The sequence below is a fragment of the Lampetra fluviatilis genome, chromosome 77, assembly GCF_964198595.1.
Source record: "Lampetra fluviatilis chromosome 77, kcLamFluv1.1, whole genome shotgun sequence".
Lineage (NCBI taxonomy): Eukaryota > Metazoa > Chordata > Hyperoartia > Petromyzontiformes > Petromyzontidae > Lampetra > Lampetra fluviatilis.
In genome coordinates, this window is record NC_136351.1 from 2,975,259 (window position 1) to 3,044,989 (window position 69,731).

The window sequence follows — 69,731 nt, forward strand, 5'->3', positions numbered from 1 at the left end:
GCAGGGCTGGACGTGCTGGAGCCATCATACAGACCTCCTGCAAACTCGTAAGTATTGGGCCGTGGAGCGGGCTAGAAAGGGGGTGAGCTGGGGCTGATCACTCCCTACTCACGGAGCTCCGGAAACAAGTTTGCTTGTTTTCTGAAACAGGGTTTGTCGATCCTGCTTTTCCGGTGCTGCACGCAGCTCATTATGTGATTGCTTCGTGATACGTTATTTGGGGGCGCCACGGTAGCTAGGAGCTGTTAATTACCTTGCCTCGTATACAAGAATCGTGGGTTCGGTCCTGACCCTGGCGCCTGATTTATATTTGGAGTCTGCATATCTCTCTCTTATCGCGTGGATTTTTCTCCGGATCCTTCGGGTTTTCCCTCCACATTTAGGATCAACATCTCGCGTTTTACATTATTTGGCTACTGTTATTCATTTCCACGTGATGAAGATATTAGCGACTTCATTGAGTTATCATTTGTGATTGACAGGTCGCTCCTGATAAAGAGCTACGCAGCTCAGTGGTGGGCTTTACCTTGTAAAACAAGAAATAGTTATTAGTTCTGTTTATTTATTAACTACTTACCCTATCGTATTTACTATATTGCGGGGCTTTTACGTCTGAGTGGACCTGAAGGTGGGATGGAGCTCGCTCGTCGAGTCTGAGGTGCTGACAAAATTCACAAGATAATGTAATTATTTTTTATTTAAAGCTTTCGTGACTGCAGGGAATCATATTCTTGGTTCTTTCGGTAAAGTCACGTAGAAGGGAAACAATAAAATAATAAAAATATTAAACAATACAATTCTCACGACGTTTCGACTGCAACACAAGCAATCATCATCTTGCTGTGGTGTGAAAACCACAGCAAGAACATTTTCTTGCTGTGGTTTTCACACCTGATGACGATTGCTTGTGTTGCAGTCGAAACGTCGTGATAATTGTATCGTTTTATATTTTTTATTAATTTATTGTTTCCCTTCTACGTGACTTATCGAAAGAACCAAGAATATATTGTAATTATTATTATACCTGCTGCGTTGGCTGGTGTTGTAACTTTGCAGTCCTCTTGCCCCGTACCGGACATTTGTGATGTCTAAATATCTGCACAGCTCATCGGATGCCTCCTGCTGCAGTCTAAATAAACATTCTGATTCTCATCCTCTCTCTACAGTAATTTAGTGTTTTGCTGTGGTTGTCCCACCTGATAACGGAAGCTTGTGTTGCTTTCGAAACGTCGTGATTGAATTTAGTTATTTCTATTTTATTCTTTATTTTTTTTATTTTATTTTCACCTACGTGACTTTACCGAAAGAACCAAAGAGTATGTTCTCATCCTGTTGTTTATGATCGGAATTACATTGAGGGAGAGAAACGTGTGGATTTTAAAACATGCAGTCTCATGGCAAACACAACTTAGGGGCCGTCCATAAATTACTTTACACGATTTTTGACCCCACTCCCATCGTCACTCGGCGTCACGAAAAGTCAACCCCCCCCCCCCCTCAAATAAGACGTCACAAAGCTCTGCCCCCCCCCCCCAAAAAAAAACATGCTTCAAATCGCTTTAAACTTGTTGTCATTGTAGTGCGTATTTAATGTGGTGCTACACTCTGATGTTGTAGGAGAAAACATGTATTTAAAAGCATATTTAATTAAGTAGAATGTGTGTCTATATTTATTTATAGTTGCGCATTTTGATGTGACGTCACATTTCTCAACCCCCCCCCCCCCCCCCAGGTGCGTGACGTCATTTATGGACGACCGCTTAGACCAGAGGACGCCACAAGGCGCCAAAAGGCGTCCTCTGGTCTCACACCGTTTTGAGACTAGACTAGACTCAAAAGAAAGCTGTCTCTGGTGTGGACCAATCAGTTTCAAAGACAATGCATATATTATCAAACGAGTGCTTGTGTTGCGATCGAAACGTCGTGATCTATTATTTTTTCTATCTTTGTGACTTTACGGAAAGAACGAAAGAGTATGAATTCCTGCAGTCAGCTTCAAATAAAGATTATCAGAGTGTTTTTATTTGCATTCTGACTACAAGTATTGTGGTTAATGCAGACATGATTCCTTGTAAAAGGTTTCAGTTTGGTGTTTTCACATCTTAACACCTGTTTTGTTGCCAGAAGAAAATGGGAAACCTATTATCATATTTTGGTACTGGCAAAGGAGGTCCCATGAAAGTATTAACTGTTATTATAATTATGAAACAAGAATAATAATAATAATAATAGGTTTCATCCTTTGTGGAATTAGAAGGATGCAGGGCTTTTAAATCTGAGTGGACCTGGAGGTGAGATGGAGCTCGCTCTCTTTTATCGGAGGTGATGATGAATTCACGAGGCAAGGCAATGATTGCGTTGGCTGTTATTGTAACTTTGCTGAGCCCGTGCCCCGGTACTGAGCATCTGTGAAAGAGCTTTATAGCTCATCTGATTCCTCCTGCTGCAGCCAAAATAAACATTCCGATTCTGATTCTGTTTTGACAGGAATTGCATTCAGAGACAGAAACGCGTGGATTCAAGAATGCACAGTGCAATGTCATAGCAAAAAAAATGTGGAGTGTAATAGAGCTGGCTGGCGGACAGCTGTGGTGGAGAGACAGTAAACACGCTGGTGAGGGTGTGCACGAACTAGGACAAGGGTCACGGAGGACCCTATCTGAAGGCCCCTGGAACCTGCTAGCGGGTTCGAGAAGGGATGCGCGGTCAGGCTGCGCTGGTAGCATAAAAGGAACCGAGAGTGGGAGCTCGAGGCTGCCAGTTCTGGGAGTGGATTCGTCTCGTCGTTGCTGTCGTCTCGTCGCCGTCGTCGCTAAACGTCTCCACTAGATATTGCGCTACGAAGGATAGCAGTTGGCTATCTCAGTCAGCGCTGTCAGTGTTATACGGCTGGTGTTGTGTACAGGCTAGGCTGAGCTACTGTGGAGTGTGTGCAGACGAGACCGTGAAAGTTGTTCATAACGAAAGTGGCACTACATATGAATTAATGATTATTAACAATAATTATAGGCTTCTTTACCTTTCTGGCAATAAAGAGGAGTTGTGTTAAGATTATCAAACACCAATTAGATGCCCATCATTGCAAGGAATCAAGTACTGCATTAACCACACACGTACTTGTGGCAAAACATGCAAACGAACACGCTCTGATAATGATGATAATAATAATCTACTTGCATTGTCTTTGAAAATAATTGGCCTACACCAAAGAAAACAGCCTTCTTTATGGCCTAGTATCATTAACAGTGTTAAACCAGAGAAAGACAGAAAGTGAGCAATGCAAATGACAATGCACGTGCAGTTAGTACAGATGGAGACCAAGTCTTCTCTGGAGGCAACACGTTTATTTATGGCAATAATAATGGCAACACAAGGTCCCTGACACAAAGGGGTAACGGCCCCCTTCACCCAATACCCAGATGAGGTATAGCCTCCGGGCTAGCGTGCCCTAATCACTGGGACCACTCTGTATCACAGCCCTCCGGCTAGGGGGGGACCTAGGGGAGGCTAGCCTGACCCGACCCAGCCGAGGTCCTCGGGTCCCGATCACTGGCCCACTCGGTCCCAGCCCTGACAAGTACTTCAGGTCCGGGGGTTCCCAGGGTCCTATTCTGGGCTGGCTCTTCAGTCTTCTGCTTGACGACGACTGTCAAAACCGTTTAGAGGTTCGACAAATATACGGTTCCCAGGGTCACTCTGCCCCTGGCCACGCCTACTCTTTAGAACCTTCTGTAAGGGACCTGGACTATTGTGTAATCCCCCAGCCCCCATTGGGGGCCTGGGGTGTGTACCTCCGGTTCCCAACCACCCTCTGGGTTCCCTGGCCTAACGGCGTTACTTAGTACAGGCTGGACTCGCTGTTGTCCCCTATTGAACTTTGACTGGCGCTACACTAGGTCAGTAGTGGTGACGGCGTATTACGCTAACAATACCCACTACACACGTAATAGAACACTTACAGCTCTGGTCGAGCAGTTAAATCTAATGGACCTTTTGCCAGAGTCTAAAATTATTAAAAATAAGAATATGTTTTAATCCTTTATGACAAAGAAAGTTTTTATGATGTTCAAACACCAAACATATACATTTTGCAAGGCATTAAGTACTGCATTAACCACACAAACTTGATAGCCGAATCCGAACAATTTCCAGTCCACGCAGGTGTTCAATAGTTTAGGTGGTGGGGGTTTAAAAAACACACCTCTGCCTCACCTGGACATTGGACGGGAAACAGTCAGAGGTTCCCCCAGCTCGCCCCCCACAACCCCATTTAACAGCACTCTGGTGACGGAGAACAGGACAGAGATTAGACCAACAAATTGCGAGTCGCAGGAAAACCCACAGGGTCTCCCAGTGCACTGAGTAGAAGGCCTTCTTCAAGCCAATTATGGCCACGAGGAGCACCTGCCCATAGTCCGGATAGTCCCGAAGGGGCCAGGATCTGGTCTGTCCATTGATCTCTTCGATGTGAATCCGGCCCTGTTCTGTATCCTGTGCTCTATCAGATAGTGTCTGTGGACTCTTGACAGGAGAGTGTTGGCTGATTACCTTGCCACACCTCCCAAGACAACATTGCCACAGCGACCACGGTGATCGCTGCAGTCAGCTCCGTCTCCCTTTCCCTTCTAGATGGGGACAATCATCCCCAATCTTCAGTCGGAGGGGACAGAGCCCGATCTTCGCACTGCAAAACAATCACAAAGTGGAGCCCCTTTTAGAAAATGTTTCCCATCGGGTGAGGCTGGGGCATTTGGCCACATGCCCAGCCTCCGCATGCCCAAGCAGCTTTTGTTTGGATGGATAAAGGGGGCTAAATGGGCTTGGGACGGGCTGGAAAAGATATAGAGTGATGCGGTATGGGAGGATATGGAGCTGAGTGGACTTGCCGATGACTGGTACCAGCAGTGCAAAGCTTTGTCTTTTTGGAGGAGGCACGCAAAGGATGCTACCGGGCAGTTGGAAGCAGATAACACGCATCAAGTTTGTACAGTAGCAGGCACAGTTGGTGCATCAGCCATTCATCTCAGTTAGTCAACCGATGGCACTTGGGTCTGTCCCGTGGCCACCTTCAGCAGCGATCCTTCGAAAGTTCACGTAGCCTCAAAGCGCACCTAGCCTAGCACAAGCACAGCATTGACGTCACCACCACTGAGTGCCGAATGGCGGTTGTTAGGTTTATATATCATACTAGCGGGAAGTACCCGGCGTTGCCCAGGCGAAAAAGACAGACACACACATCGACCTACACACACTTAGAGACATTTACCTACACACAAAAAGACATCGACTTACACACGCACATATGGACTCACACACACAGACATCGACTTTAGATACACACATGGAGTTACACACACACATGGAATCACACACACAGACATGCACCTACACGCACACAAAGAAATGGACTTACACACTCACATGGAGCCACACACACACATCGACTCTTACACACACACATGGACACTCAAACACACACATCGACTCACACACAACAACCGCCATTCGCCACTAAGTGGTGGTGACGTCACCACGACGCTTGTGCCAGGCCAAGTGCACCTTGAGGCCACGTAAAGTGTCGAAAGCCCGCTGGCAGGAGGTCACGGGGCAGACCCAGCAGGTGCCACGGATCGACTGACCGAGATGACCGTGATGACTGGCTGATGCACCACCTGTGCCCCCTACTGTACCAACTTGCTGTGCTTTAGCCACCCGGCGCTCCGCTCATTGTTGTGAGCGTCGCTCCTCCGCCCTCCGTTGTTGTTGGAGGGCGACTGCCTCCAACTGCCCAGTAGCGTCCTTCACGAGCCTCCTCCACTGAGGCCGATCTTGACACCGCTGGTACCAGTCATCGGCAAGTCCACTCAGCTCCACTTCCTCCTGTACCACATCACTCCATCTCTTCTCTAGCCCATGCCGCGCCCGTTTAGCCCCCTAGATCCGGCCGAACAAAAGCTGTTTAGGCATGCGGTGGCTGGGCATGCGGGCTACATGACCCAGCCAACGCAGCCTTGCCTGCCGGAGGAGCTCACCGATGGGACTTTGCCCAGATCTTTCAAGGATTTGTGAGCTCCTCACACAATCCAGCCTGGTTAAACCCAGGATGGATCGTTGGCAGGCCAGCCTAAATGTTTCTAACCGGTGAAGATGTTCCATTCGGGGGGTCCAAGTTTCGCAAGCGTAGAGAAGGGAGGGAATGACCGTGGCCGAGAAGACCTGAAGCTTCGTGCGGAGTGATAGACCAGGTAGCTTCCACACAGCGTTACGCAACCGATGAAAAGATATTGCCGCTCGACAGATTCGGAGTGAGACCTCTGCTGTTAAACTGGAGCCGGTCATAAGCACACTGCCCAGGTATGGGAAACTCTCCACTCTCTCCACAACTGCCCCATCACCGATTGGGAGTTGTGGGGGTGGAGTATCCGATGGTACAAAATACCCAGGCAGGTGCTTAGTTTTGGTGGGGCTGATGGTAAGGCCCCACCTCTTGGTGGCACGTTCCAGTCTCAGCAGCAGCGTCTCCAACTCCTCTTCTGAATGAGCAGCTATTACCAAATCATCGGCATACATAACGTGGTTGACCAATAGGGAGCCATCCTTTGATTGCACCCGGGCGTCGATCAGCCTCCCATTACATCTGTACTAAATGGAAATTCCTCCGTTACAGCTATTGAAGGCTTCACGAACTACGCAGTCAAAATAGATGTTAAATAATGTGGGAGCCAGAGGACATCCCTGTCGCACCCCAAAGTGTACAGGGAAAGGCTCTGACTGCCGGCCACGTAGTTTTACCCGGGCCCGCTCACCATCATGAAGGTCCTTAATGATCGTGAGCAGAGGGTCAGGGACTCCGAAAGCACGAAGAATAGCCCAGAGCTCAGGCCTACTGATGGTATCATAGGCTTTGACCAAGTCAATAAAGCAGAGATGTAGGTCTTGTTGGAATTCCCTACACCTCTGCTGTAGCAGACGGACAGAAAATATGGCATCTGTGCAGGACCGCCCTTTCCTCACACACACACATCGACTGACACACACTGACACATCGACTCACACACATATGCACGTATACACACACAAAGAAATGGACTAACACACTCACATGTGTAATGGTGGTATTGAGACGTACGCACACCAGCGCCGGTTAACTCCCATTACTTACATGTACGGAGCGATTGTGATATCCCTAGCCGGGGCCCCTCCCGGGGGGTTGGGGCTGTGTGGTGGTTGGATCCCCCGCGCCCCTCCCAACAGGTGGGGGCTGCGGGGTGTGCTGTGATCCCACATAGCCCCGCCCCTCGATGGGGAGTTGGTATAAAAGGCGGGAGCCCGAGAGAGTTTGGTAGGACGGACAAGCCGAAGCCTGAAGAACCAGCTGAAGACTGAAGGCCAGCTAGCTAGACCCTGGGACTCCTCTGACCCGCTGTCCTTGTAAGGGCAGGGCAAAGAAAGCCAGTGTGCAACCCCAGAGCCTTGGAGCTGACGTCCTTGTAAGGGCCGGGTCTGTGTGGCTGGTGGTCGAGACCTGCGCCTTGGCTGGGCCAGGTCAGGTAGCCTCCTTAAGAGGAGAGTCGATGTATAGGTGGGCAGTACGCTAGTTAGTTGGGAATACCTCCCTTGAGAGCAGAGGGTGAAAAGGCCGTTACCTCTTCCAGTGTGGAGCTGTAACGGTGGCTAAGTGTTCATAAATAAGTGTTGCCTCTACCTCAACGGCTCTGTCTTCACGGTGTCTACTACACATGGAGCCACACACACACATCGACTCATGCACAAATCGACTCACACACACATGAACCTACACACACAAAGAAATGTACTTACACACTCAAATGGAGCCACACACACACATCGACTCACACAAACACAGACACATAGACTTACACACACATTGATGCAGACACGCACATTGACTCGCACGCACACATGTACTTAGACACACACATAAATATAAACAAATGTACTAATTTAATTGTAAAATATTAGTCTACACACACAAACCACACACACACATTGACTGACACACACACATATCGACTCACGCACAAACACGTCGACTCACACACACATATCGACGCAGACACACACATTATTATTTAAAATTGAAGTAACCTAATTGTTAAATATTAGTTGTGTACACACACAAACACCACGCACACACATTGACAAAAACACACACAGCGACTGACACACAGAGATATCAACTCATGCACACACACATCGAGTCGCACACACATCGACTGATACACACACACACGTAGACACACACACATGGTGGCAGACACGCACATGGACTGACACGCACACAAGGACTTAGACACAATTACAAATATATTAATATTGACCAAGTAAATTTCGAAATTTTAGTTGTCAGCACACAAACATTATGAATGTAATATTTGCAAGGTGATTCTTTAAAAAGCAGGTTTCTGTGAAAGGTAGTTGACACAATAATAAGATTATTATTAATGACCAAATATTAGTTGTGAGCACACAAAAAGCATTTTTTTCACATTTTCAAGGTGATTATTAAAATAACAGGTTTCTAAGTACGTGAGTTTAGTGAAAGAAGCAAGAACGAGAAATATTAGTTTGCTGCACACAAACAGGATTAATGTTATATTATCAAGGTGGTCATAGGAAAAATTGGTTTCTATGAAGGTGAGTTGACAAATAATTAATATAATAATAATTAGCAAGTGATTGTTTAAAGATTAGTTGTGAGCAGGCAAACAAAAATAGTAGTCTGCACACATAGTGAATGTAATATTAGCAAGGTGATTATTAAAACACTGGGTTTCTATCAAGGTGAGGTTAGGGAAAGAAGCAAGGAAATGATACTTAACATTGCCGTAGTGAGGCCAAGTCCCGTGCAGAGCCCCTGGCCTCGCCTAGATTGCCGAGTCGGCCGAGGTGTCACCTTAGCAGACTGTTGGCTGGGCCGCTCCCCCCGGTCATGCTACAATAATACTATCTAAGCGCTATAATATTAATATCTAGGGCCACTATAGTAGTAACAGGACGCATTAGGGTGGGGTGGGGAGAAGAGGACATCACAATGTGAAGAATAACCTCAGCGTTTTGTGTGTTTTTTTCTGGCATGTTTAACGCAAATGAAAATTTGTGCCGATCATGTGGGCGTTGCTAGGGTCAACCCCTGTCAGCAGTGCAAAGTGTAATTTTATAAATGCTGATAATACTATACTCTTTGGTTCTTTCTTATAATACTAATGTGTGCGACTTACCTTGTAGAGTGTGCGGCGAATAAAAAAACCCCCACACACCTGCGATGGAGCGTGTGGTTTGCTAGGGGCTAACCGTGATGAGTGTTGTGCGCAGCTTGCTGCATTGTCCCGCCCCGAGCGGTGAAGGGAAATAAATAAATTATAGCTCAACTAAATCATTAATTTAAACGACATCGCTAAAAACCGTATTTAAACTAATTAAAAGGTGACGGACGGGAAAACGAATTAGAGCTTGCCCACCGCGGGGCATATGGCATGTTACCGGGCTATTTTTTTTTGCGTAAACCCCACCATTTGAGAGCCAAATCTCTCACAAGTGTGCGAACGCAGACAGACAGACAAAAAAATACTTTTATAGGTAAGAAGATTGCGTGTGTGTGTTTACCATTGTGTGTGCCGTGTGCCCATGTACATGCGGGTTTATATAGTGTGCGGCGTGCGAGCGTTTGTGAGCGGTGACGTAGCGGTTAGCGATACGCTGCGCTACGAATCTGGCGACCGGAGTTTGATTCCCGCTCACGGCCAACACAACAGTGACGAATATATGAACCGGTCCTGGGCCTTCCCTAGGTTAACTCAGCCTCAAATGAGTACCTGGTGTGGTGTGTAAACATCGCCACTGGGGAGACAAAGGCGGCCAGGCGTGGTATTGGCCACCCACCCCCCACCCCCCGTGTGCCTTTCCGGCCTTTATAGGTGCTTATTGCTAACAGCACTTGCTTCTACAGTCAGCAATGCTATATGGGGGATCTTTGTTTTTGCGCATAAGTAGGGAGCGGTGTCGCAGGGTGGGCATCACACTCGCCCTCTGTACCCGGGAAACCCGAGTTAAATTTTGTAACTATGGCTAACGTTGAGGATGACTTATGAGTGAACCGACAATTGCATCCCTTGTCCCTGCACACTCCAATCTCACCAACCCGTACAGACCAGCGTGGAGAAGTATGGTCAAGTTACCCTCACATGCCTGCGCACACAGCGTAGCACACATACAAGGCCCTCGTTTTTCGCGAATTTTGGCATGCGGTTCTTTTTTTTTCTCTCTCTCTCTCTCACACACTTATCGCCGTGCAGCACCGTGACCACAAAGCCCACATCACGGCCTCCTCACTCCACCGATTCGTGCCAGTGACAGAGTCGAGTTCTTTTTATAAGTCTCTGCGGCCAACCTCTTAATGTTATGTTTTTTTTCCGACGCTTTCAGCAAAAAGTCAATCAATCAGATTGCGACCGCAACTTGCAGAGAGATTAACGTCTAGCCGAAAGCATGGCCCAATGCCACGGAGTGATTGCTTTGAGTGAGAGCCTAAATGAGTGGTGCTTTTTAACCTGGGATGCAAAAAGCAACCCCCTGTGCTGCCCTTTCTGTGGGTGCCAGACGTTGCCAGAATTTTTTAAAAGAAGGCAAATAATTGAAATACAAATTATGCATAGGAATTTAAGTACAACTACTTTGTGTCTTCAAACCCTATGTATGTGTAGTGTAATAGTGCCGACTGGTGGACCGCAGTGGCAACTGTGGTGGACAGACAGTACTCACGCTGGTGAGGGTGGCAGAGAGGAGGAACTAGGGTTAGGGTCACAGAGGACCCCATCTGGAGGCTCCTGGAACATGCGAGCAGGTTCAAGAAAGGAGACGAGGGCAGAGCCAGGCCGCGCTGGTAGCATAAAAAATTCACCCGTAAAAACAACGTTTTTCACTATAAATCCTTTATATGCGTAGCATCGGTTTTATTTCAGCCCACATTGGTCTTTGAAACGGGCGGCTAGAGTCCTCTCGTCCTCTGGCTTGAGATGGCTGCCACATATGGGTCAGATTGTCTGCCAGCATTAAGCAATTGGTAATTAAATATTTACATTTTTTTCCCTAAACAGTGTAAAATTTTGGAAAAAAATTTCACGAAAATGCATTGTCACGCACAACGAGTCTTGTGTGCAAAATGTCAGCTCGATTGGATCACGGGAAGTGGGTTAAAAAACGACCGAAAGATTTGCACGGTCCTAAGCAAGCAAGCAAGTGAACTTAATATAAAGGATTTAAAAAGAGCCTAGAGTGGGAACTCGAGGCTGCCGGTTCTGGGAGTGGACGTGTCTCGTCGTTGTCGTCTCGTCGTTGCTGTCATCTCGTCACCATCGTCACTAAACGTCTCTGCTAGATATTGCGCTACAAAGGATAGTAGTTGGCTATTTCAGTCAACGCCGTCAGTGTTAGATGTCTAATGGTATGTACAAGCTATGCTGGACCCGAGTTCAGTTCCCACTCACGGTCACCAACATCAGTGACGATTATCTGAACCGGTCCTGGGCCTCCCCTGCGTCGACTCAGCCTCAAATTAGTTACCTGGTGAGTGATGTGTAAACGTCGCCACAAGGTAGACAAAGGCTGTCGGGTCTGTTGCTGGCGACCCACCCCCTTCATTTGCTATGCTGATCTTCATAGGTCCTGCTCGCTAACAGCACTGGCCCCAACAGTCTGTTTAGGAAATACGGGGGATCTTTGTTCTTTTTGTGTGTTACCTATCCTGCTCTACAGAGCAGACACATGGAGACTAAAACTAAACTAATTTAACTTTACCAGATAAGGTCCCACTGTGCTACATAGCTCTTATTCAGAAGCAACCTGGCTATGACAAATGATAGCTCACCGAAGTTCCTGATTTAATCATGAGAGAAAATGATAGAAGCAGTCAAATAATGTTGAACACGTGATGTTGATTCAAAAATGTTGAGGGGAAAAACTGAAGGACTCTGACAAAAATCTTACCAACTGCGAAGGGAGAGAGTGATAGACGCAAACACCAAATATACATCAGAAGGCATCATCAGTGTCGGGATCGAACCCACAACCTCCTTCATATATTATCAGAGCATGTTTGCACATATTATCAAAGCATGTTTTATTGCACTCTTCGAAGAACGTAATCAACCAGGCTTTGCGTTAATTGTGTGTTGACCGACCCTCTGTGTTGCATTGCATTACATTTCGAAATTTTGCTAGGTTTATTTGATTTAGTGTACTTTCTCTGTCTCCACTCGTTTTGTCGTTCTTATGTTCTTATGTTCTCCCTCTCTGCGTTTGTCTGTTCTTCGTGTTTGTGTCTTGTCTCTCTTTAAAATTTCACGCTTAACTTCTAACTTAACAATCTTTGAAAAACGTAATCAATCAGGCTATGCGTTAATTGTGTGTTGACCGACTTTCTGTGTTGCATTATATTACGATATTTTGCCAGGTTATCTCCCTGTCTCCTAATTTTTTCAAGCTTTCGCACCGTACCACTCACCTTGCTACTCATTGACATGCTAATTTCTCTAACCCCTCCCTCTCTCTCCGCCCCCGCCCCCTCTCTCAAGCTTTTGCACCTTCTTCTTGGTTTTTTCGGTAAAGTCACGTAGAAGGAAAATAATAAAATAATACAAAAAAACATAATAAAATAATTCTCACGACGTTTCGGCTACAACGCAAGCAGCCGTCCTTAGGTGAAGAATGAAACGCCACCAAGCTTGGAGCGTATATTTAAGCTGGGTTGGAGGGGGAAGAAGAGCGCCTTGACAAAAGAATTTGTATATCAAGAGAGATTTAGCATATTTATGGGAAATGCGTAGGAGGTGGGCGGGGGGTTTTCAAAGTCATATTATGCCCATGCATTATGCAGGATTAGCAGCATCAAAGGGAGGGGGTAGCATTAACAAAGGGAGGGAATCTTAATAGTATGTAGAAGCAATGAAACATATCAATGGAAGAGCGGTGGAAGGAGACCCGCAGCAGAGCAAATAATCCATTCCCTATGGAGAACACAAGATACACAGTCAATGCCGGTGAGTGGACTGCGGTCTGAAAGTTACCGTAAACGTGAACACAATCAGTTAAGATATGAAATGATTTATTACGTCCTTCCAATGATTGCTGAGCCAGAATCCATCTTCTCGGTTGGAATTGTCTCTGTGTTTGTATATGTGGATCGCCTCATGAACGAATCTCTCATGGTAGCCAGATGGCTTGCAGAGAATCTCTGTCTTGGAGAAGTCAATGTCATGTGAGCCCACTGAATTGTAACAGTGATCTGCCACGGCTGAGGTGTTTGTCCTACCGTGTTTCAAGTCTGCTTTATGTTCACGGATGCGGTCCGAGACATGTCGTTTGGTTTCTCCAATGTAACTGCTACCACAGAGACAACTTAGTTTCTAGACGCCAGGGTACTGTATGTCTGGAACCACATCTTTTACAGACGGGACCAGATCACGGATTTTATGTACTGTGTTGAATCGGACCTGGATCTTGTGTTTAATCAGGATTTTGGAGATCTTTTTTGTGACCCCAGCAATGTAGGGTAAGGTGATGGTTTTGAAAGGCACCTCAACAGGATCCTTCTTGATGGTTCGAGTGATGGCTTTGCGGATTGTGTAGTCGGAGTAACCATTAGCCTTAAGAGCTTGGCGTACGTGTTTGAGTTCATTGGCAATGTGTTCCTGGTCGGAGATGCCTTGGGCTCTATGGTATAGAGTCTTGATGAGGGAGTTCTTCTGGGATGGATGGTGGTGGGAATCGGTTTTAGGTAAGCATCCGTATGGGTGGCTTTCCTGTAGACAGAATGACTCATTGAACCATCAGGTCTTCTTTTAATTAGGACATCCAAAAAGGGTAGCTTGCCATCTTTTTCGACTTCCATGGTGTATCTGATGGCTGGGTGTATGTAATTGATGTGGTCGAGGAATTGGTCTAGAGCAGGCCGGCCATGTGGTCAGATGACAAAAGTGTCATTTACGTACTTCTTCCAAAAGGTCGGGCGTAGAGCAGCAGTCTGGATTGCGTCAGTCTCAAATTTCTCCATGAAAACTTTGGCTACAACCAGAGATAGGGGGGAGCCGATTGGGGTGCCCTCAGTTTGTTTGTAGAAAATTCCATTCCAGGTGAAGTATGTATTGGTTAAGCAGTGTCTCACCAGGGGGGGTACCCCAGTATTCAATCCTTGATGAACCAAGTCTTCAATGATTGCGATGGTGTCAGGTACAGGAACTTTGGTGAAAAAGGAAACCACATCAAAACTGACAAGCAGGTCGTCTGGGGACAGGGAAATTCCCTTGATTGTCGATGCCAGGTCAATAGAGTTTAGTACCGCAAAGGTGGTTTTTCCAGTGAAAGACCGCAGGATTTTAGACAAAAAACGAGCCAGTTTGTAGGTTGGGGAGTTGATGGTAGAGACAATGGGACGAAGAGGTGTATTTTCTTTATGTATCTTTGGCAAGCCATATAATCTTGGTGGCCTGGCTGCAGAGGGTTTCAACGAGAACTGTTTGGTTTGATCAATTAATGCGGTTGAATAAGAAATGATTTTGTTGGTTTTAATGACGAGGCTGTTGGTGGGGTCTCTTTTTAAATCCTTTATATTAAGTTCGCTTGCTTGCTTAGGACCGTGCAAATCTTTCGGTCGTTTTTTAACCCACTTCCCGTGATCCAATCGAGCTGACATTTTGCACACAGACTCGTTGTGCGAGACAATTAATGTTCGTGAAATTTTTTTTCTCCAAAATTTTACACTTTTTAGGCAAAAATTTTTTATTTTACATTTATTCAAATAGAACTCATTCATGGCTTTGGCTGAACGTCACAGTGTAGGAGCCCAGAGCGTGACACCTCCACAGGCCGTGGCGGAGTAGCGTAGTTGGTAGCGCCCTCGCTTCCCATGCCAAAGGTCGCGGGATCGATGCCTGCGTCCTCCACAGGCGAATATATATTTTTTACATTTATTCAAATAGAACTCATTCATGGCTTTGGCTGAACGTCACAGTGTAGGAGCCCAGAGCGTGATATCTCCACAGGCCCTGGCGGAGTAGCGCAGTTGGTAGCGCCCTCGCTTCCCATGCCAAAGGTCGCGGGATCGATCCCCGCGTCCTCCACAGGCGAATATATTTTTAAATCCTTTATATTAAGTTCGCTTGCTTGCTTACGACCGTGCAAATCTTTCGGTCGTTTTTTAACCCACTTCCCGTGATCCAATCAAGCTGACATTTTCCACACAGACTCGTTGTGCGTGACAATTAATGTTCGTGAAAAATCTTTTAAATCCTTTATATTAAGTTCGCTTACTTGCTTAGGGCCGTGCAAATCTTTCGGTCGTTTTTAACCCACTTCCCGTGATCCAATCGAGCTGACATTTTGCACAGACTCGTTGTGCGACACAATTAATGTTCCTGAAAAAAAAATTCCAAAATTTTACACTTTTTAGGCAAAAAATTTTTATTTTACATTTATTCAAATAGAACTCATTCATGGCTTTGGCTGAACGTCACAGTGTAGGAGCCCAGAGCGTGACACCTCCACAGGCCCTGGCGGAGTAGCGCAGTTGGTAGCGCCCTCGCTTCCCATGCCAAAGGTCGCGGGATCGATCCCCGAGTCCTCCACAGGCGAATATATTTTTAAATCCTTTATATTAAGTTTGCTTGCTTGCTTACGACCGTGCAAATTTTTCGGTCGTTTTTTAACCCACTTCCCGTGATCCAATCGAGCTGATATTTTCTACACAGACTCGTTGTGCGTGACAATTAATGTTCGTGAAAATTTTTTTCAAAAATTGTACACTTTTTAGGCAAAAAAAAATTATTTTACATTTATTCAAATATAACTCATTCATGGCTTTGGCTGAACTTCACAGTGTAGGAGCCCAGAGCGTGACACCTCCACAGGCCCTGGCGGAGTAGCGCAGTTGGTAGCGCCCTCGCTTCCCATGCCAAAGGTCGCGGGATTGATCCCCGAGTCCTCTACAGGCGACTATATTTTTAAATCCTTTATTAAATCCTTTATATTAAGTTCACTTGCTTGCTTGTGCGCTTACGACCGTGCAAATCTTTCGGTCGTTTTTTAACCCACTTCCCGTGATCCAATCAAGCTGACATTTTCCACACAGACTCGTTGTGCGTGACAATTAATGTTCGTGAAAAATCTTTTAAATCCTTTATATTAAGTTCGCTTACTTGCTTAGGGCCGTGCAAATCTTTCGGTCGTTTTTAACCCACTTCCCGTGATCCAATCGAGCTGACATTTTGCACAGACTCGTTGTGCGACACAATTAATGTTCCTGAAAAAAAAATTCCAAAATTTTACACTTTTTAGGCAAAAAAATTTTATTTTACATTTATTCAAATAGAACTCATTCATGGCTTTGGCTGAACGTCACAGTGTAGGAGCCCAGAGCGTGACACCTCCACAGGCCCTGGCGGAGTAGCGCAGTTGGTAGCGCCCTCGCTTCCCATGCCAAAGGTCGCGGGATCGATCCCCGAGTCCTCCACAGGCGAATATATTTTTAAATCCTTTATATTAAGTTTGCTTGCTTGCTTACGACCGTGCAAATTTTTCGGTCGTTTTTTAACCCACTTCCCGTGATCCAATCGAGCTGATATTTTCTACACAGACTCGTTGTGCGTGACAATTAATGTTCGTGAAAATTTTTTTCAAAAATTGTACACTTTTTAGGCAAAAAAAATTTATTTTACATTTATTCAAATATAACTCATTCATGGCTTTGGCTGAACTTCACAGTGTAGGAGCCCAGAGCGTGACACCTCCACAGGCCCTGGCGGAGTAGCGCAGTTGGTAGCGCCCTCGCTTCCCATGCCAAAGGTCGCGGGATTGATCCCCGAGTCCTCTACAGGCGACTATATTTTTAAATCCTTTATTAAATCCTTTATATTAAGTTCACTTGCTTGCTTGTGCGCTTACGACCGTGCAAATCTTTCGGTCGTTTTTTAACCCACTTCCCGTGATCCAATCGAGCTGACATTTTGCACACAGACTCGTTGTGTGTGACAATTAATGTTCGTGAAAATTTTTTTCCAAAATTTTACACTTTTTATGACAAAATATTATATTTAGTTACCAATTGCTTAATGGTGGCATGCAATCATCTGACCCATAGGTGGCAGCCATCTCAAGCCAGAGGACGAGAGGACTCTAGCCGCCACGCATATAAAGGATTTATAGTGAAAAACTTTGTTTTTACGGGTTATACTTGTTATCTTTGTATAGCTGCCATCGTTGAGTAGTTCTTGAATTTTGTTGTTGTATTATATTTGTCCTTGATGACAGTGGCATTGCCTTTGTCGGCTGAGAGGATGACAATGTCATCCCTCTTTATAATTGAGTTAATTCAAAACGCTCATCTTTGCTGATGTTACGTGACGAATGTCTGCCACCCAGCAACAGGTGGCTGATTGGTTGTTAGGGAGGGAGAGAGAGACTCTGGGAGAAGACCACCAAAGACTGCCGGACGGGCAGCTCCGGGACTAAGCCTGCAGCCACGTGTGGTTGGCGACACTGGCCAAGTCCCTCGACTGCGACCACGTGGCGTCTCTCAACAGCGCTATTGACAGCATAAACTTCGTGACCACAACTGCACCCACTCACTTACCAGACTTCTCACCCAACCATCCACCCACCCACGCACTCACTCACTCGCTCACCCATACACTCACTCACCTACTCACTCACTCAACTACTTCCCCCCCCCCCCACCTCTTTTCCAACCCATGTAAATCTTCATCTCCCCCCCACCGTCCCCCACTAGGCGAGCTCCCTCACTTGGCTGTGGCAACGTAGGGGAGGGGAGTGTTCGTGGTGAATGAACTACCGACAGTTTTCTGTAACCTCCAGCCCCTGGAATCTTCCGTCATGTTTTATAGAGGAGAGCTCGTGTTTTGTTGTGAATAAATTTTAATACAGTGAGGGAAAAATGTATTTGATCCCCTGCTGATTTTGTACGTTTGCCCACTGACAAAGAAATGATCAGTCTATAATTTTAATGGTAGGTTTATTTGAACAGTGAGACAGAATAGCAACAAAAAAAATCCAGAACAACGCATGTCAAAAATGTTATAAATTGATTTGCATTTTAATGAGGGATATAAGTATTTGACCCCCTCTCAATCAGAAAGATTTCTGGCTCCCAGGTATCTTTTATACAGGTAACCAGCCGAGATTAGGAGCACACTCTTAAAGGGAGTGCTCCTTATCTCAGCTTGTTACCTGTGTAGTGGTGATACGCGCTGGGTGTATACGTTGTGTGCCAGCGCGTATGTACGGGTGTGTGTGTGGTGACGCGCGCTGACGGGGAGGAGCAGGCGTCAGTGCGCGGGTGGGGGTAGTGCTGCTGATTGGCTGTGTGCCGGTGACGCGCTGAGAAGGGAGTGATCGGGTGGCAGCGCGGTGTGATTGGTCGGGGAGTGGAAACACGCGCTGGGCGGAAACGGATCGTAGAGATAGCGCGTGGTGATTGGGTAACTGAGGAGCGGTGCCGACGTTGAGGTCCGCATCCGCTCCGTCTCCCGGGAGGAAAAGATATATAAGGGGATGCACAGAGGAGTAGAGGGCAGAAGTGGAACCATCTAGAAATGAAGACGAATGTGCAGAGATAGAGCCCGGAGAGGAGAGGAATGGAGAGTAATGTATAAGTGTGTAGCCAGAGAGAGAGAACGGTCTACACGAGCTGAGTAATGTATAAGTGTGTAGCCAGAGAGAGAGAACGGTCTACACGAGCGGAGTAATGTGTAGTGTGTAGCCAGAGAGAGAGAAGGGTCTACACGAGCTGAGTAATGTATAGTGTGTAGCCAGAGAGAGAGAAAGGTCTACACGAGCCGAGTATGCATACGGTGTAGCCAGAGAGAGAGAAAGGTCTACACGAGCCGAGTATGCATACGGTGTAGCCAGAGAGAGATGTAAAGTCTACACGAGACGAGTGAAGAGTGTAGCAGAGGCGTAAGGTCTACACGAGACGAGTGAAGAGTGTAGCAGAGGCGCGGAGTCTACACGAGACGAGAGAAGAGTGTAGCCGAGGCGCGGAGTCTACACGAGGCACAGAGAGCCAGCAGCACAGAATCTACAAGAGTTGAGAGAAGCGTAGGGCGGAGAGAAGAGGTCACGAGTTGTACCGTTGTATGGTGACCGCATTGTGAAGAAGAGAGGCCACGCGTTGTACCGTTACAAGTCAAGATTTAATAAAAAAAGTGTGTTCCCGTCAAGGAGTTTCCTGCCGTCATTTTCCAATACTTCATCTGGCGTCAGTAGTGAAACGGGCTTCCAAGCATGGAGACAAGGAAGACCCGTAGGACCCACGGGATTGACCGCGAGGAAAACCTGGACGACTCGGGGCCGCTGGTGGCGGGGGGCGAGGAGGAGGACTTGCCCACGCTACAGGATCTGTCGACGGCGCCGGGCGAGCGACCGGACACCGAGGCCGTGCTTCGTGAGGCGCACTCCCGACTGGCGGAGCTGCTGCTCGCCGCCGCGTCGGGAGGAGCGGGGGCGGTGGGGGACGTTTTACAAGGTCGCCCCGCAGATTCCCGCCGAAACGAATGGGGGATTCCCGCCATTGCGCCTGGGCCTACTTTTGGCGGGAACGGCGAGCGCCACGTGGTGGTGGGTTCCCAAGCGCGCGCATCGACGTCATCAGCGCGCGAGGGGGTCCGCCATTTTACGTCTGCCGCTGGAGCCGCCATCTTACACACCGACGGAGAGGCGGAGAGGAACCACGAGGCGGATGACTTCATTTTTCAGCAGCGTCTGCCCACGTTGTCAGCCTTCAAGGCGGAAGGCGGAGACTGGAGCCAATTTCAGCGAAGGTTTTTGGCGCATCAAGAGATGTCAGCGTGGTCCGATGCTACGGCGCTGCGGGCGTTGCCCGCCATGCTGGACGACGACGCGCTCGCGGCCTTCAGGTCTGCACGGAAGTCGGACCGCTCCACGCTGAAGGATGCGCTGGGTTTGTTGGCCAGGGTCTACGGACCTCCCTCGGCGTGCCGCCATCATTTCTACGCAAGACGGAAAGCGGCCACGGAGACCGCGCTGGCCTATCGCACGGCGTTGCTGGCTCTTGCTGATGCTGCGTTCCCTCGGATGGACGAGGAGGGTCAAGACGCGATGGTTTTGGAGCAGCTGCTTAAGTTGGCGCAGGACCTGGGGGTCCCTATCAACACAGCTGACGAGATTGATATTTCTTCTTTGAGAGTCGCCACGAGTATTCAAGCGCACGAGGCCCTACAACGGAAACAAGGCGTTGGTTGCAACGCTGCTGTCGTCGCAGCCCCGGGTTCGGTGGTCACCGAACCCCATGTCGTCAGCCCACGAGAGGAGGCGTTCGCCACGGGACGACCAGGGGACTGGAGGCCGGGGGCCCGGTCGCCTCTGCGATCGGGCCGAAAGTCGGAGCAACCAAGATCTACTCCGACCCTCGTCACGTGCTATAACTGCGGCCTCCGGGGCCACGTGGCGTCCGGGTGCCGCGCTCCACGCCAGCGCGCCATGGGAGCTCGGCTGGACGACGACCGAGAGCCCAAGTCATCTCTACAATCCCCGGCAAGTCGCGGCACCTCACACGCTCGGCCTGTTTATTCGGCACACATGGGACGCCGCGTTGCGGCGGAGGAGGGCCGGTTAAGGTTCGGGGATTCGGTTCGGCGAGGGGGGTTCGGCCGGGACCAGGGAGACATTGAATGGGCGGAATTGGGGCATAGAATTGTGGCTGCTTCGGCGGGTTCGTCCGTTGTTACGGGATCTATTGATGGGGTCGAGATTAGAGTGTTAGTGGACACGGGGGCATCGGCAACTATTATATCGGACCTCATTTATAATATTCTTCCAGTCCAATGTCGTCCGCTGCTTCCAGTGGATGTGCCATTTTACGCCGCTAATGGGGGATCGTTGGGCATTATCGGTCAGGTTAGGGCGTCCATTTGCATTGGAGATATCAAATTGTCGGGACCCGTTTTCGTTTCGTCTTCTTTGGCAGTTCCGTGTCTTTTGGGCACTGATTTTTTGGCTAAAATGCCTATTAAAATTCTTATCGATCAACGATGCATTGAACTGCCATCGGGTCGCCGGATTTCATTTTTGACGAGCCCTACTGACATTCGGACGGCGTGCGCTACGATACAAGCGGTGGCGACACAGACCGTGCAAGTGCCCCCGGGTTCACAGATGTTGATTCCCCTCCGGTTGCGGAAACCATGGGTGAGGGAGGCTTCGGAACAAAGTATGCTTTTGGGTCCTTCTAACAAGGCTGTCGGGGGTCTTGATTTATCGGTGGCTCACACTTTGGTGCGGGCTGACAGGGATCCGTTTGTGATGGTTTTGAACGCGGGGTCGCGGCCAGCTGTCATTCCGCAGGGCACCGTGCTGGCTCACGCGGCGCGGGTCCCTGTGGATGATGGGTTGGTTGCGCAGGTGGCCTCGAGCCCCGCGCGGAACGTTGAGCCAAGGGAAGACCTTGAGTGGGTCCATTCGCTATGCGCCGCCTCGGACGATTTGTCGGCGGCGCAGTTGGGTGCGCTGCGCGAGTTGCTCATAGAATTCTCTGATGTGTTCAGTAAACATAAGTATGACATTGGGTGCACGGATTTGTTGCACCACCACATTGAAACGGGCGATGCGGCGCCGGTCAAGCTAAATCCCTTCCGACTGAGTCCCGTGGAGAAGGAACACGTTCAGTCGGCTGTTAACGAAATGCTAGAAGCCGATATTATTTCGCCCTCCTCTAGCCCGTGGGGAGCGCCTATTGTGCTGGTTAAGAAGCAGGACGGGTCCCTGCGATTCTGCGTTGATTTCCGTCGCCTGAATAAGATCTCTGTGGCTGACGCGTATCCGCTCCCCAGGATGGATGAGTCCCTCGATGCATTGTCTGGTGCGCGATATTTTTCGACTCTTGATTTGTTATCGGGGTTTTGGCAGTTGCCGCTCGACGAAGAGTCGAAACCTAAGACAGCATTTCGGACTCCAGGGGGGCTGTTCCAGTTTAACCGGTTACCCATGGGACTTCACTCCTCTCCAGCGACGTTTCAGCGACTTATGGAGTTGGTTTTGTCGGGCTTACAGTGGGATACATGCTTGATTTATATGGACGATGTCATTGTTTTCAGTAAAACGTTTGAAGAACACCTCCAGCGATTGAGAGGGGTGTTCTTGCGAATGCGATCGGCTAAGCTGAAATTTAAACCGGCCAAATGTCACCTCCTTCGGAAGTCGGTTAGATACTTGGGTCACATTGTCGATTCTTCGGGGATCTCCACCGATCCCGCGAAGACGGATTGTGTCGGTTCGTGGCCGACACCTACGTCCGTTTCCGACGTGCGTAGTTTCATCGGGTTTGCTTCTTATTATCGGCGGTTCGTTGAGCACTTCGCCACTATTGCAAAACCCTTGCACGCTCTAACGGCGAAGGGAATGAAGTTCAAATGGGGACCGGAGGAGGAGGCCGCGTTTCGCTCCCTCCGGGACGCCTTGGTGGGTGCCCCACCCTTGTGTTATCCCGATTTTGCGAGTCCCTTTTTGCTGGACACGGATGCTAGCAACACGGGCATTGGGGGGGTGCTATCCCAAGTCGTTGGGGGTGTCAAAAGAGTTGTCGCCTACGGTAGTAGGGTGTTGTCTCCGGCGGAGCAGCGCTACTGCGTCACCCGTCGCGAGCTGCTTGCCATTGTCTTTTTTGTGCAGCAGTTTAGGCCATATCTCTATGGTCGTCACTTTACGGTCCGAACGGACCACGCGGCGCTACAGTATTCGGGCCAGTTGTCGCGTTTGTTGGAAGTCCTCCAGGACTATCAGTTTACGACTACGTACCGTAAGGGGTTGCGACACACAAATGCCGATTGCTTGTCGCGGTTGTTGCCTTATGATGAATGCGCGTGTTTGTCGGGATCGGCGCGCTGTAAACCGACGCTTGCGGGGGAGATGGGGGCGCTGGCTGCGACAGCGGGCGCACCGATCGTGGATGATTCCACTGCCTCTCAGGGTCGGGACTCGCTGCTCTCGTTGTCGCTCAGCGAATGGGGCCGTCTCCAGATGGCGGACAGCTCGCTGCTAGCATTGCGCCGCAAGGTTGGGGGTCCCGAGGGGGACCAGGAGCGTACCAGCTCCTATGTACTTAAGCAGGGCATTTTATTGAGATGGGACAGTTTGTCCCGGCGGAACGCACTCGTGGTGCCTTCCGCTGTAAGGGGGAGGGTTGTCTTGGCGGCACACGAACGCCTCTTGCATTTGGGAATTAACAAGACGCTTGCCCTGCTTCAGCGTGACTATTACTGGCCGGGAATGGGAAGTGATGTGGTAAATATTCTGAAGGGGTGCGTTGAGTGCGCCAGGCGTAAACCACCGCCCGTGGCAGCTAATCCACCGCTGCAATCTATTCAGGTCTCGCGTACTAACGAGCTCGTTGCACTCGATATTTTGGGGCCCTTCCCAGTCACGCCGAGAGGGAATAAATATTTGTTAGTGGGGGTCGAATACTTTACCCGATGGCCTATGGCGTGGCCTCTCGCTAACCAGTCGGCAGCGGCTGTGACGGACGCCTTCGTCCAGGGCTATGTCCTGGACAAGGGGGCTCCCGAACGCCTGCTGACCGACCAAGGTAAAAAATTTTCGAGTAAATTGTTGCAAGAGGTGTGCGATCTGTTGGGTACCAAGAAGGTGCGTACCTCCCCGTACCACCCGCAGACAGACGGGATGGTGGAGAGACTCCACAAAACTTTGACTTCCATGCTGTGCCAGCAGGTGTGCGAGGCACATGTAGATTGGGACCTGCAGGTCCCGGGAGTCCTTGCCGCGTATAGAATGGCCCCCCATGCAGCTACGGGGTTTTCCCCATTCTATTTGATGTACGGTCGGGAAGCTGACCCGCCAATGGAAACGCAACTTGGCCTGTCCGCTCCACGAACTAATTCTAAATTGGCAGAACATATTAAGTTTAATATTCACAAGCTGACAGAGGCGAGGGAGGCCGCACGGCTTAGTTCGCGGGCTCGCCAAATTGCTAATGAACGGTTGCGGGCACGGAAGGTGTCCATGCACGAATGGAAACCAGGTGACAGGGCCTGGCTGCATTGCCCTCAGGCACCCTTGGCTACGTCACCTAAATTGTTGAGACCGTGGAGGGGACCCGTGGAGGTCGTGCGCGTTGCACGGCCCCAGTGCGTTCAGATAAAGTGGGGAAAGCGCCGTTGGTACGTTCACCCCTCCCGACTGAAACCGTTCTCGCCTCCATATGGCCTCCCCTTGTGTCGTGATGGCCGGGCGTGTGACGTGACCGGCGACCCAGAGGGGGAAATGTCTCTGCCTGATCCACACGTATTTTCGCCTGATCTGCTCCCAGGTGTCTCGGAACTGACAGCTGCCGATCACCGGAACCATCTAGAAATGAAGACGAATGTGCAGAGATAGAGCCCGGAGAGGAGAGGAATGGAGAGTAATGTATAAGTGTGTAGCCAGAGAGAGAGAACGGTCTACACGAGCTGAGTAATGTATAAGTGTGTAGCCAGAGAGAGAGAACGGTCTACACGAGCGGAGTAATGTGTAGTGTGTAGCCAGAGAGAGAGAAGGGTCTACACGAGCTGAGTAATGTATAGTGTGTAGCCAGAGAGAGAGAAAGGTCTACACGAGCCGAGTATGCATACGGTGTAGCCAGAGAGAGAGAAAGGTCTACACGAGCCGAGTATGCATACGGTGTAGCCAGAGAGAGATGTAAAGTCTACACGAGACGAGTGAAGAGTGTAGCAGAGGCGTAAGGTCTACACGAGACGAGTGAAGAGTGTAGCAGAGGCGTAAGGTCTACACGAGACGAGTGAAGAGTGTAGCAGAGGCGCGGAGTCTACACGAGACGAGAGAAGAGTGTAGCCGAGGCGCGGAGTCTACACGAGGCACAGAGAGCCAGCAGCACAGAATCTACAAGAGTTGAGAGAAGCGTAGGGCGGAGAGAAGAGGTCACGAGTTGTACCGTTGTATGGTGACCGCATTGTGAAGAAGAGAGGCCACGCGTTGTACCGTTACAAGTCAAGATTTAATAAAAGAAGTGTGTTCCCGTCAAGGAGTTTCCTGCCGTCATTTTCCAATACTTCACCTGTATAAAAGTCACCTGTTCACAGAAGCCATCAATCAATCAGATTCCAAACTCTCCACCATGGCCAAGACCAAAGAGCTCTCCAAGGATGTCAGGGACAAGATTGTGCACCTACACAAGGCTGGAATGGGCTACAAGACCATCGCCAAGCAGCTTGGTGAGAAGATGACAACAGTTGGTGCGATTATTCGCAAATGGAAGAAACACAAAATAACTGTCAATCTCCCTCGGCCTGGGGCTCCATGCAAGATCTCACCTCGTGGAGTTGCAATGATCATGAGAATGGTGAGGAATCAGCCCAGAACTACACGGGATGATCTTGTCAATGATCTCAAGGCAGCTGGGACCATAGTCACCAAGAAAACAGTTGGTAACAAACTACGCCATGAAGGATTGAAATCCTGCAGCGCCTGCAAGGTCCCCTGCTCAAGAAAGCACATACATGCCCGTCTGAAGTTTGCCAATGAACATCTGAATGATTCAGAGGACAACTGGGTGAAAGTGTTGTGGTCAGATGAGACCAAAATGGAGCTCTTTGGCATCAACTCAACTCGCCGTGTTTGGAGGAGGAGGAATGCTGCCTATGACCGCAAGAACACCATCCCCACCGTCAAACATGTAGGTGGAAACATTATGCTTTGGGGGTGTTTTCTGCTAAGGGGACAGGACAACTTCACCGCATTAAAGGGGTGATGGACGGGGCCATGTACCGTCAAATCTTGGGTAAGAACCTCCTTCCCTCAGCCAGGGCATTGAAAATAGGTCGTGGATGGGTATTCCAGCATGACAATGACCCAAATCACACGGCCAAGGCAACAAAGGAGTGGCTCAAGAAGAAGCACATTAAGGTCCTGGAGTGGAATAGCCAGTCTCCAGACCTTAATCCCCAAGAAAATATGTGGAGGAAGCTGAAGGCTCGAGTTGTCAAACGTCAGCCTTGAAACCTTAATGACTTGGATCTGCAAAGAGGAGTGGGACAAAATCCCTCCTGAGATGTGTGCAATCCTGGTGGCCAACTACAAGAAACGTCTGACCTCTGCGATTGCCAACAAGGGTTTTGCCACCAAGTACTAAGTCATGTTTTGCAGAGGGGTCAAATACTTATTTCCCTCATTAAAATGCAAATCAATTTTTAAAAAAATTGAGATGCGTTTTTCTGGATTTTGTTGTTGTTATTCTGTCTCTCACTGTTCTAATAAATCTACCATTAAAATTATAGATTGATCATTTCTTTATCAGTGGGCAAACGTACAAAATCAGCAGGGGATCAAATACTTTTTCCCTCACTGTATATACAGTAGACTCAATTATCCACGCGGCGGTGTATCGGATTAGATGATTAGCCACGCGCCTGAGATTTTGACACAAATTAACAACTCATGAGATTTTCCCTTAAGCCCAAATGAATCATCTAAAAACAATTACACATCACCTTGCCATACATAGCAGGGTTCACCAATAAGATTTCAAAAATCATGAGCAAACACAATATCCAGGTACGGATCAACACAGTACATACAATTTGTGATTTGATCCCATCTGTGAAGGATGCGATCCCTGACATGTTATACCCCGGTGTCTACAAACTAAGCTGTGTCTGCGGCAGCAATTACATTGGGAAACTAAGCGACATGTCTCGGACCGGGTTCGTGAACATAAGGCAGATCTAAAACACGGTAGGACCAATACCTCAGCGATGGCTGATCATTGTTTTAACGCGGTGGGCACACATGAAATTGATTTTGCCAAGACGAAGGTACTCTGCAAACCCACTGGCTATCAGCAAAGATTCGTTCATGAAGCCATCCAGATAAATAAACACAGACACAATTTCAACCGAGAAGATGGGTACAAACTAAGCAATCATTGGAAGGACGTTATTAACCAGTTTAGGTCATAACTGGCTGTGATATTCCTATCCTACATACCTATGTTAGCAGTTATGTTCGACTCTCTGAGTTACATTCACTAACACAGCTAACCTTTAGGTGTGTTAGTATATGGCGGCTTGCCACTGCAAAAAAAATCCTAAGAGTATGCCACTGCATCGTCCGGGCCCGAGCTGAGCTTGTTCCCCACAGAGCTTACATTTCCAAGCAAATTTCTCTCTCCTACTCGCCCTCTCCTACTCGCCCTCTCCTACTCGCCCTCTCCTACTCGCCCTCTCCTACTCGCCCTCTCCTACTCGCCCTCTCCTACTCGCCCTCTCCTACTCGCCCTCTCCTACTCGCCCTCTCCTACTCGCCCTCTCCTACTCGCCCTCTCCTACTCGCCCTCTCCTACTCGCCCTCTCCTACTCGCCCTCTCCTACTCGCCCTCTCCTACTCGCCCTCTCCTACTCGCCCTCTCCTACATTAACATTAGCTGTCCCGCCCATCTCCAAACCTGTATAAACAGCCTGCCTCAACGGATTTTCCTCTTTTTCACCTAAAGGCGATTGCTTGTGTTGTGATCGAAACGTCGTGATTTTGATTTTATAATTTTTCTATCTACGTGGCTTTACCGAAAGACCCAAAGAATATTAATTACATATTGTTATTCTTGGAAATGTTCATTGTAAGGCACGTTCTTTAACCGACAAAAATGTTGCTCCGGTTAATCCGAAATCCACAATATTGCCGCGACAGGACAGCAGTTGCAATATCTGATTGATGTTGATTGGCGAGGCTCTACTATCACTCAGTGGGCTGAGTTTGATGTTGATTGGCTGTATCTCTGCTATCATCCACTTAGTGGGCTGAGTTTGATGTTGATTGGCTGTGGCTCTGCTATCATCCACTTAGTGGGACAAGTCTTCTGCTGGACCGGAGCAGGAACGTGTTATCGCTGAGCACGCCCATCATGGATCGGTCACTTGTTCGTTTTTGGCATAGATATCCGTGGGAAATAGTTATATTTTTGGATTATTTAAGATTTTGAAATATTCGCGCCAATCTTCTCCATCATTAGCACGGATAATTGAGTCAAGTATATATAAATAAACAACGAGGTGATTTAAGACCGAGACCCCCTTGCTAATCGGAGGTGCGGGGGGGGCACAACAAACTAAACTCAACAACAAGCAGTTCTAAAGAAATAAGTTTATCAATCTCGAGTTTTTTTAAGTGCATCATAGCTCCCAGTGACTTCCTAGTAGCGAAAGGAAGAGCGTTCCAGTCGGCCGCAGAAGCGCATCTGAACTCACGCGCGCGATACGGTGACTGCCATTGTTCGATGAGCTAGCCCAAAAATCGTCACTGCTGCTGCGAGGATAACCGGAGTTCGCATTTGCTGGAAAAAATATGCAAGAGTAATAACGTACACGTTATATATGTTGAACTTCTCTCTCACTGTACGTAGCCAACCACCATAATCGAAGGTGTGGGATGGGGAACAACAAACTAAAAACAAAAAGCACTTCTAAAGAAATTAATTTTCAATGTTCACCACTCTTGACCTGGGTCGACAAAAAATTATATTTCATCGACTCCTAACAATCACACATTGCAACAATCACACAGTACTTGAGTCACGGTACAATTGCGATGCGATATTTCAGGCTGTGGATCTGTGTCCGAATCTAATTGGTCTCTGCGCCAGTCAATCGGTCTCGATGTGGGTCTATGGTATCTCTGAGAGCTTATGGGTCTCTGTGTGAGCTTGGGGGTCTCTGTGTGCGTCTTTGTGTGGAGAGTATATCGGTCTCTGTGCGAGTCTATGGATCTTTGTGTGAGTCTGGGTCTCTGTGTAAGTCTGTGTATATCTATTTGGGTCTTTGTGTAGAGAGTATATGGGTCTGTGTGAGTCTATGGGTCTCTGTGTGGAGAGTAAATGGATCTGTGTGTGAGTCTATGAGTCTCTGTGTGAGTCTGTGTGTCTCTGTGTGGAGAGTCTATGCGTCTCTGTGTGATGAGTTCATGGGTCTCTGGATGAGTGTGTGTCGATGGAGCGGTGATGTAGCAGTTAACACTACGCTGTGCTCCAAACCCGGTGACCCCAGGAGGTGCGGGGAGCAGGTAGAACAACAAACTAAACACAACAACAAGAAGGAGTTCTACTATTAATAGTTAACAACAATAGAGGACGATTTAAGAGCTAGGCCCCGAAGAGACATTATTGACGTTCGAGTAGATGACTGGCAGCGGAGAGCCGTGGATGTGGGGCTCCTCGCCCGCCATAGAATCGCGTCGCTCTCCATCGCCCATGTTCACCGTCTCGTAAAAGACCTCGCCAGCAGCGTCCTGGAAGCAGACAGATGGCTCAGAGATGTTAACTACCTCGCCTGGTATACAGGAGGTATGGCTCTGTTCTGGATGACCACAGTCATGGCAACACTGCTACTGGAGAGAGTTTTCCATTTTCCAATGCTGCATTAGCAGCTATCATCTGCATCTACTGCTGCTGCCATGGTTTGTGCAGTTGCTGCGGTTTCAGGGTGGGACCATGAGCAGCTTCGTGAAGTTCCAACCCCAGGGATTGTCTGCGTTTGGGGTGTTTCATAAAAAGGCTGTGTCTGTTTGTCAGTTAATTGCAAAAGAAGAACAGGTTTTACTCTTTCTGGCAATAAAACAGGAGTTAAGATTTGCAAACACGAAATAGTTACCTTTTTCAAGGAATCAAGTCTGCATTAACCACACGTACTTGTGGTGAACATGCAAACACACTCTGGTAATATATGCATTGTCTTTGAAACTGATTGGCCTGCACCACAGACAGCCTTCGTCATGGTTGAGTCTCACTAGCAATGTCAGACCAGAGCACAATGCCCAAATACGAACTGTACAAAGACAATGCACGTGTCAGAACATTTATAGCTCGGGGTGAGTAACTATATCATGGGATACCTTTTTGGTCTTTTAACATCTGTTTTATTGTCAGAAAGGGTAAAACCTATGCTTATTTTTTATACTTTGATACTGGAAAAAGGTCCCGTGATAAGGCGGTGTTTGTTTGTGAGATATTTTCAAATGGAGATGCGGTGGGGGGGGGGGGATACCAAATTCAACACAACAATTAGTTTATCTGTGTATTAAATGTGTATATTGTAGTCTTTTTTTACGATTTTTATAAAAACCCCAGGGTGTTTAGTGTATTGCTTTGAAACTCACATTCTGCATGGCGCGTGGCTCGATCCGCCCTTCCAGGCTCGTGGAAGGGTACAGCGGCACCGCCGCTGATTTCTTCTTACCTTTGGGGAAATTATAACTCCATTACGGTGGTTCACCATCGTCGTTGGCTCTTTTTTGATCGTGGCCACGTGAGTTATCCGACGAATTCTGAATCAAATATTTAATAAGACTGAAACAGAAGGAGGATTTCTCCACAACTTTGGCTGTTGCCTGATGATGCTGGTTGTTGTAAATACTGATGAAAAGTCACGGTACTAGAATTGTAAATGTTGTAGTAGGTTTACTCTCCAACACGCAACCGGTGTGCTGTACTAGTGTAATGCGAGCACAAACAGGGTGGTTGTGGGCCTCCGCGCCAATCACGCGGGCCGGAGCATTTGGGGGCGGAGCCTGGTCGATGGAGCGTGTGGGAGGAGCCACTGCTCATCTCGGTTCCAATGGGAGACGGGGTGAGCGGGGGCGGAGACGGGGGCAGGAAGGAAGGAGGAGTCTGGGTCACGTGAGGAGGAGGATATAGGGGGAGAGCCGGAAGGAGATCGGGAGTGGGAACGGAGCAAGAATAGGAGGAGGCCACGCTGGGTAGAACAGGAGGAGCGGCGCCATCTGCCACGTGGCGTGGGGTCGACGGGGCTAGAGGGGTGTGAGTGCTAGCCGAGTGTGCAGGGCACACGTGGCTAGTGAGTGACTAGCGGAGTGTGCAGGGCACACGGAGCTAGCGGTGTGGCTGGCGCGTGTGCGGGGCACACGGCCGGAGACAGAGCGGAGCGGCCACCAGCGAGGCCAGCCCACACGGAGGGTGCGCGGGGCGCGCGCGGAGGTGGTGCGAGTCGGGCCGAGGACCAGCGGGGTGCGGTGCAAAGAACCTAAATAAACGGCACAACGGAGACCCAGAAAGCCTGACGGAGTCGTTTATTACACTAGTAACGAATTGACATGTTTGTTTACGTGACAAACCTTACTAATTGGCTGTGTCAGGTGGTGGTAGGTTTAACGACACATTTAAATATATGTGATCTAACCCAAAATCCTATTTTATGGATAATATTGGTGGTGAAAGCCACCTAGTTTTCGATTTAAAGCTTTCGTGACTGCAGGGATTCATCTTCTTGGTTCTTTCGGTAAAGTCACGTAGAAGGGAAGTAATAAAATAATAAAAATAAAACATAATAAAACAATTCTCACGACGTTTCGGCCACAACGCAAGCAGCCGTCCTCAGGCGAAGAATGAAACACCCCAAGCTTGGAGCGTATATTTAAGCTGGGTTAGAGGGGGGGGGAGAGGTGGGAAGAAGAGCGCCTAAACAAAATAATTTGCATATCAAGAGGAATTCAGCATATGGAAAATGCGTAGGAGGTGGGCGGGGGGGGTTCCAAATCAATACTATGCCCGTGCATTATGCAGGATTAGCAGCATCAAAGGGGGGGGGGAGGGGGGGGAGCATTAACAAAGGAAAGGAATGTTAATAGTATGTAGCTGTAGTTACTAAACAACCACGTAAAAAACTACAGTATAAACTGCATGACAAACTAAAGTATAAACTACATAGCATCATCAGTAAAATTTACTATACTCTACAATAAGCTGAGTTACTAACAGTAAGTAATACATGAAAAATTCTACGTTGTAAAAAATTATATAATATGCTTCCATCTAAACTTTATTCTCTTACATCACACGCGTCTATACCGTACTATATACTTCCATAGGCAAAACCAACATTAAATTACATACTGTATTGCTATAAACCACCCTATACCTTATACATTTTTAATATAACACTATGTATTATTCTACCCACCCTAATGTGTATCAAAATGGTTTATTACGTCCTTCCAGTGATTGCTAAGCCAGAATCCATCTTCTCGGTTAAAATTGTCTCTGTGTTTGTAAATGTGGATCGCCTCATGAACGAATCTCTCATGATAGCCAGATGGCTTGCAGAGAACCTCTGTCTTGGAGAAGTCAATGTCATGTGAGCCCACTGAGTTGTAACAGTGATCTGCCACGGCTGAGGTGTTTGTCCTACCGTGTTTCAGGTCAGCTTTATGTTCACGGATGCGGTCCGAGACATGTCGTTTGGTTTCCCCAATGTAACTGCTACCACAGAGGCAACTTAGTTTGTAGACACCAGGGTACTGTATGTCTGGAACCACATCTTTTACAGACGGTACCAGATCACGGATTTTATGTACTGTGTTGAATCGGACCTGGATCTTGTGTTTAATCAGGATTTTGGAGATCTTTTTTGTGACCCCAGCAATGTAGGGTAAGGTGATGGTCTTGAAAGGCTCCTCAACAGGATCCTTCTTGGTGGTTGGAGTGATGGCTTTGCGGATTGTGTAGTCGGAGTAACCATTAGCCTTAAGAGCTTGGCGTACGTGTTTGAGTTCACTGGAAATGTGTTCATGGTCGGAGATGCATTGGGCTCTATGATATAGAGTCTTGATGAGGGAATTCTTCTGGGATGGATGGTGGTGGGAATCCGGTTTTAGATAAGCATCCGTGTGGGTGGCTTTCCTGTAGACAGAGTGGCTCATTGAACCATCAGGTCTCCTTTTGATTAGGACATCCAAAAAGGGTAGCTTGCCATCATTTTCGACTTCCATGGTGAATCTGATGGCTGGGTGTATGGAATTGATATGGTCGAGAAATTGGTCTAGAGCAGGCCGGCCATGTGGCCAGATGACAAAAGTGTCGTCTACGTACCTCTTCCATAAGGTCGGGCGTAGAGTGGCAGTCTGGATGGCGTCCGTCTCAAATTTCTCCATGAAGATGTTGGCTACAACCGGAGATAAGGGGGAGCCCATTGGGGTGCCCTCAATTTGCTTGTAGAAGGTTCCATTCCAGGTGAAGTATGTATTGGTTAAGCAGTGTCTCACCAGGGGGGGTACCCCAGCATTCAGTCCTTGATGAACCAAGTCTTCAATGATTGCGATGGTGTCAGGCACAGGCACCTTGGTGAACAAGGAAACCACATCAAAACTGACAAGCAGGTCGTCTGGGGACAGGGCAATCCCCTTGATTGTTGATACCAGGTCAGTAGAGTTTAGTACTGCAGAGGTGGTTTTTCCAGTGAAAGGCCGTAGGATTTCGGACAAAAAACGAGCCAGTTTGTAAGTGGGGGAGTTGATAGTAGAGACAATGGGACGAAGAGGTGTATCTTCTTCATGTATCTTTGGCAAGCCGTACAATCTTGGTGGCCTGGCTGCAGAAGGTTTCAACGAGAACTGTTTGGTCTGATCAATTAATGCGGTTGAAGCAGAAATGATGTTGTTGGTTTTGGAGACGAGGCTGTTGGTGGGGTCTCTTTTTATTTTTGTATAGCTGCCATCGGTGAGTAGTTCTTGAATTTTGTTGTTGTATTCTATTTTGTCCATGATGACAGTGGCATTGCCTTTGTCGGCTGAGAGGATGACAATGTCATCCCTCTTTTTTAATTGAGCTAATTCAAAACGCTCATCTTTGCTGATGTTGCTAGCTGGCATCTTAGCGTTTTTGAGGGTTACAGAGATTTCCGATCTTGCTACGTCTGCAGCGATGTGACTCAAGCCCTTGAGAGCTACATCTACTCGAGCAATTATATCATTAACTGGTATGTGTCTAGGTGTGACTGTAAAGTTTAGTGCTTTAGCTAAAACGGATTTCAAACCTTCAGAAATAGGACTGTTACTGCGATTAATTACGACTTTGTTAACATCTAGCTTTTCAATGTGTGGGTCCGGTTTCTTGTTTGAGAGGCGGTTGAATTTGGAAATCAAGTTGTCCTTACATTTAGTCGACATAGCGGCAGCTGAAGAGGCAGTCATTTTTTCCACATGTTCCCAATCCGATGTGGACATTGTTGCACTCAAGGATAAGTGTGATTTGTAGAGTGTCTTGTCTAACTGATCTAGTTCGGTGCGCGTAAGTCTGATTTTCTCTGAGATAAGAGCTAAGCTAGTTCTAGACAGAATTCGTTTCGCATTAGAAGAAGTTACAGCAGCAGATGTTAGTGTAAATGCGTTCGGTATTACCTTAGAGTCGCGGCATCTCTTCAGAAAGGTGAGAGACTCGATTAGCTGAGCCTTCTTGTCCCGGAGCTTGTTGAAGGATCTCAAAGTTATGTGGAAACCCTCCCCGTAGAGGCGGTTAAATTTCGATTTAAAGCTTTCGTGACTGCAGGGATTCATCTTCTTGGTTCTTTCGGTAAAGTCACGTAGAAGGGAAGTAATAAAATAATAAAAATAAAACATAATAAAACAATTCTCACGACGTTTCGGCCACAACGCAAGCAGCCGTCCTCAGGCGAAGAATGAAACACCCCAAGCTTGGAGCGTATATTTAAGCTGGGTTAGAGGGGGGGGGGGAGAGGTGGGAAGAAGAGCGCCTAAACAAAATAATTTGCATATCAAGAGGAATTCAGCATATGGAAAATGCGTAGGAGGTGGGCGGGGGGGGTTCCAAATCAATACTATGCCCGTGCATTATGCAGGATTAGCAGCATCAAAGGGGGGGGGGAGGGGGGGAGCATTAACAAAGGAAAGGAATGTTAATAGTATGTAGCTGTAGTTACTAAACAACCACGTAAAAAACTACAGTATAAACTGCATGACAAACTAAAGTATAAACTACATAGCATCATCAGTAAAATTTACTATACTCTACAATAAGCTGAGTTACTAACAGTAAGTAATACATGAAAAATTCTACGTTGTAAAAAATTATATAATATGCTTCCATCTAAACTTTATTCTCTTACATCACACGCGTCTATACCGTACTATATACTTCCATAGGCAAAACCAACATTAAATTACATACTGTATTGCTATAAACCACCCTATACCTTGTACATTTTTAATATACCACTATGTATTATTCTACCCACCCTAATGTGTATCAAAATGGTTTATTACGTCCTTCCAGTGATTGCTAAGCCAGAATCCATCTTCTCGGTTAAAATTGTCTCTGTGTTTGTAAATGTGGATCGCCTCATGAACGAATCTCTCATGATAGCCAGATGGCTTGCAGAGAACCTCTGTCTTGGAGAAGTCAATGTCATGTGAGCCCACTGAGTTGTAACAGTGATCTGCCACGGCTGAGGTGTTTGTCCTACCGTGTTTCAGGTCAGCTTTATGTTCACGGATGCGGTCCGAGACATGTCGTTTGGTTTCCCCAATGTAACTGCTACCACAGAGGCAACTTAGTTTGTAGACACCAGGGTACTGTATGTCTGGAACCACATCTTTTACAGACGGTACCAGATCACGGATTTTATGTACTGTGTTGAATCGGACCTGGATCTTGTGTTTAATCAGGATTTTGGAGATCTTTTTTGTGACCCCAGCAATGTAGGGTAAGGTGATGGTCTTGAAAGGCTCCTCAACAGGATCCTTCTTGGTGGTTGGAGTGATGGCTTTGCGGATTGTGTAGTCGGAGTAACCATTAGCCTTAAGAGCTTGGCGTACGTGTTTGAGTTCACTGGAAATGTGTTCATGGTCGGAGATGCATTGGGCTCTATGATATAGAGTCTTGATGAGGGAATTCTTCTGGGATGGATGGTGGTGGGAATCCGGTTTTAGATAAGCATCCGTGTGGGTGGCTTTCCTGTAGACAGAGTGGCTCATTGAACCATCAGGTCTCCTTTTGATTAGGACATCCAAAAAGGGTAGCTTGCCATCATTTTCGACTTCCATGGTGAATCTGATGGCTGGGTGTATGGAATTGATATGGTCGAGAAATTGGTCTAGAGCATAAAGCTGACCTGAAACACGGTAGGACAAACACCTCAGCCGTGGCAGATCACTGTTACAACTCAGTGGGCTCACATGACATTGACTTCTCCAAGACAGAGGTTCTCTGCAAGCCATCTGGCTATCATGAGAGATTCGTTCATGAGGCGATCCACATTTACAAACACAGAGACAATTTTAACCGAGAAGATGGATTCTGGCTTAGCAATCACTGGAAGGACGTAATAAACCATTTTGATACACATTAGGGTGGGTAGAATAATACATAGTGTTATATTAAAAATGTATAAGGTATAGGGTGGTTTATAGCAATACAGTATGTAATTTAATGTTGGTTTTGCCTATGGAAGTATATAGTACGGTATAGACGCGTGTGATGTAAGAGAATAAAGTTTAGATGGAAGCATATTATATAATTTTTTACAACGTAGAATTTTTCATGTATTACTTACTGTTAGTAACTCAGCTTATTGTAGAGTATAGTAAATTTTACTGATGATGCTATGTAGTTTATACTTTAGTTTGTCATGCAGTTTATACTGTAGTTTTTTACGTGGTTGTTTAGTAACTACAGCTACATACTATTAACATTCCTTTCCTTTGTTAATGCTCCCCCCCCTCCCCCCCTTTGATGCTGCTAATCCTGCATAATGCACGGGCATAGTATTGATTTGGAACCCCCCCTGCCCACCTCCTACGCATTTTCCATATGCTGAGTTCCTCTTGATATGCAAATTATTTTGTTTAGGCGCTCTTCTTCCCACCTCTCCCCCCCCCTCTAACCCAGCTTAAATATACGCTCCAAGCTTGGGGTGTTTCATTCTTCGCCTGAGGACGGCTGCTTGCGTTGTGGCCGAAACGTCGTGAGAATTGTTTTATTATGTTTTATTTTTATTATTTTATTGCTTCCCTTCTACGTGACTTTACCGAAAGAACCAAGAAGATGAATCCCTGCAGTCACGAAAGCTTTAAATCGAAATTTAACCGCCTCTACGGGGAGGGTTTCCACATAACTTTGAGATCCTTCAACAAGCTCCGGGACAAGAAGGCTCAACTAATCGAGTCTCTCACCTTTCTGAAGAGATGCCGCGACTCTAAGGTAATACCGAACGCATTTACACTAACATCTGCTGCTGTAACTTCTTCTAATGCGAAACGAATTCTGTCTAGAACTAGCTTAGCTCTTATCTCAGAGAAAATCAGACTTACGCGCACCGAACTAGATCAGTTAGACAAGACACTCTACAAATCACACTTATCCTTGAGTGCAACAATGTCCACATCGGATTGGGAACATGTGGAAAAAATGACTGCCTCTTCAGCTGCCGCTATGTCGACTAAATGTAAGGACAACTTGATTTCCAAATTCAACCGCCTCTCAAACAAGAAACCGGACCCACACATTGAAAAGCTAGATGTTAACAAAGTCGTAATTAATCGCAGTAACAGTCCTATTTCTGAAGGTTTGAAATCCGTTTTAGCTAAAGGACTAAACTTTGCAGTCACACCTAGACACATACCAGTTAATGATATAATTGCTCGAGTAGATGTAGCTCTCAAGGGCTTGAGTCACATCGCTGCAGACGTAGCAAGATCGGAAATCTCTGTAACCCTCAAAAACGCTAAGATGCCAGCTAGCAACATCAGCAAAGATGAGCGTTTTGAATTAGCTCAATTAAAAAAGAGGGATGACATTGTCATCCTCTCAGCCGACAAAGGCAATGCCACTGTCATCATGGACAAAATAGAATACAACAACAAAATTCAAGAACTACTCACCGATGGCAGCTATACAAAAATAAAAAGAGACCCCACCAACAGCCTCGTCTCCAAAACCAACAACATCATTTCTGCTTCAACCGCATTAATTGATCAGACCAAACAGTTCTCGTTGAAACCTTCTGCAGCCAGGCCACCAAGATTGTACGGCTTGCCAAAGATACATAAAGAAGATACACCTCTTCGTCCCATTGTCTCTACTATCAACTCCCCCACTTACAAACTGGCTCGTTTTTTGTCCGAAATCCTACGGCCTTTCACTGGAAAAACCACCTCTGCAGTACTAAACTCTACTGACCTGGTATCAACAATCAAGGGGATTGCCCTGTCCCCAGACGACCTGCTTGTCAGTTTTGATGTGGTTTCCTTGTTCACCAAGGTGCCTGTGCCTGACACCATCGCAATCATTGAAGACTTGGTTCATCAAGGACTGAATGCTGGGGTACCCCCCCTGGTGAGACACTGCTTAACCAATACATACTTCACCTGGAATGGAACCTTCTACAAGCAAATTGAGGGCACCCCAATGGGCTCCCCCTTATCTCCGGTTGTAGCCAACATCTTCATGGAGAAATTTGAGACGGACGCCATCCAGACTGCCACTCTACGCCCGACCTTATGGAAGAGGTACGTAGACGACACTTTTGTCATCTGGCCACATGGCCGGCCTGCTCTAGACCAATTTCTCGACCATATCAATTCCATACACCCAGCCATCAGATTCACCATGGAAGTCGAAAATGATGGCAAGCTACCCTTTTTGGATGTCCTAATCAAAAGGAGACCTGATGGTTCAATGAGCCACTCTGTCTACAGGAAAGCCACCCACACGGATGCTTATCTAAAACCGGATTCCCACCACCATCCATCCCAGAAGAATTCCCTCATCAAGACTCTATATCATAGAGCCCAATGCATCTCCGACCATGAACACATTTCCAGTGAACTCAAACACGTACGCCAAGCTCTTAAGGCTAATGGTTACTCCGACTACACAATCCGCAAAGCCATCACTCCAACCACCAAGAAGGATCCTGTTGAGGAGCCTTTCAAGACCATCACCTTACCCTACATTGCTGGGGTCACAAAAAAGATCTCCAAAATCCTGATTAAACACAAGATCCAGGTCCGATTCAACACAGTACATAAAATCCGTGATCTGGTACCGTCTGTAAAAGATGTGGTTCCAGACATACAGTACCCTGGTGTCTACAAACTAAGTTGCCTCTGTGGTAGCAGTTACATTGGGGAAACCAAACGACATGTCTCGGACCGCATCCGTGAACATAAAGCTGACCTGAAACACGGTAGGACAAACACCTCAGCCGTGGCAGATCACTGTTACAACTCAGTGGGCTCACATGACATTGACTTCTCCAAGACAGAGGTTCTCTGCAAGCCATCTGGCTATCATGAGAGATTCGTTCATGAGGCGATCCACATTTACAAACACAGAGACAATTTTAACCGAGAAGATGGATTCTGGCTTAGCAATCACTGGAAGGACGTAATAAACCATTTTGATACACATTAGGGTGGGTAGAATAATACATAGTGTTATATTAAAAATGTATAAGGTATAGGGTGGTTTATAGCAATACAGTATGTAATTTAATGTTGGTTTTGCCTATGGAAGTATATAGTACGGTATAGACGCGTGTGATGTAAGAGAATAAAGTTTAGATGGAAGCATATTATATAATTTTTTACAACGTAGAATTTTTCATGTATTACTTACTGTTAGTAACTCAGCTTATTGTAGAGTATAGTAAATTTTACTGATGATGCTATGTAGTTTATACTTTAGTTTGTCATGCAGTTTATACTGTAGTTTTTTACGTGGTTGTTTAGTAACTACAGCTACATACTATTAACATTCCTTTCCTTTGTTAATGCTCCCCCCCTCCCCCCCCCCCCCTTTGATGCTGCTAATCCTGCATAATGCACGGGCATAGTATTGATTTGGAACCCCCCCCGCCCACCTCCTACGCATTTTCCATATGCTGAATTCCTCTTGATATGCAAATTATTTTGTTTAGGCGCTCTTCTTCCCACCTCTCCCCCCCCCTCTAACCCAGCTTAAATATACGCTCCAAGCTTGGGGTGTTTCATTCTTCGCCTGAGGACGGCTGCTTGCGTTGTGGCCGAAACGTCGTGAGAATTGTTTTATTATGTTTTATTTTTATTATTTTATTACTTCCCTTCTACGTGACTTTACCGAAAGAACCAAGAAGATGAATCCCTGCAGTCACGAAAGCTTTAAATCGAAATTTAACCGCCTCTACGGGGAGGGTTTCCACATAACTTTGAGATCCTTCAACAAGCTCCGGGACAAGAAGGCTCAGCTAATCGAGTCTCTCACCTTTCTGAAGAGATGCCGCGACTCTAAGGTAATACCGAACGCATTTACACTAACATCTGCTGCTGTAACTTCTTCTAATGCGAAACGAATTCTGTCTAGAACTAGCTTAGCTCTTATCTCAGAGAAAATCAGACTTACGCGCACCGAACTAGATCAGTTAGACAAGACACTCTACAAATCACACTTATCCTTGAGTGCAACAATGTCCACATCGGATTGGGAACATGTGGAAAAAATGACTGCCTCTTCAGCTGCCGCTATGTCGACTAAATGTAAGGACAACTTGATTTCCAAATTCAACCGCCTCTCAAACAAGAAACCGGACCCACACATTGAAAAGCTAGATGTTAACAAAGTCGTAATTAATCGCAGTAACAGTCCTATTTCTGAAGGTTTGAAATCCGTTTTAGCTAAAGGACTAAACTTTGCAGTCACACCTAGACACATACCAGTTAATGATATAATTGCTCGAGTAGATGTAGCTCTCAAGGGCTTGAGTCACATCGCTGCAGACGTAGCAAGATCGGAAATCTCTGTAGCCCTCAAAAACGCTAAGATGCCAGCTAGCAACATCAGCAAAGATGAGCGTTTTGAATTAGCTCAATTAAAAAAGAGGGATGACATTGTCATCCTCTCAGCCGACAAAGGCAATGCCACTGTCATCATGGACAAAATAGAATACAACAACAAAATTCAAGAACTACTCACCGATGGCAGCTATACAAAAATAAAAAGAGACCCCACCAACAGCCTCGTCTCCAAAACCAACAACATCATTTCTGCTTCAACCGCATTAATTGATCAGACCAAACAGTTCTCGTTGAAACCTTCTGCAGCCAGGCCACCAAGATTGTACGGCTTGCCAAAGATACATAAAGAAGATACACCTCTTCGTCCCATTGTCTCTACTATCAACTCCCCCACTTACAAACTGGATCGTTTTTTGTCCGAAATCCTACGGCCTTTCACTGGAAAAACCACCTCTGCAGTACTAAACTCTACTGACCTGGTATCAACAATCAAGGGGATTGCCCTGTCCCCAGACGACCTGCTTGTCAGTTTTGATGTGGTTTCCTTGTTCACCAAGGTGCCTGTGCCTGACACCATCGCAATCATTGAAGACTTGGTTCATCAAGGACTGAATGCTGGGGTACCCCCCCTGGTGAGACACTGCTTAACCAATACATACTTCACCTGGAATGGAACCTTCTACAAGCAAATTGAGGGCACCCCAATGGGCTCCCCCTTATCTCCGGTTGTAGCCAACATCTTCATGGAGAAATTTGAGACGGACGCCATCCAGACTGCCACTCTACGCCCGACCTTATGGAAGAGGTACGTAGACGACACTTTTGTCATCTGGCCACATGGCCGGCCTGCTCTAGACCAATTTCTCGACCATATCAATTCCATACACCCAGCCATCAGATTCACCATGGAAGTCGAAAATGATGGCAAGCTACCCTTTTTGGATGTCCTAATCAAAAGGAGACCTGATGGTTCAATGAGCCACTCTGTCTACAGGAAAGCCACCCACACGGATGCTTATCTAAAACCGGATTCCCACCACCATCCATCCCAGAAGAATTCCCTCATCAAGACTCTATATCATAGAGCCCAATGCATCTCCGACCATGAACACATTTCCAGTGAACTCAAACACGTACGCCAAGCTCTTAAGGCTAATGGTTACTCCGACTACACAATCCGCAAAGCCATCACTCCAACCACCAAGAAGGATCCTGTTGAGGAGCCTTTCAAGACCATCACCTTACCCTACATTGCTGGGGTCACAAAAAAGATCTCCAAAATCCTGATTAAACACAAGATCCAGGTCCGATTCAACACAGTACATAAAATCCGTGATCTGGTACCGTCTGTAAAAGATGTGGTTCCAGACATACAGTACCCTGGTGTCTACAAACTAAGTTGCCTCTGTGGTAGCAGTTACATTGGGGAAACCAAACGACATGTCTCGGACCGCATCCGTGAACATAAAGCTGACCTGAAACACGGTAGGACAAACACCTCAGCCGTGGCAGATCACTGTTACAACTCAGTGGGCTCACATGACATTGACTTCTCCAAGACAGAGGTTCTCTGCAAGCCATCTGGCTATCATGAGAGATTCGTTCATGAGGCGATCCACATTTACAAACACAGAGACAATTTTAACCGAGAAGATGGATTCTGGCTTAGCAATCACTGGAAGGACGTAATAAACCATTTTGATACACATTAGGGTGGGTAGAATAATACATAGTGTTATATTAAAAATGTATAAGGTATAGGGTGGTTTATAGCAATACAGTATGTAATTTAATGTTGGTTTTGCCTATGGAAGTATATAGTACGGTATAGACGCGTGTGATGTAAGAGAATAAAGTTTAGATGGAAGCATATTATATAATTTTTTACAACGTAGAATTTTTCATGTATTACTTACTGTTAGTAACTCAGCTTATTGTAGAGTATAGTAAATTTTACTGATGATGCTATGTAGTTTATACTTTAGTTTGTCATGCAGTTTATACTGTAGTTTTTTACGTGGTTGTTTAGTAACTACAGCTACATACTATTAACATTCCTTTCCTTTGTTAATGCTCCCCCCCTCCCCCCCCCCCCTTTGATGCTGCTAATCCTGCATAATGCACGGGCATAGTATTGATTTGGAACCCCCCCCGCCCACCTCCTACGCATTTTCCATATGCTGAATTCCTCTTGATATGCAAATTATTTTGTTTAGGCGCTCTTCTTCCCACCTCTCCCCCCCCCTCTAACCCAGCTTAAATATACGCTCCAAGCTTGGGGTGTTTCATTCTTCGCCTGAGGACGGCTGCTTGCGTTGTGGCCGAAACGTCGTGAGAATTGTTTTATTATGTTTTATTTTTATTATTTTATTACTTCCCTTCTACGTGACTTTACCGAAAGAACCAAGAAGATGAATCCCTGCAGTCACGAAAGCTTTAAATCGAAATTTAACCGCCTCTACGGGGAGGGTTTCCACATAACTTTGAGATCCTTCAACAAGCTCCGGGACAAGAAGGCTCAGCTAATCGAGTCTCTCACCTTTCTGAAGAGATGCCGCGACTCTAAGGTAATACCGAACGCATTTACACTAACATCTGCTGCTGTAACTTCTTCTAATGCGAAACGAATTCTGTCTAGAACTAGCTTAGCTCTTATCTCAGAGAAAATCAGACTTACGCGCACCGAACTAGATCAGTTAGACAAGACACTCTACAAATCACACTTATCCTTGAGTGCAACAATGTCCACATCGGATTGGGAACATGTGGAAAAAATGACTGCCTCTTCAGCTGCCGCTATGTCGACTAAATGTAAGGACAACTTGATTTCCAAATTCAACCGCCTCTCAAACAAGAAACCGGACCCACACATTGAAAAGCTAGATGTTAACAAAGTCGTAATTAATCGCAGTAACAGTCCTATTTCTGAAGGTTTGAAATCCGTTTTAGCTAAAGGACTAAACTTTGCAGTCACACCTAGACACATACCAGTTAATGATATAATTGCTCGAGTAGATGTAGCTCTCAAGGGCTTGAGTCACATCGCTGCAGACGTAGCAAGATCGGAAATCTCTGTAGCCCTCAAAAACGCTAAGATGCCAGCTAGCAACATCAGCAAAGATGAGCGTTTTGAATTAGCTCAATTAAAAAAGAGGGATGACATTGTCATCCTCTCAGCCGACAAAGGCAATGCCACTGTCATCATGGACAAAATAGAATACAACAACAAAATTCAAGAACTACTCACCGATGGCAGCTATACAAAAATAAAAAGAGACCCCACCAACAGCCTCGTCTCCAAAACCAACAACATCATTTCTGCTTCAACCGCATTAATTGATCAGACCAAACAGTTCTCGTTGAAACCTTCTGCAGCCAGGCCACCAAGATTGTACGGCTTGCCAAAGATACATAAAGAAGATACACCTCTTCGTCCCATTGTCTCTACTATCAACTCCCCCACTTACAAACTGGATCGTTTTTTGTCCGAAATCCTACGGCCTTTCACTGGAAAAACCACCTCTGCAGTACTAAACTCTACTGACCTGGTATCAACAATCAAGGGGATTGCCCTGTCCCCAGACGACCTGCTTGTCAGTTTTGATGTGGTTTCCTTGTTCACCAAGGTGCCTGTGCCTGACACCATCGCAATCATTGAAGACTTGGTTCATCAAGGACTGAATGCTGGGGTACCCCCCCTGGTGAGACACTGCTTAACCAATACATACTTCACCTGGAATGGAACCTTCTACAAGCAAATTGAGGGCACCCCAATGGGCTCCCCCTTATCTCCGGTTGTAGCCAACATCTTCATGGAGAAATTTGAGACGGACGCCATCCAGACTGCCACTCTACGCCCGACCTTATGGAAGAGGTACGTAGACGACACTTTTGTCATCTGGCCACATGGCCGGCCTGCTCTAGACCAATTTCTCGACCATATCAATTCCATACACCCAGCCATCAGATTCACCATGGAAGTCGAAAATGATGGCAAGCTACCCTTTTTGGATGTCCTAATCAAAAGGAGACCTGATGGTTCAATGAGCCACTCTGTCTACAGGAAAGCCACCCACACGGATGCTTATCTAAAACCGGATTCCCACCACCATCCATCCCAGAAGAATTCCCTCATCAAGACTCTATATCATAGAGCCCAATGCATCTCCGACCATGAACACATTTCCAGTGAACTCAAACACGTACGCCAAGCTCTTAAGGCTAATGGTTACTCCGACTACACAATCCGCAAAGCCATCACTCCAACCACCAAGAAGGATCCTGTTGAGGAGCCTTTCAAGACCATCACCTTACCCTACATTGCTGGGGTCACAAAAAAGATCTCCAAAATCCTGATTAAACACAAGATCCAGGTCCGATTCAACACAGTACATAAAATCCGTGATCTGGTACCGTCTGTAAAAGATGTGGTTCCAGACATACAGTACCCTGGTGTCTACAAACTAAGTTGCCTCTGTGGTAGCAGTTACATTGGGGAAACCAAACGACATGTCTCGGACCGCATCCGTGAACATAAAGCTGACCTGAAACACGGTAGGACAAACACCTCAGCCGTGGCAGATCACTGTTACAACTCAGTGGGCTCACATGACATTGACTTCTCCAAGACAGAGGTTCTCTGCAAGCCATCTGGCTATCATGAGAGATTCGTTCATGAGGCGATCCACATTTACAAACACAGAGACAATTTTAACCGAGAAGATGGATTCTGGCTTAGCAATCACTGGAAGGACGTAATAAACCATTTTGATACACATTAGGGTGGGTAGAATAATACATAGTGTTATATTAAAAATGTATAAGGTTTATAGCAATACAGTATGTAATTTAATGTTGGTTTTGCCTATGGAAGTATATAGTACGGTATAGACGCGTGTGATGTAAGAGAATAAAGTTTAGATGGAAGCATATTATATAATTTTTTACAACGTAGAATTTTTCATGTATTACTTACTGTTAGTAACTCAGCTTATTGTAGAGTATAGTAAATTTTACTGATGATGCTATGTAGTTTATACTTTAGTTTGTCATGCAGTTTATACTGTAGTTTTTTACGTGGTTGTTTAGTAACTACAGCTACATACTATTAACATTCCTTTCCTTTGTTAATGCTCCCCCCCCTCCCCCCCCCCCTTTGATGCTGCTAATCCTGCATAATGCACGGGCATAGTATTGATTTGGAACCCCCCCCGCCCACCTCCTACGCATTTTCCATATGCTGAATTCCTCTTGATATGCAAATTATTTTGTTTAGGCGCTCTTCTTCCCACCTCTCCCCCCCCTCTAACCCAGCTTAAATATACGCTCCAAGCTTGGGGTGTTTCATTCTTCGCCTGAGGACGGCTGCTTGCGTTGTGGCCGAAACGTCGTGAGAATTGTTTTATTATGTTTTATTTTTATTATTTTATTACTTCCCTTCTACGTGACTTTACCGAAAGAACCAAGAAGATGAAAGCCACCTAGGTGTTGAATTGATGATAAACCTCCATCACCCGACATAGCAAACACACATATCACCTCTCGCCTGCGGTGCAAGCAAATACACTAAAAAACCTTAACAATGTTTTCAGTTTTTTACCACGACTGAGCTGTTATATAGCTATTTTTCAAAAGCAACCTGGCTATCACAAATAATAGTTCAATGCAGATGCTTATCATCATCGTGTAGAAATGTATAGCAGCCAAATTACTCTAAACCGCGTGACGATTATTCTAAATGTGGAGGGGAAAACCGGAGGACCTAGAGAAAAATCCACGCAACCACGGGGAGAGAGATTTGCCAACTCCAATATACAAAAGGCGTCAGTGTTGGGATCGAACCCATAACCTCTTGTATACCAGGCGAGGTAGTTAACATCTGCTAGCCACCGTGGCGCCCTATTATTATTAATAGTAATGGGCGCGTTAATGAATGTACTGTATGATTATTGTCCATAGTAGCATTATTTTTTGGTTATAGATCACATGAATATTAATACGTTGTTAAACCTGTAACCACCACCACCAGACACAGCCAATCAGTAAGGGGTTTGTCACGTAAACAAAACGTGTCAATTATTTACTAGTTCAGCACTAACCAGTTGTGTGTTGGAGAGTAAACCCACAGCTGACATTTATAATTAGAGTAGCTGGTGACGTTTCGCCGGTAATTACAAAAACAAACCAAACTCATCAGTCGACAGCCAGAGTTGTGGAGAAATCCTCCTCTCCTGTTTTGGTCTTAAGTAGAGTGAGGGATGAATTTGATGTCGTCAATTGTGAGCCACTCAGGATGCAAAGGCCAGAGTGGGGGAGGGGAGGGTCTTAGTCCACGGATAAGTTGCACAAGATTACTTACGACAGCAATTAGAGACGCACGTTGCACTACAGATGATGTTGCGCATCATCATGACGAAACCTTGGAATGTCAGAGCGCGGCGAAATGGCTTTTATTATCAGGGTTATTGCGAATGTGAAACAAAAACGGCCACCTCATCATCGCGTGGCGCTTTCAGATACTATATACACTACACACAACTATACACAACACTATACACTGCTTTCCACTACACTATACACTATTTTGTACACTACACAATATACACTACACACTGCACAGTATACACTACACTATACAATGCATTATACACTGCTATACACTCCACTATATTATACACGATATTCCACACTACATACTCCTCTACACTACACTGTACACTGCTATGCAATACGCAATATACTATGCTATACACTGCTATACACTACACTATGCACTGCTTTCCACTACACTACACATTGCTTCCCACGACACTATACAATGCTTTCCACTACACTATACACTGCTATACACTACACTATACACGATGTTATACACTGCTATACACTACAATATGCACTGCTTTCCAAAACACTATACACTACGCGATACAGTGCTTTCCACTACACTATACACTTCTTTCCATTACACTACACACGGCATTCCACTACACTATACACTGCTATACACTACACTATGCACTGCACACTATACACTTCACTATACACTACACTATACACTGCACACTACACTATAGAATACACTATACACTTCTATACACTAAACTATAAACTGCTGTATACTACAACATACACTATAATATACACTACACTTCTGTAATAAGAGAGCGCCATCTAGTGGGTGCAAGAGGGTAACTGGGTACAGGCACTATTATGTAATCGCCATCCAATCCTAAGAGGGGACAATATCTGGTTCAAAGATGACGGGTGGAGTCGGGAGAGATGAAATGTAATATTTCAGGGAATTTTATATTTCAGATAAATATTACATTTTCCAAAATACAACTGTCAGCAGTAGCAGAACACGTGTGCCAACAAGGACACTCAATTGATTTTTATAATGTTGAAGTTTTGTACAAAACTAGTTACTACTGGCCAAGACTAATTATATCATTTTTCGAAATCAAAATAACATTAGACCTCCTTTGCCAGTTCCAAAATATTATAAATATAATAATAGGGGGGGGGGGGGTAAACCCTATTATTATATTTTGGTACTGGCAAAGGAGGTATAATGATGTAGATGCTTACCCCGAGCCCTCATTACTTTGATAGTGCATTGTCTTTGAGCTGTACGCCTTTTGGCGTCCTCTGGTCTAGCACCAATTGAGACGAGGCTCAAAAGAAAGCCGTCTCTGGTGTGGACCAACCAGTTTCAAGGACAATGTGTTTTTTGTTTGCATTTTGACAAGTGTTGTGGCTAATGCACACATGATTCCTTGTAAAAAAAGGTTTCCATTTTGTTGCCAGAAAAAAGGGGGGTAGGGCTATTTTAATAGACACAATAAACAGGAAGGACAAGTTCAAAGGGCTCGCATAATGCAGATGCATAATGTACGTTGCCTCAGTAATCCCCCCCCGCCCACATTGTGCAAGAGCACAGAACGGTGATCAACACATCTACGCCTCTATATAAGGAACGAAACAGTAAGACTTCTCCACAAATCTGGCTGTCGCCTGATGAAGCTATTTGTAATTACTGGCGAAACGTCGTACTCAGATTGTAAATGTTATGGCTTGGCTCTCCAACACACCGGTGTGCTGTACTAGTGACGAATTGCCATGTTCTGTTTACATGACAACCCTTACTAGTTGAGCTGTGTCGGGTGGTGGCGGGTTTTAACGACACATTTATATGTTTACGCGATCTAACCCAAAAACCTCTATTATACACTATACACTGTTATACACTACACTCTACACTACGGCGATTGTGAATGTGATGCAAAATGGTCCGGCGTTATCAATAACAACCAATAATTAATAATTATTATATTTGTACTTACATGTGAAATGATACAGGAGTGGCAGACCCACTGCCATCACCACCACTAGCACCACTGCCGGCATGTAGTACCACATAGGCACATGGGCTGCAGTGTTGGTTTCTTGCTCTGAGAAGGCAACAGAGACCAAATCCACCACTGTCCGAGGGGTGGCTCTAACCTACAACACAAAGCATCATTCTGGCAGGAAACAGATGGGTTTAAGAACGCACAGACTATGTGTGTATGTTGAATATGCTTTTAATTTAGTATAGTGGTGTAGTGTATATATATAATAGTGCAATGTATAGTTGTATATTAGTCTTGTGTGTATTATAGTATCGTGTAGTGCATAGTGTAGGGTGTGAATGTTGAACTTATTTCACACTATACATAGCCAACTGTGCTAATCGGTGGTGCAGGGGAAGGATAAACTAAACACAACAAGCAGTTCTAAAGAAATTCGTTTTAAATTTGGTATAGTAATGTAGTAATGAATAATGTATCGTATATAGTAGTGTAGTATATAGTTGTTATAGAGTCGTGTGTAGTGAGTATGTAGTGTATGGTGTAGTGTTTATTGTAGTGTTTAGTGTAGTATATATGTATGTTGAACTTCTTTTGCGCCGTACGTAGCCAACCGTGCTAATCGGAGGTTAGGAAGGACAACAAACTAAACAACAATAAGCTGCAGTTCTAAAGAAATTATTTTCAATCTAGGAATTAGTAATAGCCTTCGTAAATAAAAATGCATCGTTAAAGACGCCACCACCCGACACGGCCAATTAGTAAGGTTTGTCACGTAACACAGCACGTGTAAAATTAGTTATTAGTTCAGCACTAATCGGTGTGTTGGAGAGTAAATCGAATACATTAACAACTTTGAGTACCGAGATGTTCCGCTGGTAATTACAACATCCAGCATCATCGGGAAAATTGTGCCAGAATTGGCTGTGTCGGGTGGTGGAGGGCAAACGACACATTTATATCCTGATTTGAAGTTTTCGTGACTACAGGGATCCATACTCTTTGGTTATTTCGGTAAAGTCACGTAGGTATAAAATAATATAAATGTATACTTACGCCATCTAACCCAACAGATCCTTAATTATGAATTACGTTGCTGGCAAAAGCCTGCTACGTAGGAAAACGTACAAGGCTTTTACTGAACACGCATGTTATTCTCCAGATGTTACAGCACCCTGCCATTACTCCTATTGCTCTCTGCCATTCCTCGCTCCTACTTAGAACGATTATTTAAGGGCGCTATATACAATTAAATTATTATAATTATTGTGTCATCGTGCAATCATTGCCCCATGGCAGTCGACTTCCCAAGCATACACATTCCTTTCACATTCGCAATCTCACTATTTTCTATTCTTGCTTCTTTTCTCTCAATGCCTCAATGTCATCGCCTTTGTCTATAACCACGTCAATGGCACTCCGGGCTCAATGCAACATTAATGCGAATCTGTGAAATGCCATGAAAGTGCAGCTTAATATTGAAGCAGGTACAAAGACAAGATCCCCCTTATAGCATTGACAGACTGTTGGGGCAAGTGCTGTTAGCGAGCACCTATGAAGGCCGGAACGGTACACGAGGGGGTGAGTGGACAACACCACGCCCGGCCGCCTTTGTCTCCCTAGTAGTGAAGTTTACACACTGCACTAGGTACTCGTTTGAGGCTGAGTCGACCTAGGTGAGGCCCAAGACCGCTTCAGATAATCGTTACTGGTCTTGGCCGTGAGTGGGAATCGAACTCGGGTCGCCGGATTTGCAGCGCAGCGTGCAAACCACTCCACGACCGCTCCCCGTTCTCTCGTTTTCCAGAGGGGAAAAAGCACGCATACAACGACAAAGCCATTGCCATCGTCACGAGCATTCCCTCTCATTAAGTTACACCTCACACTGCTGATGAGCCACGCAATGGCGAGTCCGATCCAGAGTTTGTGTGCTCACACAAAAGCCGCTGGTGTTTGCAAAGTTTGGAAAGGCGAGAGACAAACCGGCTAAAATACGACATTTTGGTTGTGTCGTAAAAAGAATAAGACTTATAGGTGAGAAGCATTATCAGAATTATCTACTACAATACTTGGTCTTGTTTAAGACGATGTTAATTGATGAAGATGGTGATGATAATTTTCGATAATCTATTATGCCCATTCACCCAGTAAAGCCTGACTATATATCAAGCCTTTTTTCCATAAGGGTTTTCAGTCGTTTTCAATGTGTCTGTGTGTAGTCCCAGTTGAGTAAATTACAGGCAGGGAGGTTTCCAAGCAACGGATTGTTTGGTATTAATACAAGTTTCATTCTACCAAATTTGTTGTTGTTGTTAGCTATGGGACGATTCCAGAGAACCCAGAGAAAACCAATGCACACCCAGAGGAATGCAAAGCAGAACATAGGGAGAGAAAGTACAAACAGCAATACCACCACGGGAAATAAATCAAACTCAGCTGCTTTTTTTCTGAGGCACGAGTCTTACCACTGTGCCACCTAGCCGATGATGATGGTGATTATCGCGTGTAATTGGTCAACACTGAACAACGTAGCAAATGGTGGACCAAGTGCCCCTCTCACGCCACACTCGGTCAGACAAAGCGGCAAGCAGCAGCAGCAGCCCAATGGAACGCCACCCCCCACCTGGCTTCACTGCTTCAACCTTGCCATGGCTCCCTCGGCCTTCGTCCGATTTGCGTTCCTTTTGCCCGGCTTCGGTGACTTGAGGCGAAATCGTGGTCCCCTCTATAGAACGAGAGACTCAGAACGCCTCCTCCCAGCAGCAGCAGCGGCTTTTTACTGCTAGTCATCATCGCGTGGTGCTTTTAGATGCTATATGCACGACGCTATACACTACACTATACACTGCTATACACTACGCTATACACACACTATACACTACACTATACACTACACTATACACTACACTATACACTACGTTACACACTACGTTACACACTACACTATACACTACGTTACACACTACGCTATATACTGCACTATACACTACACTATACACTGCTATACACTACGCTATACACTGCTATACACTACGCTATACACACACTATACACTACAATACACTACACTATACACTACAATACACTACACTATACACTACACAATACACTCCACTTCTGGCTCGCCATGGAACAAAGACGTTGGTCACCGCATCATCACGCGGCGCTTTCAGATGTGCTGCTGCTGTGGTCGTCTGGAACATTATTCCCTTCCAATATTAGGAAGCCACTGGAAGCTTTGCAACTTTAAATCGTCCATCTAGATTGGCAAACTATTTTCTTTAGAACGGCTACTTGTTATTGTGTTTAGTTTGTAGTCCTTCCCCCCGCACGTCCGATCATCACAGTTAGAAACGTACATAAGTTAAGCAGGCATACACACATATGTGATGGATTTGGTAAAATTAACTAATTCAATTATCACTCCCATCATACAATCGTCGAAAAGGAGATTGTGAAGATAACGAGGTGATACACGATTAGAAAAGTATTATACGAGATATATTTATGAATGAAAAAAATACTGCAATGGAATTGAACAGGATGTATAGTTGGGCTGTAAACATCTTCATGAGTCGAGGAACGCAGAGCTTAGGCGATTGTTGGAGACAGCTCACGGCCTGGCAACCTTCCCTTTGGTCCGTTGGTTACTCGCGCATCTGAGTCAATCTTTCCTCTTTGTAAGCGAGTGAAAAATGCCTCTAAATGTGTATTATTATTATTTGTACCCCCGGCAACAACCCATGAACATCAACCCATGCGGCCTTATCTCTGGCAGATGTGTTTGGGAGCTCGCCCTCCGATGATGACGTAGCATCCAGCAACTCACGTTCGGTGACGTTGAGTTCCACAATGATCGTGCTCGTCTCGTTGACATCTCCGCGTCTCCATTGATGCACGCAGTTGTATCTCGCGGTGTCATTGAGCCTCACATCGGTGAGGATCAGTGAGCCGTTGTGGGGCTGCGACGTGTCCAGGCGAACTCTGCCCTGGTACCCTGATGCCGTGACCTCGCAAAGGCTCCCGTTGCAGGTCACTATCGTCTCTGCTTCCTCAATGGAAAGCAATCTATACCACGTGATCATCTGGAGAGTGCAGTGCAAAGAGCTGGCGAGACACTGGAGAGTCGCAGTCGCACGCGGAGTCGAGTGGAGTGGAGACGGCGGGATCGAAAGCTTACAGTCTGAAAGATTATGGGGCACAGGGGAGAGGGCACATGGGTACACACACACACGGGTACATGCATACACTCATGGGTACACGCACACACACACGAGTATACGCACACAAAAACAACCGCCATTCGCCACGAAGTGGCGGTGACGTCACCACGACGCTTATGCCAGGCTATGTGCACATTGAGGCCACGAGAAGTGTCGAACGCCCGCTGACAAGAAGTCACCGGGCAGACCCAGGTGCCACGGGTTGACTGACTGAGATGAGTGGCTGATGCACCACCTGTGCCCCCTACTGTGCCAACTTGCTGTGCTTTAGCCACCCGCCGCTCCGCTCGTTGTTGTGAGCGTCGCTCCTCCGCCCTCCATTGTTGGTGGAGGGCGACTGCCTCCAACTGCCCAGTAGCGTCCTTCACGAGCCTCCTCCACAGAGGCCGATCTTGACACCGCTGGTACCAGTCATCGGCAAGTCCACTCAGCTCCACGTCCTCCTGTACCACATCACTCCATCTCTTCTCCAGCCCGTGCCGCGCCCGTTTAGCCCCCTCGATCCGGCCGAACAAAAGCTGTTTAGGCATGCGGTGGCTGGGCATGCGGGCTACATGACCCAGCCAATGCAGCCTTGCCTGCCGGATGAGCTCACTGATGGGCCTTTGCCCAGATCTTTCAAGGATTTGTGAGTTCCTCACACAATCCAGCTTGGTTAAACCCAGGATGGATCGTAGGCAGGCCAGCCTAAATGTTTCCAAGACACACACATGTGTACACACGCGCACAGTACAATAAGAGCTAATTTCTGCCTCATAGTGGGGCTTGTGACATCACAACCTCCGTGATGGCACAAGCGGCTTGTGATGACACAGGGGAATTGTGAAGTCATGAGGGGCTTGTGAAGACACAAGCAGCTTGTGACAACATGAGAGGCTTGTGACATCACGAGGGTCCTGTGACGACACGAGGAGCTTGTGACGACACGAGGGGCTTGTGACGTCAAGCAGACTTCCAATCGCTGAGACACCGGATGGGCCTGGAACCAATCAGGTTCTGGGAGATTCGGCCAAAGGTGCCACGAGGTATTTCGTGAGAGCACACGTCATGGTGTGGTTAGCTTATAAATGTAAGTATAGGACGCGATTTTTTTAATTGTATTTCCAATTTTGCTCCAATGACAGTAGTTGGAAGAGCTGGAACATTGTGAACTGTTTCCACAGCCTCAGCCCAGCAGGAGCTGACAAAACAGGCACCGGATTCCCACACCCCTGCCGAGAGAGCAGATCTGAGAGATTCGCGAGATATTATCTCTCCGCCTCCTCACGATCAGCGACTTCGTCATTGACAACCAGTTGCTGCTCGCTCTTGGAATGCTGCTCCCTCTTGGCTGATTTTCTCGTGTCCTTGACTGCATCCACCCCAGAATTGTCGATTGCGAGGTCTTTAATTACACACAAACGTATAAGCACAGAAATGTATAAATACCGATGTCTTAATTAACCTCAATGGAGCTCATTCCACTGCTGGATGAAGACCTCCCCAAGCCGTCGCCATCTCTCATTGACCTGCCAAGTACAATAGCAAAAGACAAAGGTCCCCCGTTTAGCCTGAACAAACTGTTGGGGAAAGTACTATAAATGAGTAGAACATACGAAGGCCAGCACGGCATGCACCGGGGTGGGTAACCAGCACCACGCACTGCCGCCTTTGTTTCCCCAGTTGCGATGCTTTCAAAAGGCACCATTTTAGGATGAGTAGACCTTGGGCAGGCCCTGGACCGGTTTAATCAATGGTCACTGGTGTTGGCCGTGAGCGGGAGTGGAAAACCAGGGTTATTTTGTTGCATTGTCGCAACAATTGTGCTACGATATTCACAGTCCTGCCGTTAACATATTCTTAGGTTTTTTCTCGGTAAAGTCACGTAGGTAAAACATCAAAATTAATGAAAATAAAATAAAATAAAGCGTTTTGATGAGAGAATTATTTTGAGATGGGTGGTGGTGGGAATCCGGTTTCAAGCAGGAATCTGTGTGGGTGGCTTTCCTGTAGACATAATGTCCCAAGGATCCGTCAGGCCTCCTCTCAAACAGAATATCCAGGAATGGTAGTTTACTGTCTTTCTCCACTTCCATGGTGAATCTGATGGATGGGTGTCTAGAATTGATGTGGTCCAAGAAGTGGTTCAATGCTGGGAGGCCATGTGGCCAGATGACGAAAGTGTCATCCACATACCTCTTCCACAGGGAAGGACGCAGGGTAGATGTCTGGATGGCGTCTGATTCAAACTTTTCCATGAACATGTTGGCTATAACTGGTGACAAAGGGGAGCCCATAGGGGTACCCTCATTCTGTTTGTAGAAGGTGCCATTCCAGGTAAAATAGGTGTTGGTGAGGCAATGCCTAACCAGCGCAGGTGCATCAGAATTCAATCCATGTTGGACTAAGTCCTCAATTATTGTTAGGGTGTCCGGTACTGGGACTTTGGTAAACAAAGATACTACATCAAAGCTGACGAGGATGTCATCAGGAGATAGTACCATGTCCTTAACCATAGAGACTAATTGGGTTGAGTTGAGTACTGCCGAAGAGGTCTTGCCTGTGAAAGGGAGCAGAGTATCTGATAGAAAACGGGCTAGTTTGTACGTAGGAGAGTTTATCGTCGACACAATGGGTCGTAGCGGGGTGCCTTCCTTATGGATTTTGGGAAGACCATAGAGTCTGGGAGGTCTTGCCGCCGATGGTTTTAGAGAGGGACGTTTGCTTGGTTCGATTAGGGAAGTCGAACTCGTGATGATACTGTTGGTTTTCGTCGTTAGGCTTTTAGTGGGATCGTTTTTAATTTTGGAGTAACTCCCATCATTAAGAAGGTCCCGGATTTTGTTGTTGTATGAATCTTTATCCATGATGACCGTGGCATTGCCCTTGTCTGCCGAGAGGATGACTATATCATCTCTCTTTTTTAGGTCCGCGAGTTCAGAGCGTTCGTTTTTGCTGATGTTACTAGTGGGTTTCTTAGCATTCTTAAGAATAGTAGCTATTTCAGCTCTTGCTACATCCGCATGGATGTGTCCTATGCCTCTGAGGGCTACATCAATCTGAGAAATCATATCCTCTACTGGTATATATTTAGGGGTGACGGCGAAATTTAGTCCTTTGGCCAGTACCGTTTTTAGAGTGTCAGAAATTGGGATGTTACTCTGATTAATCACGGTCTTGTTAACATCCAGCTTTGCGATGTGTGGCTCTGGTTTCTTCTTAGATAGGAGGTTGAATTTAGAAATTAGGTTAGCTTTGCATTTGGCTGACATTGAGTCAGCAGAAACAGAAGTCATGTTATCAACGTGGTTCCAATCAGAAGGTGACATTTTTGTGTTAACATTAAATGTGTTTGTAAGAGAGTCTTGTCTAAATTATCGAGTTCAGATCGGAGTAACCTTATTCTCTCCGAGATTAGTGATAGGCTAGCTTTAAATAAGATCTGTTTAGAGTTCGGTGAGGACACAGCAGCGGATGTGAGTGTGAAAGCGATGGGTATTACCTTGTTATCTCGGCATCTCTTGAGGAAGGCCAGCGTCTCGAGAAGCTGTGACTTCTTGTCTCGTTGTCTGTTAAAAACTCTAACAGATAGGTGGAATTCCTCCCCACCCATCTCAAAAGAATTCTCTCATCAAAACGCTTTATTTTATTTTATTTTCATTAATTTTGATGTTTTACCTACGTGACTTTACCGAAAAAACCTAAGAATATGATTCCTTGCAGTCACGAAAGCTTCAAATCTAGAATCACTGCCGTTAACACTCAAAGCGTTAACCAGAGGAGCCTCGAGCTGTGGATTTAGTCGGCTTTGCCAAAGAACCGAATGCAAAATCCGAGGCTTATTCAAGTTCTTATCTTCACTGAATTAATATACAAATGATGATGCATGGATTTAATGAGTGGGGTTGATGAGTGATAGCCGTGTAATGAGAATATGAAGAGGGAACAGAAACCGGTGGTGGTGATGAGGGGGAGATTAAGGGGGATCGTCGGGGTGAGCTAGGGAACAATAGGTGAGCTTTGAGTGAAGAATGGAAACTAATGAGCGAAGGCGACTGCTTAATATGGAGACTGGGATATTTTCTTCCAGTTAATGGGGTGGGAGAGAAGACAGAGAAAGAACAAAAGCTTGGATTGAGCACAAGGAGAAGAAGGAGGAACAGAGAGAGACAGCAACGATTGAGAACGTAGTGGGCGAGAAGGCGACACAGAGAAAGATACAAGAGTGGAAAAATATGGTTGGGCAAGTTGTTGACTAGCTATCAGTGGCCATATATGTCAAAATATTTTCCTTCCGAGACAATTTTGTCTTTTCGCACTTTTCCAGTTTTTACTTCCTCATTACAAATTATTTCACCGTAAAACGAGTCGACACGCTGCTACTGCTGCTGCTGTTGCCGTAAAAGACGCTAGGCAAACACAAAGATCGGTTGACGTCTCAGAATGCCTCGTGTTTGCTGATACTTTTACTGCTCGGATGGAAGGCAGCAGCAGCAAAAAAACGGTCGTGAAGTGAGCGGAGGGGGTGGCGCTGCAACACGGAAGCGCCGCCCTGCGGTCGGATTCCGCCACGCGGTGCCTCGCAAGGGGCACACGGCGCTTCTGCTTTCTGTGAGCGTGACCTGGGGAGTGGGAGGGGGACCTCTGGAGCAATGGGGCGCGGTGGTTCGAGCGTGTGTGATGTGTGTCTGTGTGTGAGGCTACGAGAGTGACTGTCAACTCGGAGCCCATAGTGTGGGGCGGTAGTGTAGTAGCGGTTTAGCGCGCTGCGCTACGAACCTGGCGACCCGGGTTCGATTCCCGCTCACGGCCAACACCGGTGACGATTATCTGAACCGGTCTTGGGCCTCCCCTAGGTCGTCTCAGTCTCAAATGAGTACCTGATGCAGTGTGTAGTAAACATCGCCACTGGGAGACAAAGGCGGTTGGGCGTGGTGCTGGCCACCCACGCCCTCATGTACCGTTCCAGCCTTCATAGGTGCTCGCTAACAGCACTTTCTCCTACAGTCTGTTAAGGCTAAACGGGGGATCTTTGTCTTTGAGGTTCCGAAGGTGACTGTCAACTCAAAACCCATGCGGGAAAGGGGGGGGGGGGGCATTGATTCCCAGGTGGAGTGCCGTGATGGCGAGATGTTAACTACCTCGCCTGGTATACAGGAGGTCGTGGGTGGGTTCGATCCCGACAATGACGCCTGCTGCTGTATATTTCGAATGCGCGTGTCTCTCTCTCCTCGTAGTCGCGTGGATCTTTCTCGCGGTCCTCGCGTTTAGAGCATTTGGCTGTGAGAAATGTCCACATGCTGATGATGACAAGCCACTTCGTTGAGCTGTCAATTGCGATAGCCAGGTCGCTTCTGAAAAAAAGCTGCATAGCTCAATCTGTATTCATTAGTTGTATTTGTTTACTTTGTGAAGTTATTTGTTTACCTTTCCTATACTTTGCACTCCTATTGTGTTTGTGAGTATCGTGTTTGTTGTTGTAACGTTCTGACCCCGTGCCCCTGCTGGACATCTGTGATAAAGATATGAATAGCTCTTTGGATTCCTCCTGCTGCAGTATAAATAAACATTCTGATTCTGAGATTTCAATTCCGTATAGCGTCGTCGGGTATCTGAGAAGACGGCGGTGTAGTGAACGTGAAGCCAGCGGAGTTGAAAGAGGAGGAGGCAATGATAAGTGTGGAGACAATCCACTCCTCACTCAGCCACCAGCCTACTGGGAGGCAGTGGCGATTTTTAACTTGAGCCGCATCACGCACCCACTGGTTTGCGAGATGACCTTTCTACGAATGCGAGACACGGCCAGATTTTCTTAGAAGGTAAATCATCGAACACAACTTCACCACTGGCACGTTAGTACAACTGCTTTGTTTCACCAAGTCTATGTATGTATTAACATTGTACATTGTTAACAAATGAGAGAACCAAAGGGGTGCAAGGCTGCAGCAAATGTTAATAACCAGCACTGGTTTAAGACAAGGAAACTCTGGGCCGGTTTCGGCATTCAGTGCCTCATCAGCGCCACAGTCAGGGCTCGCTTGAACCTACGCTGGACATGCGCCTGTCAGATGTCTACGGCTTCTCGCTAAACGTACACACAAAACCATGCATTACACAACGCCCCTGCGTTGTTGGGAGGATGTAAGAAGCAAAATGAACATGCGGACAATGCGCCCACTTCCCATATCTCTCTGTCATTTTGTATCTACCGCTCTAAATAAAGGTCTCGTCTGTAGTTCCGCATCGATGAGAATCCCCGTGTACCCGTCACTGCAGAAGCTAGCATTTGTGTTGCTGTGTTACACACACTACGATAGACTACACTATACACTACACTATACACGACACTACTATACAATGTACACTGCATTACGATAGACTACACTACTATATACTACACTACCCTCGTCCCGCTTGCTGGGCTTTCCCGTTGGGTGTGTGTTGTATACTAACCCCTTTTTCCAAAATTGATATTAATAATATTTGATGATATTTTTATATATTATCTTTTTACTTGTTTTTTTTTTATATAATGAATGAAAACACACCAAAGCGCAGCAAACTGCAAAACACCAGGGGTTGTTAAGTAATGAACTGGAGGAGGGCTAGGATGGCACAATTTGCAACCTTGCTTCAAGGAAAGATAAGGCCTGTTGAACGGGCACCTGTCACCCGTGCAGGCGGCAGAGACAGTGGGAGTGTCAGCTAGACATAGTTAAGGCAAAAAGCCCAACCATCCTGCATGGTTTTAAAGTAACGTCAAAATTCGAAATTCAACAACAGAGTAGGCTAAATTATCGATCCTCGCGCTCGCTCAAATTGGAGACCAGGCTGCGAGCTACATCAATGAACCATTGCCCATTTGCTAATCCAATACTGAATGTTAATATTACTGAAGTCAAAACGAATTCTATGACCTCAGCACATGGGCGAATAATAGGGCAGTGTCGACTCAAAGGCAATGGAAGAAAGCAGAGGCGCCTTTGTCTAAATCGCAACCACAGAAAGCCAGGAATCATCACTGATTGTGTGTTTAGGGATTCCGAGCTAGTTGGAACACGTGCACACAGGGAGGAGGTAGAAATACGCCTTGTCCTCCTGCAGCTGAGGGAGCAAAGATAAACCCAAAAAGGCCAAGGAATTAAATTAAGTGGGTCAGCTTAAGGCTGTGTGCACAGGGGAGGGAGCTGATTTAAACAACCCTGCACGTCTGAACGTGAGGGGGCCTTGGACCTGAAATTAAGAATAACACTCCCAGAGCAGAAGGTTGGATGGCCACAGTGAGACGAGAATAAGAGTGTTGTATATATCTCAAGGATGCAGACTCAGCTGAACAACAAGGCTGCGGGGGTCACCAGAAGTTCGCGTTCGCCTAGTTAAGACAAAAAGCTCAATTATTCTGTATTGCTATTAAAGTAACGTTAAAGTCGGAATTTAACAACAGGGTAGGCTAAAGTTATTGATCCAATTAAACCAGGCCACAAGTTACGCCTACTGAACCATCACCATCATTAAGTCAATATGAAATGTTATTTCCATACTTTAATACTTTCTATACAACTCGACCCGAAGCATATGACAATCAGAACCTTCCTAAGTCAAAATTGAATCGCACCCAGACAGGAGCAAATAGTCGATATAAGGTTGAAGAGGGAAGGAAATTAAGAGCACGGCGAACTGCAAACGTAAGCAAAAAGCCGGGAACGACACCAACCCAGCGACCCACCAGCCCAGCAACAGCGAGTCGGGCTTCGACAGGCCATAAAAGTAGAAATAATAATTCCCGGGGTCAGGGGAAACACCTCCACTTGAGTCAAGCACCACGATGGGAAACGACAGACCTTAGGTTACATACAGAATCATAACTGTGAAATGGTAAGGGACAAATGTTAACTTAAAACTTTTTAACCATTTCTTTGTGCGTCGGTGAGGGTCGGAGGGAGTGTTGCCCCTCCCTCCAGGTCGTGCAACACGGACAAAGACGCCTATGAGACGATTTGTAACGTCTGTGTTTTGGTTCATGAAGAAGGCCAGACAAGAGATAATATCGCACCCAGACAGAGAGACGACTTCGAGGCAATTTGTAACATCTGATTGTTTGCTCGTGGATTTTATGGAGGGAGTATGACAACGGAATATACCGTGGGTGATGCACACAAGGACATACGGACGTACGGACACACACATGGACACACCTACCTACGGACAGATCCTGACACAGCAAAAATCGAAAGAAACCCCGCCTTGTGGGCAGGATCCAAAGGGATTTTTCGGCATAAAAGAAAGGACCCTGAGCATTGGAAACCAGCTCGACCGGGAGGGTCGACTCAGGAGCGAGCTGCGACCGGGAGGGTCGGCTCGACTCATCTTCAGCTCGTCTGGGACTCAGCCGAGTTCGATCGGCTCACCGGAGCCGGCTCTCGGGGCTCGACTCAAGCGGCTCCCCATCTCCTCTGCAGGCGGGCAAGACCCGCTTGACAGCTCAACTCGGCCTGCGTGGGTCAACCTCTGCCGAGTCGGAGGTCTCTGCTGCCGCCGGAGTGGTGAGGGTCGCGGTTTGGCGACGAGGCTCCGTGCTCACCCTGGTCGACGACCCAACACTGCACGCTGCGAGCGAGCTGTGGGCGCCACCTACCGACCGGGTTCCGAACTGCGACAGCGTATCAACGGACATCCGAACCAGTTCACCACGGTGACAGGGGAGCGACTGATACGTATGACGCGCACCGCCCCCTCACCACACGACCAGGCGTCTGTTTGACATAAAGAATCGACTCCGAACACTGACTATTCAAGACAACTCTTACCACTCAAACACACTCGAACCCATAAGCCATCCGTGGCTGTGAAGGCATCACAACGAGACCGAGTGATGGCCATCCGTCGTTTATAAGTGTATTCGTAATTTTTATCTTTAATATTTAGTGGGCTGTACTCTTAATCGCATAAATTCCCAACAGATCCATCAATACGAATTGATTCTTGGCACCTCCTTCCGCCGAGCCACGCTCACGTGGGGAGTGGTGGCCCACCAGATCCTTATCAGGTGATCTGGTCCCCAATTAGTAAACTTGGTATAAGATAACGATCTTCGGAAAAGGAGCACCGTCGCAGGCCCTTACTCCGAGCCGTTCTGTTGTCAGATAACCTGCCGATGTATCTGTTGAGATTGGTGCCTTTAAGAATAATAACTGTTTTTGATTGTGTTTTTTTTATCGCCGTATAATCTTTCAAGTATCTTTCAGTCATAATCGCCGCACGTACTCGCATCCTCTACAGAATATTCAACTGTCCCGTGACCCAAGGTGCTAACAACGTGATAAGGGTTGCGTATGATCAATAAGGAGTGCGGTACTGCGTGAACAATATTGAGTATAATCATTCATTAACGTTAAGGTTTTTCTTAGCATAGTATTTGCATATTTTAACGACTCTCTCTCTCACTAACAACCATCGCGTTATGCGGGATCCATGTGCCGTTGTCAAAGTGAAATCAGACAATCGTTGATGATACTGTATTGATGCCGTGTTGACGTTCCGGGATTGAGAGTTCGCATACTATATCATAGTTAAGGTTGAATTAGTAATAAATTGATTAATACAGAAGTGGTTGTGTGATTCTTTCCTGAAATCTATGCATAAGATCTGCTTCTGCGTTGAGATCTGAACTTGGTGACCTTAATAAACACACTAATACATACTCAGTAAATGTTAAAGCGATACCGGGGTGAACCGGGGACCTAAAATATAACCACGAATACCCACTCTGGGAATGTTAAAGCGAGAATGAGACGAACCTAGACAACGATGCCGAGTTAATCTAAGTTAATCTTGCATACTTACACCACACCTGCATAACTGCATACGATTAATTGCCTTATTCTGATCGATAACCCACCCTCGTCACCGAGGCGGGGTCTGGTTATCATAACGACTTGCATTATCATAATTTCACCCACTCGCATAATTAATACGATTACCTCTCGAATTGGCATAATTAAATGTGCATAATTACATAAATTAACATATTTCCGGATAATTACACATTTGGCCAAATTTCATTTAATTATTATTATTTTCACTGAATATTCATAACCCACATATACAACATAATAATTTCACCCACGCACGCATACAACATAACAAATTTTGATAACCAACATATACAACATGTGGGTGGGTCGTGTGGTGTCATCACATTCTGGCACTTCTCAGAAGCTCGCTTCTCACTTATTCTGCCCTCAAAGCCTCTCTCATTAAGAAACTCCGTGGCTCAATTTCCTCTTTGGCCTCAGCTGTCTTGGTCACGCGTCCACACTTTCCTTACCCCACACATTCAAGTGAACCAACAGCTGCCAACTCCGCAGCCAAAAATGACCGCCACTCTTCACTGCCACGCCGTGTGGAGAATGGGCAGCAATGTGCCGCTGTAGGAGTGGTGTTGACAGTGTTGGTGATGGTGACAGTGGTATTGTGATGGTTGGCAGTGTTCATGATGGTGGCAGTGTTCGTGATGGTGACAGTGGTGGTGATGGTGACAGTGGTATTGTGATGGTTGGCAGTGTTCATGATGGTGGCAGTGTTCGTCATGGTGACAGTGGTGGTGATGGTGACAGTGGTATTGTGATGGTGGCAGTGTTCATGATGGTGACAGTGTTCGTGATGATGACAGTGGAGGTGATGGTGACAGTGGTATTGTGATGGTGGCAGTGGTATTGTGAAGGTGGCAGTGGTCGTGATGATGACAGTGGTATTGTGATGATGGCGGTGGTGATGATGATGGCAGTGGTGGTGATGGTGACAGTGGTGGTAATGGTGACAGTGGTATTGTGATGATGGCGGTGGTGATGATGATGATGGCAGTGGTGGTGATGGTTTCCGTGGGGGTGGTGCTGATTGTGATGGTGCTGATAGTGTTAGTAGTGGTTATGGTTGTATTGCTGATCCTGCTGACTGTGATGATGGTGATGGTGACAGTGGTGGTCATGGTTGTAGTGGCCGTGTTTGTAGGGATGAGAGAGACAACCTGTTTGTATCTTCCAAGTTTAAAAAAAAAACTATCAAAGTGTTAGGCAAGCGGAAAGCCACTCAAATGTTGTTCGTGGGTCTCTATGTGAGTCAGTGAGTCTCTACGTGAGTCTGTCGGTTTCTATATGAGTCAGTGAGTCTCTAGGTTAGTCTGTGGGTCTCTATGTGAGTCTGTGGGTCTCTACGTGAGTCTGTGGTTTCCTATATGAGTCAGTCAGTCTGTACGTGAGGTCTGTGGGTCTTTACGTGAGTCTGTTGGTCTGTACGTGAGTCTGTGGGTCTCTATGTGAGACTGTGGGTCTCTGTGTGAGATTGTGGGTCTCTGTGTGAGTCTGTGGGTCTTTATGCGGGTCTGTGGGTCTCTACGTGAGTCTGTAGGTCTCTATGTGAGACTGTGGTACTCTGTGTGAGTCTGAGAGTCTCTATGTGAGTCTGTGGGTCTCTGTGTGGGCCTGTGGATCTCCATGTGAGCCTGTGTGTCTCTTTGGGAGTCTTGTGGTCTCTGTGTGAGTCTGTGGGTTTCTGTGTGAGACTGTGGGTCTCTATGTGAGTCTGTGGGTCTCTGTGTGAGTCTGTGGGTCTATGTGAGAGTCTGTGAGTCATTGTGTGCTATCTAGCCCTTGGAGAACATCACTAGTATATCCATCACTCAGCTCTCTAGCTTTTCAATATCACAACTATAATTTAACTATTCGCATGTCTATCCCTTCTAGAACATCACTAGAATTTACATCACTCAGCTCTCTAGCCCTTCTAGAACATCACTAGAATTTACATCACTCACTACAGTTCTCTAGCCCTTATAGAAAATCACAATAATGTATATCACTCAGCTCTCTAGCCCTTCTAGAATATCACTAGAATTACATCAGCCACTCAGCTCTCTAGCCTATCTAGAACATCACTAGAATTTATATCACTCAGCTTTCTATGCCTTCTAGAATATCACTAGAATTTACATCGGCCACTCAGTTATGTAAACGCGTGCATGTGTGGGTGTAGCTGGTACCTTGCTGCGCCACCGTGAGCAGCGGTAGAGCCAGCAGCACCATCCAGGCCATCATCGCAAGCCCCGCACGCTGCTGCATCGCCACTCTCAGACGCCAGCAGTGAATGCGACTCGGGGCTCCATCAACTCCGGTGGCAGCCACGCGAAGCGCGCAGAAAGAGAGGGAGAGGGGCGGGGCCAGAAGTAGATGGGCGGGGCCAGAGAAGTAGAGAGGCAGCACCACTTAAGGAATAAGTCGGTGGGACGAAGTCTCAGTGAATGACTGTGTGCATCTCAACCAGTGCAGGTGAGTGACTGTGTGCATCTCAACCAGTGCAGGTGAGTGACTGTGTGCATCTCAGTCAGTGCAGGTGTGTAACTGTGTGCATCTCAGTCAGTGCAGGTGAGCGACTGTGTGCATCTCAATCAGTGCAGGTGAGTGACTGTGTGCATCTCAATGAGTGCAGGTGTGTGACTGTGTGCATCTCAACCAGTGCAGGTGAGTGACTGTGTGCATCTCAACCAGTGCAGGTGTGTGACTGTGTGCATCTCAATCAGTGCAGGTGAGTGACTGTGTGCATCTCAATCATTGCAGGTGAGTGACTGTGTGCATCTCAACCAGTGCAGGTGAGTGACTGTGTGCATCTCAACCAGTGCAGGTGAGTGACTGTGTGCATCTCAGTCAGTGCAGGTGTGTAACTGTGTGCATCTCAGTCAGTGCAGGTGAGCGACTGTGTGCATCTCAATCAGTGCAGGTGAGTGACTGTGTGCATCTCAACCAGTGCAGGTGTGTGACTGTGTGCATCTCAATCAGTGCAGGTGAGTGACTGTGTGCATCTCAACCAGTGCAGGTGAGTGACTGTGTGCATCTCAATCATTGCAGGTGAGTGACTGTGTGCATCTCAACCAGTGCAGGTGTGTGACTGTGTGCATCTCAATCATTGCAGGTGAGTGACTGTGTGCATCTCAACCAGTGCAGGTGAGTGACTGTGTGCATCTCAATCATTGCAGGTGAGTGACTGTGTGCATCTCAACCAGTGCAGGTGAGTGACTGTGTGCATCTCAATCAGTGCAGGTGAGTGACTGTGTGCATCTCAACCAGTACAGTGAGTGACTGTGTGCATCTCAACCAGTGCAGGTGAGTGACTGTGTGCATCTCAACCAGTGCAGGTGAGCGACTGTGTGCATCTCAATCAGTGCAGGTGAGTGACTGTGTGCATCTCAACCAGTACAGTGAGTGACTGTGTGCATCTCAACCAGTGCAGGTGAGTGACTGTGTGCATCTCAACCAGTGCAGGTGAGTGACTGTGTGCATCTCAACCAGTACAGTGAGTGACTGTGTGCATCTCAACCAGTACAGTGGGTGACTGTGTGCATCTCAACCAGTGCAGGTGAGTGACTGTGTGCATCTCAACCAGTGCAGGTGAGTGACTGTGTGCATCTCAACCAGTACAGTGAGTGACTGTGTGCATCTCAACCAGTACAGTGAGTGACTGTGTGCATCTCAACCAGTGCAGGTGTGTGACTGTGTGCATCTCAATGAGTGCAGGTGTGTGACTGTGTGCATCTCAACCAGTGCAGGTGAGTGACTGTGTGCATCTCAACCAGTGCAGGTGTGTAACTGTGTGCATCTCATTCAGTGCAGGTGTGTGACTGTGTGCATCTCAACCAGTGCAGGTGAGCGACTGTGTGCATCTCAATCAGTGCAGGTGAGTGACTGTGTGCATCTCAACCAGTACAGTGAGTGACTGTGTGCATCTCAACCAGTGAAGGTGAGTGACTGTGTGCATCTCAACCAGTGCAGGTGAGTGACTGTGTGCATCTCAATCAGTGCAGGTGTGTAACTGTGTGCATCTCAGTCAGTGCAGGTGAGCGACTGTGTGCATCTCAATCAGTGCAGGTGAGTGACTGTGTGCATCTCAACCAGTACAGTGAGTGACTGTGTGCATCTCAACCAGTGCAGGTGAGTGACTGTGTGCATCTCAACCAGTGCAGGTGAGCGACTGTGTGCATCTCAATCAGTGCAGGTGAGTGACTGTGTGCATCTCAACCAGTACAGTGAGTGACTGTGTGCATCTCAACCAGTGCAGGTGAGTGACTGTGTGCATCTCAACCAGTGCAGGTGAGTGACTGTGTGCATCTCAACCAGTACAGTGAGTGACTGTGTGCATCTCAACCAGTACAGTGAGTGACTGTGTGCATCTCAACCAGTGCAGGTGAGTGACTGTGTGCATCTCAACCAGTGCAGGTGAGTGACTGTGTGCATCTCAACCAGTACAGTGAGTGACTGTGTGCATCTCAACCAGTACAGTGAGTGACTGTGTGCATCTCAACCAGTGCAGGTGAGTGACTGTGTGCATCTCAACCAGTGCAGGTGAGCGACTGTGTGCATCTCAATCAGTGCAGGTGAGTGACTGTGTGCATCTCAACCAGTACAGTGAGTGACTGTGTGCATCTCAACCAGTGAAGGTGAGTGACTGTGTGCATCTCAACCAGTGCAGGTGAGTGACTGTGTGCATCTCAATCAGTGCAGGTGTGTAACTGTGTGCATCTCAGTCAGTGCAGGTGAGCGACTGTGTGCATCTCAATCAGTGCAGGTGAGTGACTGTGTGCATCTCAACCAGTACAGTGAGTGACTGTGTGCATCTCAATCAGTGCAGGTGAGTGACTGTGTGCATCTCAACCAGTGCAGGTGAGTGACTGTGTGCATCTCAACCAGTGCAGGTGTGTGACTGTGTGCATCTCAATCAGTGCAGGTGAGTGACTGTGTGCATCTCAATCAGTGCAGGTGAGTGACTGTGTGCATCTCAACCAGTGCAGGTGAGTGACTGTGTGCATCTCAATCATTGCAGGTGAGTGACTGTGTGCATCCCAACCAGTGCAGGTGTGTGACTGTGTGCATCTCAACCAGTGCAGGTGTGTGACTGTGTGCATCTCAACCAGTGCAGGTGTGTGACTGTGTGCATCTCAATCAGTGCAGGTGAGTGACTGTGTACTGTGTGCATCTCAACCAGTGCAGGTGTGTGACTGTGTGCATCTCAACCAGTGTAGGTGAGTGACTGTGTGCATCTCAACCAGTGCAGGTGAGTGACTGTGTGTATCTCAACCAGTGCAGGTGTGTGACTGTGTGCATCTCAATCAGTGCAGGTCAGTGACTGTGTGTGCAGAGGCGTAGCTAGGATATTTTGCGCCCAGGGACGAACTATAATATTGGCGCCCCCCCCCCCCCCCCCCCCCGTTTAATCACATTTTCCTTTTACATCGAATAAGGAATAACAATTTAATTTTAATGAAATATTGTATTTAAAGAAGCTAATTTATAGAAATGATATTACATGGCTCACTCAGTCACTGTCGTAGACTGGTTGACAGTCTACAAAAGATAATTTTTTGTTGATTTCACTGTCGCAAACTGGTCAATCACGTAATCAAAATCTGTTTTTTCCAATGTTTCTCTTCAACGCTAAGAAGAGCAAGATCGCTGAGACGATCTTGTCCCATTTAAGCACGCAAATACGACAAAATAAGTTTCAATTTGCTGAACGACCGCTCACAGCTTGCAATTGAAACTGCTATTGTTAATAAAATTTGCAGTGAAATTCGCAAATTCGGAAATATGTCGTCTCCATAAAACACAATAAAACCAAGAAGATCCAAAGGAGTTTCTGGTAGAACTTCATTCCGGTTACTGAGCAGCATTTTGCAATATCCAATTTCTGTGAAAAGTTCGTGGCCATTGATGTCGGTGTCATAGAAATTTCCAAAATCTGTACAATTTCGACAAATTGCATCGACATCTGTGTCGGATAGAAGAGTTTTGACGTCCAGCAGAAATCCAAATTTTGTGTTCAGGTCTTTTAGTCGTAAAACCCGTGTTGACATCTCCTGTTGAAGTCGATAAAATACGCTCTTCATAACGCGCACAATTTCTTCTTCTGCTGAAATTTCTGCATCTCTTGCCAGTTCTCCTGGCATCTTCCGACGTCGCCTAATTCTTCTGTCCACATCGATCCCCCAGGCTGTGCATCTTGTTTTGGCGTTTTCTACAGCAACTTGGCTCAAATCATCACGAAGCTTTACAAATTCATGCTCCAAAGATTCAAGATCAGTTGCTGCTTCCTTGAAATTCATAGTAGGATCCTGTAAGTGCTTCTGAACACGGTCAATTTTTCCAAGAATGACATTCCAGAAATGTAATAAAACTATGAAGTTAAAATTTAATACGCATGCCTGTAACTGTTCTGCATCACTTCTGGTTTCAGGCGTCATAGTTACGTCCTTCGATAATTTGTCTAGAAGTCCTACTGGTTCATCCAGTCCTTCATAGATAGCTTTAACAGCTTCTGATCGTGCACTCCAGCGTGTTTCAGGCCGTCGTAGTTTCCGCCACCAAAAACAGGCCAGTGACTAAGGCTGAAAGACTGTGCCTGTCTGTTGTTTGGGACGTTCTTCCATGTAAGTTCTTAATAGGCGCGCGTACCTAAATGTAATGACATGACATGTAGGCTGTGTGTGGCGGGATATATAAACTTTTAGGTT

The 69,731-nt window shown here is 46.6% G+C and overlaps 1 long non-coding RNA gene across 1 annotated transcript; it reads right to left on the bottom strand.

The window, feature by feature from the left end:
• Positions 1-28,882: 28,882 nt before the first annotated feature.
• Positions 28,883-51,644, bottom strand: LOC144953524 (uncharacterized). Its single transcript, XR_013640818.1, has 4 exons — positions 51,598-51,644; positions 48,969-49,076; positions 30,202-30,281; positions 28,883-29,334 (listed from the first exon to the last, which is right to left on the bottom strand). It is a non-coding gene; the product is annotated as an uncharacterized LOC144953524 (long non-coding RNA).
• Between the last annotated feature and the right edge of the window lie 18,087 nt (positions 51,645-69,731).